General features: G+C 47.5%; 3 protein-coding genes across 5 annotated transcripts; all 3 read right to left on the bottom strand.

The window, feature by feature from the left end:
- Nucleotides 1-3,255: 3,255 nt before the first annotated feature.
- On the bottom strand, nucleotides 3,256-8,247 carry ELF3 (E74 like ETS transcription factor 3). Of its 3 annotated transcripts, XM_026480658.4 has the most exons (9): nucleotides 8,124-8,247; nucleotides 7,559-7,729; nucleotides 6,994-7,215; nucleotides 6,661-6,747; nucleotides 6,338-6,457; nucleotides 6,057-6,146; nucleotides 5,792-5,908; nucleotides 4,719-4,914; nucleotides 3,256-4,065 (listed from the first exon to the last, which is right to left on the bottom strand). In XM_026480658.4, exons 2-9 carry the CDS (start codon nucleotides 7,719-7,721, stop codon nucleotides 3,951-3,953), a joined length of 1,110 nt encoding a protein of 369 aa, XP_026336443.1. In that variant the 5' UTR covers nucleotides 7,722-7,729; nucleotides 8,124-8,247; the 3' UTR covers nucleotides 3,256-3,950. The 3 variants fall into 3 exon arrangements, with proteins under 3 accessions (XP_026336443.1, XP_026336442.1, XP_048081289.1); XM_026480657.4 differs by having other exon boundaries at nucleotides 7,559-8,247; XM_048225332.2 differs by lacking the exon at nucleotides 6,994-7,215.
- A 3,684-nt stretch (nucleotides 8,248-11,931) lies between these two features.
- RNPEP (arginyl aminopeptidase) lies at nucleotides 11,932-30,092 on the bottom strand. The gene is given in 12 exon segments (XM_026480659.4): nucleotides 11,932-12,093; nucleotides 12,095-12,190; nucleotides 13,218-13,360; nucleotides 14,140-14,364; nucleotides 15,569-15,677; nucleotides 15,856-15,968; nucleotides 16,879-16,992; nucleotides 19,136-19,371; nucleotides 20,044-20,160; nucleotides 24,960-25,108; nucleotides 25,420-25,560; nucleotides 29,568-30,092. Coding segments are annotated over 12 exon segments (1,953 nt in total). The 5' UTR covers nucleotides 30,015-30,092; the 3' UTR covers nucleotides 11,932-12,030.
- A 16,827-nt stretch (nucleotides 30,093-46,919) lies between these two features.
- Nucleotides 46,920-59,697, bottom strand: TIMM17A (translocase of inner mitochondrial membrane 17A). Its single transcript, XM_026480660.4, has 6 exons — nucleotides 59,623-59,697; nucleotides 55,737-55,836; nucleotides 55,547-55,610; nucleotides 51,506-51,634; nucleotides 50,619-50,729; nucleotides 46,920-48,066 (listed from the first exon to the last, which is right to left on the bottom strand). Exons 1-6 carry the CDS (start codon nucleotides 59,646-59,648, stop codon nucleotides 47,981-47,983), a joined length of 516 nt encoding a protein of 171 aa, XP_026336445.1. The 5' UTR covers nucleotides 59,649-59,697; the 3' UTR covers nucleotides 46,920-47,980.
- Between the last annotated feature and the right edge of the window lie 6,404 nt (nucleotides 59,698-66,101).

Here is a 66,101-nt window from a genome sequence, read left to right as displayed (position 1 = left end):
TCTCTAAAGAAAAGGGGGAGGAGGCCTTCAGTTGTACCTGAGGGAAGAGAAGAGCAATGTAACCACAGGGCTCAGGCAGCGGGAGCCTGGGGGTTTAATCCACCGGGGGGGGGGGGGGGGGAGGTTGAGGCTGTATGTGTGAGTGTAACTGACATGTGACAGTGCGAGTGTGACTGTGATGTGTGTGTGTGATATGCATGGGAGAGTGTGTGAGTGTGGTTGACGTGTCAGTGCGAGTGTGACTGATGTGTGAGTGTGTGTGACTGATGTGTGTGTGTGACTGATGTGTGAGAGAGTGTGACTAGCATGTGCTAGTGTGAGTGTGACTAATGCATGAGTGTGTGTGATGTGTGTGGGAGAGTGAGTGTGGCTGACATGTGACAGTGTGACTGTGACTGTGTGAGTGTGTGTGACTGTGATGTGTGTGTGATGTGTGAGAGAGTGTGACTGACATGCGACAGTGGGTGTGGCTGTGACGGGGATGTGTGCGAGCACGTGTGTGGGGTCTGTGAGACCGCGGCGTGTGTGAGAATGTGTGTGGGGCGTGGGGTGTGCAAGGGTGTCTGAGCTTGTGTGAGAATGTGTGGCGTCGGTGCATGTGTATGTGTGAGTGAGTGTGTGACAGCGTGTGCATAGGGGGAGGTGGTGGCCGGGCAGGGAGAGGCAGGGAGAGTCACCCGGCAGTTTAACAAATATTTATTGAGCGCCTTCTGTGTGCCAGGTGCTGCTCAAGGTGCTGAGATGAGTAAGCCTGGTCCCTACCCAGCGGCCCTCGCAGCCCAGGAGGGAGAGAGGCCTGGAAACAGGTACCTGGAGTAAAAGAGCCGACCGAACCGACCGAAGGAAACCCTTCACGAAACTACAACTCTACCCGCTTCACCCAGGGGGGCAGGAAAGTTCGACTTCCCCTGAACGGGGGGGAGGGGTAGGCTCGGGGAGAATCCGGGAACTCTCCCAGGGAGGCCCAGGGCCAAAGCCCGGCCCCCCACCCCCGCCCCCAGCAGACACACCCAAACACGGGAGGGGTGACCTCCCTCCGACCTGCCCCGCAGCGCACACAGTCCCACAGAAGCAGATAAGAGGTGACCAGCAGCCCCGGGGCAGGACCTAAACAGCCGGCCCCACCCAAGGAGCCACACTCCCCTGGGCGGAGACGGGGCCCATCTCTGGGGCGGGGGTCAGCTCAGTGGCTTCAGTGGCTCTTGAGCTGGTGAGCGTTGGGCGTAAGGGTGGCTGACACCCGAGGGAGAGGACAGCAAGGAGGCGGAAGGAGAAAGGCCAGCCTTGGGGTCTGGGTCTGGGCTCTGCAGTGTCCTGCGGGGGAAGAGGGTGGAGAGCGATGTTGGGGCAAAAGCCATCTTGAATAAGAAACATGCCCCTCACAGGGAGCGGGATGGGGGGGGGCCTCCTTGCCTCCCCAACGCCAGGGCCGCCCAGGCGCCCTCCCAGGTTCCCCTCCCAGACAGCAGCATGGGGGTACTGCCGCCCGGGCTCCCACAGAGGCAGGAGCCCTTGGATCGGGCCCCCCCCCCGGCTCACTGGCGGGGGTGACCTTGGACCAGCACTAGCCTCATCAGGGACAGGGGGACGCCCAGTCTCCTCAAAGGGCTATGGTGCGGATGAAATGAGATAATGGGATGAGGAAAGCACCTCATAAACGGAAAATGGCGGGACAAAGGTCAGCGTGTAATGCTGGGCCCAGAGCCGCCTCCCAGCCCTTCGGCAGAGGATGAAGGGGCTCGGCCCCGGGGTCCCAGCTCCCCTCCCCCACTCGGACCCTCGGTGAGCACCCAGGGCCAGCGGCTCCATTTTAGAACTGAAGACACTGAGGATCAATCAGGGCAGCGTGCTCAGCGTTCCTGCGGTTCGTCCTGCACACCTGGCTAGGCGACTTTAGGCGACTTCAGGCGACAAGGGTCACGTCTCTTTAGGGTGTGAAGACCCCCCAAGATAACATGGGCTGAGAAATTAGCACAGTGGCTAGCGTGCCTTCATTTCCAAGAAATGAGGTCATTCTTAGGCTAAGCTGCCGAAGGCTCCCCAGCTGAGAAGTGGCCTGACCGGCATGGAGACCAGGGCTATCTGAGGCTTACCCTTCGCCTTACTCTCTTCGACTAACTCGCTTGTCCAGCCATAGCAACACTTTGCCCAAAATGGTAGAAGATTCTAGCTTCCTTCATGACCCTACTACCCTCTCCAACCAACTTGCCCACTTTCTGTTTTTACTGTTCTTTGTTTCTCCAGAGCAAGCCCCACTTCCACATGTCTGGTTTTCTAAGCTCCCTTCCTTACCCACAGCCTTCAGCGAATAATCTGGTATTTCTAAGACAACGAAACAGCATTTCGAATTTACGAAATGCCTTTTAAGTGCTCTATGGAATTCGAAGCCTCAGACCTAAGGAACTTTCTGCTGGAAGATACTCTTCATGAGGAACCGCATATACGCCTCCTATTAGCAGAATGTCCTCTCCTGGAGCCTGGCTGCAGTGTCACTGCGGAGACAGTAAACACAGTGCTGCAACGTACTGAAGATTAAGTCACAGGAGCCCTAACCCCGGGGACACCCCAGGGGAAAAGCTACTGAGCACCTACGTGCTGCCCCAGCAGCCTTGGCTGAGTCGCCGGCCCTACTGAACCTCACTTTCTGCGTTTGTAAAATGGAAGCGATAAGTGTCCCTCTCTTTTTGGGAGAGGATCAGATGTGCTGAGGGGCTGGCACAGGGCCTGGCGTACACTAGGCTGGCAAACGTCTACTCCTTCCCCCCTTCTTTCTCACCAAGGACTCATCTCCACTTTGCTTTCTCCGTTTACGGCCAACGCGGCTGGAATGCCAAAGTGTCTATTCCACAAGGCTCGATACGTAATTCTAGACTTCTTAGACAGTGTCGGATCCAAACCCTAGCCTTACAGCAAGGAAGCAGGCCCAGAGGGCTGACTTGGCCAAGGTCACCGAGCAAATGTGTCGCGGCAGCAGGGCTAGCCCGGTGTCTGGCTTGCCGAGCTCATGCCCTTGCTTGCACGGAGCCTGGGAAGCCCTCTCAGTCTCACCTTGTTTCCTTTGCTTGCCCTCCAGCCCCCTGGGCGGCTTGTCTGTAAACCCAGCCCTCCTGCTCCAGGACACCTGTCCCTACCCTGCAGGCCTGCCTCTGCTTTCCCCTCCTGCCTCCTGCCTCTGGCCCTGGCCCCTCCTCCAACCCCGCAGCCTCATCCAATCCAGAGGCCCAAATGTCAGTACACAGGTAGCTAAGACAAAGGTTAGAAAAAGCCCAGAAGACACTTTATTGGAGGTCTCTGCCTCCATTCACAGGAGAAAGGAGCCAGGAGCCCCATCCTGAGGGTCCAGGCATCTCCCCGCCCCTCACTGGCCCAGCTGAGGGCCTAGAACAGTCTGTCTGACCACAACCTGTGGTGGGAGAGGAGCGGGGGGGTGGGGAATGTCTTAGAAAAAATAGATCTCTATATACATCTGACTATTTATAGCACATAAATTAGGGAGTGCTCTGACCCCTGCCTGCGGAGTCCAAGCAGTGAGGTGGAGGCTGGTCCAGAAAGCAGGGGGCAGGAAGACCCTGTCCTGCCCCCTCTCGCAGCGCCCCTGCGGCTTCCCCTGGCCTCCTTGGCTCAGCCCAGGCATCTGGGGGCGGAAGGCACTGTCTGTAGCCGCTGTCTGGGTTGGGTTAGAGGAGGCACCAGTGAAAGGAGCTGCGCTGGCAGCTATGGTCAGCCGACAAGTCACCTCAAACCCCAGCGCTCGTAATTCCAAGAGGAGGGCAGACAGGAGAGGCCACGAGCCCCGGATCCCAGGATGACGGCTGAACAAGGTCCCAGAACCTCAGCTTCTCTCCACGGCACGGCCCCGGCATGCCCGAACGGTGGGGGCCTGGTGGTCCTCCCAGGAGGGGCTGCAGGCCTCAAGTCCACGCGTTTGGTCCTGGGTCCTGTTCGGACCCTCAGTTCCGACTCCCGGCAACCTCTTCCTCCTTCCAGCCGCTGGAGTTTTTGCCAAACTTGTAGACCAGCCGCCGGCCATCCACCCGCTCCAGGATCTCCCGTTTGTAGTAGTACCTGGGTGCGGACAAGGGTGGTCAGACGCGCCCAGGTGGGGAGCAGCCTGGACTGCGGACGCCCTCCCTCGCCGGCCCCGTTACGCTCACGGGGCCTGGCCCCCTGGGTTCCAGCCTGCGCCTGACCCACTTCCTGCAGCTTTCCTCTTCTTCCCTCCTGCAAGGAGTTGCTGTCTCTGCCCCTTCCTGGCACTCTGGCCTAGAAGGCGTCCACAGTCCCTGGGGCTAACCGTGCTTCTTTGTATCTTACGGCTCTGTCCCGGGGCTTATCATGAAACCACGTGATTTTAGGGCGGGAAGGGACTTTAGTGATTGTTCAGGGGGAAACTGAGGTCCAGATAAGCAATCTAATTAATTCAACAGGGGGAGAGCCAGGACTTGATGGAGGCCTGGGCTCATGCTCTTTTCACCATTAAGAACTTTTCTCAGACACGCCTTGCAGACCATGCAAAGAAATGTCATCAGAGTTTACTGTGTTTGCTATGCCGGCTACTGCTTCCTCCGTGTCACCCTGTAACCCACGAGGCAGGCGGACACTATTATCGTCCCTCGGCAGGACTCACACCTGTCAGGAGGGTGGTGGTCCGAGAGAGCCGCGGGAGCGCGGGCAAGCGGTCCCCGGCAGCGTCCACAGGACCCCCGGCCCCTGCTCACCTCATGGCCCTGCTCAGCTTCTCGTAGGTCATGCTGCTGTTCTTCTTCTTCTGGCCCCAGAGCTGGGCCACTGCCTCGGACCGCAAGAACTTGAAGACGCCCTCTTGCCGGTTCTCCCACTTCATGAGGCCTTCATTGAGCTCCGGGTGGATGAGGATGTCCCGGATGAACTCCCACAGGTGGGTGCCTCTGGGGGCTGCGAGGCCAGAGGCTTCGGTCAGAGGCCGGGATAGCCCCTCTCCTCCGAGGCCAGGGGGCCCCGCCAGGCCCAGCACGCTGCCCGTGGGTGGCCGCGCCGTGGCGGGGCTGCTCACCCCCACCATGGGGACTGCCTCCCACACAGCGCAGGTGTTCTGGCTGGGGTTTGACAGTGACTGCAACACGCTACTGCCTAAGGAGCCCACGGCTCGGTGGGGGCCACCGCGAGAAAGCCAACACACCAACAGGTGGTGAGAGCTTAGCGAGTACAGGACCAGGGAGCTGGCCCCAGCCTGGGGGACGAGGGGACAGCTTCCTGGAAAAAGTAGCCCCCTGAAGACGAGAAGCAGCCAGGCCTAGTGTGGGGGGGGGAGGGAGGCTGCTAGCACGAAATGGAGGCAAGGAGGAGCTCAGGGCCATCACCCAGCGGTTCCCAGCGGCTGGCTGGCGCACAGCAGGGCCTGAGGCCTTGCAGCAGGGGCACAGTCCTCGGCCTGAGCCCCCTGCGGCCCCACAGGCCCTCCCAGCACCCGCCGGCTGCCCCCTCACACCACCGAGGGTGTCCCAGCAGGCAGGACAGAGCAGGTGCAGAGAGAGCTGGCGTGGGTGGGCAGGGAACCTGGGCTCTAGTCCCATGGGCCTTCTTCCAGGAGCCTCAGTTTCCCCTCCTCTCCAGGACCACCGACCTAGGCTCTGCGAGGAGGTGGTGACCAGTACCACACAGCCTTGGGCCCGTGCACAGCCATGATGGCGGGAGGGAGGAGCGGTGTGGACAGCCAGTGAACATGGGAGAAAAAATGCACCAGCGGCACCACCGTGAGTCTGCTGCCCACCCCGCTCAGGCCCCAGCAAAGGGGGTGACCCCAGGAGCTCACCGTGCTTGCTCTTCTTGCCCTCCAGACACTCCCGAGAGTCTTTGCTCAGCTTTCGGGGCCGGCCCCGTTTCCGCTTCCCGTGCTTAGGATCCCCCTTCTTATAGTCGGGAAAGCCGTCTAAGACAGGGGAGGTGCAAGGTCAGGAGGGGAAGGAATGGGGGGGGGGCTCGAGGGGGCAGCTCCTCTACAGGAGGGAAACCCTGCAGGAGAGCAGGGACGAGGGGAAGGACCAGCCCACGGGGACCAGGAGGCTCCCTGCACTCACCTCTACAGAAGAGCTTGCTGTCACTGGGATCCAGGTCCACGTCACTTCCACCGGAGTCTGAGGAGTGGGGGCTCTGGGAAGTCCCAGTCCCTAGGGGAGATGGGGGCAGAGTGAGTCCCCCTGCCAGCCCACACCTTCTGGGGGATTGGCTGCTGGGGGTCTCAGGACAAGCCACCCAGCCCGCTCCTGTTCCTCCCAAAAGCCTGGGCTCTAGTGCAGGGAACCAAGGGCTGCGGGACATTTGGGGGAAGGGGGGCTGTGGCCCTGATGAGGGTGCTCACCTGTGGTGGAGACATCGGAGCTGCCGGGGGAGGGGGCTCCGGGGCCGTAGCTGCCGGGGAAGTAGGGGCTGGGCTGCCGGCACTCCTCCAGCATCTCCTGGCTGAAGGGGCTTCCCTGGTCTGGGAAGAGGAGGTAAGGGTTCAGACAAGGTTCAGAGGAACAGGCAGGAGGGACACTAGGCTACCCAGAGGTCCAAGGGCCTGCTGTTTTTCTAGCTGGGGGAGACAGAATTCCGGCGACAGAGGGTCAGCTCTAGCGCTCTGGGGAGAGGCAGAGATGGGACAGGACAAGCTAAGGAATGATGGAGAAGAAGAGTTCTCACCAAAGGGGCCCAGGGTCTCCTGGAAGGCCATGCTGTCCTTCTCCAGCAGCTCAATGATCCAGCTGAGTTCATCAGGAAAGCTAGAAGCTATTAGGAAGGGAGGATGGGTCAGAGCCCAGGCAGGCGTCCCAGTCCCCTCTCCCCTCGGGGCTTCTTTCTCTGTCTGTGCCCACTGGCCTCGGGCTCCAGGTCCTTCCCACAGCCACGCTGGCCTCAGCTCCGGCTGTGGGCCGGTCCCTAGGCCAGCCTCCCTAACTGGAGGGAGACAGGGGCAGGAGGCTGGCCTCCCCCTCCAGTCCTGGGCTCCCTGTGGCACCAGCGGCCCGGACTCACTGAGGTCCCACAGCTGGGAATAGAGTTGGTCCCCCAGAGGCCCAAAGACCAGACGCAGCTCCTCGGGGGCACAGTTGCAGAGCGTGGCCCCGTCCATGTCACACCGCGAGAAGTCGATGGAGCTTGCGTCGTATTTGTTTTTCTCCACTTGGTAGCTGATCCAGTCCAGAACCTGGGCCTTTGACCAGAACTGGGGCTGCTTCCCCGACCAGCTGGCCTTCTCTACAAGGGACCGGGCACAGCGTCAGGTCAGCCCGAGTCACCCGGACCCTCACCGCCCATTTCTGGTGTCCACTTGGGCTTTTGTGTGCACCCCCTTCCCCACCCCCCTCCACATCTCAGAGACCACTCCCAGGAGGAGGGTCAGGGGGCGGCATTCACACCACCTTCGCTCAGCACCTCGCTTAGTCGGTCGCTGCCCCTCAACCCCACACCTCCAGCCCCTAGTGCTGGAATTTGCTGGGGGGACCCTTCCTCCCTGCCTGACTTCTCCATTTATCTAATAGGCTCTTAGAGGGGTGTCTCTCCCTCCCCCAAACACCCCATCCCACCTGCTGAGACCCACCTGTGCCCTCCAGAGGCATCTGGGGGTTGCTCAGGGTAAGCACCAGGTCATCGGCCCCAAAGGTGGCGGCAGCAGGGACAGAAGCCAGCGCGGGCTCCTCTGAGCTGTACATAGCACTGAAGCAGTTGCTAAAGACGTTGCTGATCTCACAGGTTGCAGCCATGAGGCTACCTGGGCGGGGAGGCCAAGGCTGGTGAAGGCCAGAGTCCTCCCCTTCCCCTCCGGCCAAGCCTGGGGCAGGAGGAGCCCCAAGGAGGGGGGGCGGTGGTGAAGGTCAATATCTCTTTGGACACCCTGTCTTCATGAAGGTCTCCAAGATCTCAGAGCCCGCTGTGGCCCCCAGCCCCCCTGGGCCCTTGAGTGGGACTGGCACAGTCAGAGCCACTCTGTCCCTCCCAGAGACAATGCCTCTGCGACCTTCAGGACACTCCCACTGCCCGCCACTCCTGCTCAGGGGCTCTACCATGCGGAGCTGCGGTGGGTGGGTTTAGAACTCCACATCCACTCGACCTGTCTCCGGGTTCCCAGGGCCCAGGCTGGGCAATGTGACAGGTGGGGGTCCTACCTGAGCAGCGGGGTGTGGGTGTGGCAGGCAGGCAGGACTAAGGGACAGCAGGCAGGCGAGAAATCCGAGAAATCCGGGCGGCCCGCAGCTGTGCCAGGTAGCTCTGAAGTGCTCCCCCACCCGCCCTAAATAGAGGCTTGTGGCAGCTCCGCCCCAGCCCAGGCCTTTATAGCGCGGCTGGCGGTAACCTGAGCTGCTGGCTCATTGGACGGAGGGGATTTCCTGGCCTTTAGACCGGGCTTCTGGGCCCAGGTGATTTGCATATTTTGTGCCACTTGGCCCGGATCCTGGCAGGCGGTGCTGGGAAATCAGGCCCGGCTGGTTTAATGATTGTTAGAGTCTGTCATCCCGCACCCTCTGGGGTTGGGCACAGGGCACTGGCCTGGGCGGGGGGCAGGAGAGTCGCTGGGGTGGGCATTTGTACTTTCGGCCACGCTCTGGTGCAGGAAATTCCTCCGGGGGGCCAGGCCAGGGATGGGCTGGAAGGGGGGAAGGGAACGTGGTGGAACTGGGGAGGAGGACTGCTAGTCCCCAAACGGGGCAGAGATCTGAGGACAAGGGGGCCTAGTAGGGAGAGCAGAGAGTGGCGTTTGGGAACTTTTCCCACAACGCTCAGGATTCCTGCTGGAAGGCTCTCCAGACGCTGGGCGGTATTCATGGGCTCGTACAGCCTAGCCTCAGGGGCCCAGCGTCTTCAGTGTCCCCAGTGCCCCCAGCAGCGTGCTCGCTGGCATCTACTTCGGTGGAAACGTCTTGGCACGCTTTGCCTGCCCGCACCCCATGCAAGCACTAGGGCTGCTGCAGCCACTTCTGGAGAGGTCTGGCTCTCCCTCCGCCCCTGCCGGAGCCCTCAGACCCTGGGGGCGGCTGCAGGTGCTGGAATCCGCATGGCCGTGTTTATCCCTCGCTGTCAGCTCTCCCTTCTAGTCTCCCCGCCCTCGGCCCAGTTGACCGGCACCTGTCTGCTACCCTCTAGTGGCTGGAAGCCTGGCTCCCTGGGTCCCGGCATTCCGCAAAGAAAATGGAACGCCCAGTAGTCACCATTTACCAGGCACCTGTAACGTAGTCTCCACTTAATCCTCACAAGAACACTGTATGGAATGTATGATTGTCCCCGTTTTAAAGCTGAGAACATCCTAGCTCAGAGGAGTTGCGTGACTTGCCCAGGCCACACGGGCGCTGGCTAAGTGGGGGGGGGGGTGCTGGCGCTCTTGCCCGAGGATAGCAGGCGTGTCTTGCTTCAGGGTCCTCCCGCTCAGCGGCTCAGCCAGGCCCTTGCCCTCCCCACGGGCACAGTGAGTCCTTCGTGTCTATGAACGCAGACCCCACTGGAGACCCTGAGTGTGGGGGGCAGAGGATGGGGAAGAGAAGGCAGGAGGCGTGTGTTAGGTGACTCGCCAGCTACGGGATTCTGCTTGTTTCACCACGGGTGAAAACAAGGTGGTCTGGACTTAATAATCCCTCAGATCTCTTCCAGATCTAGTTTTTTATGCACCTAAGCTGTAGGATATGAGTGTCTCTTTCCACACCTCCTTTGTTAATGCCACAAGCCTGGGTGGTTCGTGGCCAAGCTTAACCTCAGTGGGTGAAATGACTCCTCAAACAAATGGTGACCTCCCCTCCCCGGAGCTGCCCCCTTCTTTATCTCTAGAGCCAGACAACTAAGAAGTCCACCTTCTGGAATGTTCTCCTCTTTGTCCCTGAAACTGCTGGGTGCCTAGGAGAGGGGCTTAGGGTCCGGGGGGGGGGGGGGGGCCCTCCACTGGGCCACTGGGCCGGGGGTGGTAGGAGAGCCTGGGGCTCTGGCGGTAGGATTTTCCCCAGCCCTTCAGGGGGCCTCCCCCAAAGAGCCTGAGGCGGGCACACCCTCCACCCAGTCACTCACCCTGGAATGTGGGAGAACCGGCTTCTAGCCCCAGGACGGCTCACATGCTCCCCTGCCCTGGGGGACACCTGGCTCTGGCACCAGAGGGTGGGATGAGAGGATGTTTGCCTTCACGGGGCTTCACAAAAAAAATGGGGCTGAGATAAGGAACCCTCTAGGTTAGCACCTTATCTCCAAGTATTAATGCCTCTAGGAGCCCAAGAGTGGGCGACGTTAGGGAGGGCAAGTGGGAAAGACTTCAGTGTGGGGTCAGTGCCTTGGAGGTGGAATGGGGAGAAGGTTCTAGGATAGTGGTCAGAGGAGCTGTGGAGCAAGAGGCACAGGCCTCCCCAATACCCTGCCAATGGCGGAAGAGCCTGTTGGCCCTCCCCACAAAGCTCGCCCCGACAATGGCACAGCCTTGTCTTCAGGGTACGGGATGGCAGGAGCACTGTCCCCCAGCCCGCTAAAGGACAGGCACGTCCAGCAGGACTGTTGGGTGGCAAAGGTGGCGAGCAGGGTCGGCAACACAACTTGGGATACCCATGCTGTGCGCTGTGAGGATTCACCCAGTTAGTGGGGTCGAAGAGCGGCCGTCAGAGGAAGAGCTTCCACAGCGACCCTGCATCATTCCTGTTACTATTATTAGAGGTTTTTGGGCAAACGAGGCAAGACAGCCACTGGTGTCAGAACCGGTAAGCCAGCCGTCAAGCTGGGGAGGAGGCGAGGCATCTGGAGAGCCCTAAAATCATCCTTGCCTATAGCACACGGACAGGAACAGCCCTGAAACATCTATGGAAAGAGGCTGCCATCGGAGTGCCAGGGCCTAGAGGAGATCTTACAATCCGGGGCCTCCAAATCCCTCTCCTCAGACCCAAAGTTCCCTCTCTGCTGGTGAAGCTCCGGGCGCGCCAGGGGACAGAGGCCCTCACCAGCCTGCCACCTGCTCACTGCCGTTCCCTAACTCTCGTAAGAGTGAGAACACATCTAGCCGTGCGGGGAAGGCAGGAGGCCTGAGTGGACAGCCTCAAAGCCAAGACCACGGCCACACACGTGGTCAGGAGTGCCCTGTACTGAAGAAAGGCAACTTAATGTATTTAAATATTTCTTTGCGACCCTTCCCTCAAACCCAAGCTGCTAACTGCTGAGGTCCCCATGCTGAAACCAGGAAAGTGGAACTCAGCGCCAAGTTCTGAACCGACTATTTCCTACCACACCACTACGATATTTACCCAGGACCAAAAGCAGGCGAGGCCCAGTGACTGATGGTGAGAAGGCCAGAGAAGAAAACACTCAAATACGCATTTTTTAAGCGATGGAACAGATGAACAGGAACGGCACTGCGGGTAGGGAGTGCAGCTGCCTTCACAGAGAACTGGAATGAGGTCCACTTGCTACAGGTGAGCTATGGCCATACTGCTTTGCTTTTTTCCATCTGCAGGTGTAGGACCCCTACCTCCTACTCTGCGGAGTTCCCTGTGGACAGGGAAGCGCTGTCAGCCTCTGGGGAGCTCCCCCACCCCCACCCTGTGACCTTCTTAGAACAACTGCCCCCACAGAGGGCATGTATGGAAGCGGAAATTTCACACTCAGGTCATAACTCCAACTTAAATACTTTTCACTTAAAAATATTTATTAAAATAAAGATTAAACCTAAAAAAATGAATTACCAGAATGCAGCCCTTTGCATAGTACTTCAAGCATCAGAAGAGAAAATGGGAGGGGAAAAGGAGGGAGGGGAGGGAAAAGAAAATCCTCTCTGCTCCTCCCAGAGAGCGGGGAGGAGGGAGAAGACTGCCTGCCTTCACCAAAGCCAGCGGCCTACGCTGAGAGAGCTGTGGAAGGTTCTCTGGTCTCAGGACTTGCTGGTCCAGAGAACTTTCCACCAGAGCAGAGGCCCAAGAGTCACAGACACCAAGCCCAGAGAGCAGATTTTCCCGAGGCTGTGTAAACTTGAGGAATTTGACTGGAGAACTGGAATTTGGGAACAGTATTCTGAAAGCCTGCAAAGTCTGAAGGGGCAGAAGCCAGGCCCAGGAGCCTCTAACTGTCCTTGGGCGTCACGATCTGCTGGACGTAGTTGACAACATTGCTGTGGAGCTGGGGGGGCGGTGGCCGCGAAGGTCTCCTTGGCAAGGGTCTGGGCCACCTTGCTGCCAGCCATCATCGCGTGGTACAGCGGAAGAGTATACTTCTGCTTCCCCTGCAGGAAACACACACACACCCCCGTGGTCTGAGCAGCCTGCTCCGTGGGTCCGCACAGAGGGGCCCTGGGGCCACTCGAACGGCAGGCCTCAGCAGGTGCCAAAGGGGATGTGGGTATCAGTGCTGGAATGAGGAGGGTCCCACACAGGCGTGCTCTTATTCTGGCATCTTCTTGGGGGCCAAAGATCCCTGCAGGTAGACCCTGGTATTCACTCCAATCCATGCTAGCACAGGGGTGTCTATGCTTTTTTTTTCCCCCCCAAGTAGGCTCCCCAGCATGAAGCCCAACACAGGGCCTGAACTCACGACCCAGATCAAGACCTGAGCTGACAGCAAAGGTGGCAGCACAGAAATCCGGGGCTGGGGCCGTGTGAGGCCCAACTGCAGGCAAGCACAAGAGAACCCGTAAGGCAAATTCACACCAATGTGGGAATGCCACATCACAGAGCTCCTCGACTCCAGAGGCTCGGAGAAGGCTGCAGAGGGCTCGGAACACCTCCAGACAGGAGCGCAGCTCCCACTGAAACGGATGAGGGCGTCGGAGCCGCTTAGTACCCAGCCCCGCCCTGCCCTGGGCTCTGGGGCGCTCCGGCCCTTCCCCAGCAGGGCCTCTGCTGGCCTCTGAGCCCTCCCGGGTCTCAGGCTTCCGCAGGAGGCAGGAACCTGTGACCTTACCCTTCGCTCACCTCTCTTGTCCTTGGGCCCCTCTCCCCAAGACCAGCCCTCGAGTCCTGCTTTACCCTTCTTCCCAGTTTGGGGTTAGCTCTGACCAGCTTGGACCCTTCAGGCCCCATCAGATGATCTGCAAAAAGCTCCCCAACCCTGGAGGCTTCTCCCCGCCATGGCAATGGCTCCCCCAGCCACACTCAGGAATGAGACCACTGAGCAGGGTCCTCTCCCTTCCCTTCCCTCCTCTGCTCCACAGACGGGCAGACGAGCTGGCTCTACCCACAGGACTGCGACCAGTAAGGCGAGGCGGCCCACCGTGTGTGCCTGAAGGGGACAAGGAGGTGGGGGTCACCTACCTGGCTCTGCAGGAAATCCTTCACTTTCCAGAAATCCTCTTGATGGTCATTCTTAAGGACGATCTGGCCCCATCGTAGCCGGAGCTCCGCATTCTGGGAGTTTGAGATCTTTGGGTATGTCTCTCCGAGTTTTTTCACATTCCCTGAAAAAAGAAAATGGGTTTTTAATGGTTGTGTCATCAGAGCCACGAGTGTATCTGCCCACAGGCCCTCCTGAAAGCCCCCTGAATGACATCAAGGAGGTTCCCAACCACCCACTTTACACTCACCGTGCTTATCTTCTGCTCGGAAAGGGTACTGTCTGATTCTCAAGTTTACCTTCATTTCTAAGGCTCTTCTGCCAAACTTCCCTTAATGTGATTACAGACTTTCTGCCATCATTCCACTTACCTTCTAGGTTAAAAGCACAGGTGTCCCCCTAAAACATGCTGTGCCCTCCTTTTTCTCCCACCACCACCAAGCTGCTGAAAGTTACCCCGGCTTTCACTTTCTCTCCAACACCCCTGGGTGAATGTTATTTCCGGCTGAGCAGCCACACGGCAACAGCAGCTGAGAGCTTCCAGATCCCAGCCCCACCGTCTGTTGCCTGCGGGACCTACTTGTGCGCAAGTTCCTCCTCTGTTACCTGGGGGGTCACGATCACAGTCCCCGGGCAGAGAGCGGTTAGGAGGGCTCCAAGACTTCCAGGTCAAGAGCTGAGCAGAATCCCTGCAGAGCCCGAGGGCGCGGTGAGCGCGGGGCTTTAGGATTCCCCTCCCCACAGGCCTGTAAGACTTAGACCAGCCGTTGACGTGTTCCCCGTGAGGTGCGTCCAGGGGGTGAGAACCGTACCGGCTCCCTCTGGGTCTCCCTCTCACCCTGACAGCGAGCTCCGTACGCGAGGAACCGAAATGCTGCACCGAGTTACCCCATTTTTTCTTACCGGGAGGGAGAGGGGATTGCTGGAGGATCTTATCGAGGAAATAGACAAGCTGGTAGGTCTTCCAGGCAGAAATGGCTACAGCTTCGATGGCCTTCGTGTCCAGCTCCTCGGTCACCCACAGGTGGGCCAGCTCTTCAGCAGGCTTCATAAGTGAGTCCCCAGGGGAGAGGTCAGGGAGGTAGGGGGGCCAGCCCGGGGTATTCAACCACCGATCAAACTCAAAACCTGTTTGGTGGAAGGAGAGAGGGTTCTGTCGGAATTCTCCGGCAGCATCAAGGTCAACTGCGCTCCGGCGACACTGAGACCTCAAGCTCCTGTCTGCCTCTCACGACCCCAATCTGCTTCTAATTTAACATCACCTGCCCACACAGCTCCCTGCTCTGGCTGGGTCCCACTTATACTGAGACCCAGAGACTGGTACGTCAGACCGGACGGCCCCTTCGTCTACTGTGACAGTGCTTTTGAGTGCCAATGAACAATGTGCTGCCAGAACCAAGAGGATGAAGGCTTTCCGAGCTTCAGTCAAGTTCACGCTCTCCTTCACATGAGCAGAACAGCACGGTGCCCAAGCTCCTGGGCCCCGGGACCAGGCTGCCTGGGCTCCTCTCCCAGCCCTGCTATGAGCTATCTGGGAGGTCACGGCCATGTTCCCTCACCTCTCTGCGCCTCCGTTTTATCTGTAAAATGATAAAAGGGAGGCTGAGAGGCCCTGCATTTGTTGGCGGTGGTGAGGATTAAATAGGCAAATACACACTACGAGTTCAGCATGCTGCCTGTGTGTAGCGAGCACGCAGTAATCATTAACTTTCCTTAGCCAGGGAGTCTCATGACCTTGAAGTGCCGGCCTCCAGGCCGAGAGTAGGTGCTCCGGGCCTGACCAGTCCTGGCTGTCAGAGGAAGTGACTTTACCAGACCAACCACGGCCTGACTCAGAGTGCCCAGCACGAGTGGGGTATCTCCAGCGGGCAGCCTCATCCACGACAGGCCACCGTCTACTCTTAGGAAGCAGGGCCTCCCAAGCTGACATCAGGGTGGCCACCGGGATTTTCCTTCACTCAGAAGGCCGTACGAGGCAACTCCATGCTCACAAGGCGGGGTGGCTGCCCCTACCGCGGCCCTGGGTCACAGCTGGGGTGGCAGCAGCTCTCGGGGCAGAGCTGGGGGTTTGGTTGTGTGTGTGTCGGTGTGAGGGCAATGGGGACAGAGAGGAGACATTGAGGGGAAGAAGTGGAGAATACGAGGCCAGGAGGGGCTGAGAGAAATCCCTCTTGTGGAACAAGGCCTGGGACGGGGCGTTGCGCCCCCAGGTGCCACTTCCTAGAAGACTCGGGTTTCATGTTTTCCCGCCCCACCTCTGTCTTCCCGGATGTAAATTAGACATAATTCTCTACTATCTCCTAGGAGCCTGTAGGCCAGCTCCTCTGCTCACCTGGAATGGACTCCACTCTCCTTTTCTTCAGCTCAGGGAAGTATTCCAAGTAGAACTCTAGAAAGTCCTCAGCTAAGATACTTTGGAATTTGAATTCATTAACATAGGCCTGCAGGGAGGGAGGTACTTTTCAGTCATTCTGGATCCTATAGGGAGTACAGTCCCTCTGTGCCTCAGGTTCTCCTCCAACCCCTTGTCCCTTCGGCCCCTGCCTCTACCCCTGCTCTCTGGCCCAGCTGGCTTCTCTGCACCTCCTCCTTCTCCCCTCATGTCTGAGTTGACTATACCTTGAGAAAATTGTCAAACTGATCCTGATCACCCACCAAGTGGGCCAGGTAGGAGACAAAGCAGAAGCCTTTCTCGTAGGGGGTCTCGTTGTAGGTATCATCTGGGTCGACACCTAGCAGAGAAAGCAGACACTTGTAGCCTGTCACTTTCATTGTCCTTCTCCCGCTCCAGATTCTATGAGTAATTATGGAAGAGATCAGAATTCAGCTTCCTCGGGTTCAGCAAGGCCAGGAAAGTTTCCAGATCCACCTTGGCCTCTCTCAAGCCACTTCAAAGCTGATCTTAAAGGGTCATTAGCTGCGGACCTAATAAGAGGACAAAGAACCAGCCTTCCAGGGGAATTGGCAAGTTTCCTTATTCCTGGGATTGCTTTGCTTCAGTGGGTTCCACTGACTCTTAGGACTGAGCACAGGGCTTGGTGCCTTTTCCAGCCCAACTGGTCACCACCTACACTCAACCTCCCCTCCCAGAACAACTGGTTGTTTCTACGAATGTTCTAGACCAAAATAAACTAATGACCAGTCTACGAGAAGTTCCTTTTCACGGTCATTGGCATCAAGGAACGTGAGCTTAAACCACACACAAAGGTTTTAGATTAGTCATACATGGAACTAAAGACAAATGTCAGAAAATGAAAAGACATGACCTTGGACAAGTCATTTGACTTGGGTGCTTGCTCACGTCCTCTGTAAAATAAGGCTAACGGTCAATCTACAAGACCACAGGTCTGACTTGATAGAAGAATGGCAGAGAGCCCTGGAAAATGATAGGGGCCCGCACAAATGCAGAGCAACGGTAATGTCACTAAGAACTGCACAAAACTAGAAAGAACTCCCATCGGGCTGGACTGGCTTCAGCTGAGTCGGCCTAGAGGCTGGGGAGTGGCTAAAACAGCTCTGGAGGGCTCCTCCTTCCCAAGGAGAGTATTCCAGCTGTGCACGGATCGGCATGAAGCTCCAATAACTTGGGGCTCCCAGCTCAATGTCAGGGGCGGGGGTAGCCAGCCAGAGGAGCTCCCGGACCTGGTTCGATCTTCACGCGGAGCTTGTTGAGTGGGTTGTCCTCTCCGGTGATGTTCATGTGCTGCCGAAGCAGAGCCCGGCCGGTTGCAGCTTCCAAGCAGGTGTAAGCAGAGCCTGGGGCGAAAAGAATCCTTAGGCCTCCAGACCACCACGTCCAAGTATAATTTCCGGACAAAAGAGGGTGTGCTGCCCCCTTGTGGCCACAAGAACAATGGCAGCCAACTGAAGATGCCTATGGTCACCCTGCTGGGGACCCCAGGGCAAACAGGGTCAGGACAGAGAACCTGACTCAGCCCCTAGTTCCTTGTTGCTCTGGACTACAAATGACTCGGTTAGCTCAGGCTGTCAGTCTCACCCAAACATGCGGATGAGGGACTCACACCTTTTCCTGCGACTGTTACCTTCCCCTATCAGTATGTTTTTATTTTGAGAGAGAGTAATTTGATCTTCTATAAAAGCAGACTATTTTCATTTGAGTGTTCCTGTCAGACAAGAGAAACTGTCACCCAAAATTTTTCTAGGGGTCTCTACATCTCCTTCTGGCTCTAAAAATGACCGAGGGAATGGTGGAGGGGAAAGGGACCAGGTTTCGAACCAGCCACCTCTGCCTCTCACAGGGCGTTCTGACTCTGGGCGAGGCACTCAGTCTCTCTTAGCCTCAACTTCTTCATCTGCACAGTGGGCTGACAACATCTGCTTGCAGGATTCTTAGTGGCTGAGTAAGATAGTCACAAGTAGGCTCTTGTTCCAGATACTCTGGATGAAAGCATATATCTGTACAGACTTTCTGGGAGGCAATGGACAATGTGTGCTAAAAAGCCTTTAAAATGTCTGGATCCAGAAATTACATTTCTAGGAATTTATCTCCATTGAGATCATCGGAGATATGCGTGAACATTTATATGTAAAAATATTTGTCAAAATATTATTTCATTAGAAAACTGAAAATAACAGGGGTGCCTGGGTGGCTCAGTCGGTTAAGCATCCGACTCTTGATTTTGGCTCAGGTCACGATCTCAGAGTCCTGAGATGGAGGCCCCTGTTGGGCTCCACTGGCTTGAGATTCTCTCTCCCTCTCCCTCAGCCCCTTCCCCTGCTCACACACTTTCGAAAGAAAAAGAAAGAAAGAAAGAAAGAAAGAAAGAAAGAAAGAAAGAAAGAAAGAAAGGAAGGAAGGAAGGAAGGAAGGAAGGAAGGAAGGAAGGAAGGAAGGAAGGAAGGAAGGAAGGAAAGAAAGAAAAGGAAGAAAGAAAAGGAAGAAAAAGAAAAACTGAAAATAACCTAACAACTGGAAACTAAATGTTAAGAAAAGTCTATACTAGGCAGCTATAGAAAAAAATTTAATGACTTGGGAAAATGTTTAACTCTATTAAGTTAAAAAAAAAAAAGGCAGTTGGGAGGTCTGATGATTCACAGACACAGCAAAATATCTGAAAGGATATACATTGATTATCTCTGAAGAGTGAGATTATGGATAAATCTATCATGCGTGCTTTCCCTTATAGATCAAAATAGATTTTGATGAGAGAAATAATAAAAATAATACGTGTTATATTTTCAAAGCACCTGATACATGGCAGGTTTTCAATAGTGAGACAATGTTGAGAAAATATTTTAAAAGCACACCTGGGTTCAATGTGGGCTTTGCCGCCACCTGCCAAGCGGCTTGGGCACATTTCTTACACTTTTTGAGTCACAGTGAACTCTTATATAAAATGGAAATCATAGCTGTTTCATAGGGCTATTGTGAAATTGTTAAATGATGTACTTTAATAAGGTGTCTGTACAAGGCTGGTAGGTAGGTGTTCAAAAGAGGTCATGATTATAATGATCTTATGATTCATTCGTAAAATTAACTAGCTAGGTGGGTGAATAACCCTGTGCAACTCTCCCCGAAGGGCTGCCTGGCTGTTGGGTGAACAGAGCATCAAGTATGGTTTCAGCTTAGATGAGGGGTCCTTTCACCGTCGGGCCCCTCATCGGTTCATTCAGCCGATGTGCAGTTTCTGAGACCCCCTCTCCTCACGGCGCCTACTGACTTCGTGCCATGTAACGCAGCGGGGCTCATCCACTTAGAAGGGACTTGTGTCTACAGTCGGCCCCTGCTGGCCTCCTGCCGGCGCTTTCTGCACCACTGCTCCTCTCTTCATGCCCACTTGTGTCCCGAAACCCTGAAGGAGATCACACTGGCCTCGCAGGTGACAGAAGGGGGTGCGGGGTCCCTAGGAGAAGGCCGGGCACCCGAGAGCTGGCTTACCGAAGAGGACGGTGGAGATCCTCCTCTGGGCATACATGGTGAAACCTTCATTGAGCCAGAATTCACCCCAGTTGGCATTAGTGACCAGGTTCCCGAACCAACTGTGGGAGATCTCATGGATGATGACGTCGGCCAAGGAGCGGTCCCCAACCAGCAGGCAGGGGGTGACAAAGGTCAGACAAGGGTTCTCCATTCCTCCAAATGGAAAGGATGGCGGCATGAAGAGCAGCTCATACCTGCCGAGAGCGGGAGGTCGGACGGGTCTTGGCTCCCCAGGGCAAGACCTGGCCTCACTTCCCCAGGCAGGACCCTCAGTCCTGAGAGACACAGCCACTGAAGAGGCGGCACGCAACCCTCAGCCTAGCGCTGAGATGACACCCAGGTTCCTCTGTCCTCCAGCCAAGTCGCTGGGACCTCCCTTTGCCCAGGTTTTGCTCTCTTGGAGGCGGCTCTCTGAAACTTGCTCCCTGTTCTCCTTCCGAGCAGGCTATGGCCATATCGTCGGCTCTGCCACAGTTAGCTCACTGATGGCTCGCTTGGGGTCACAGAGAGCTAATAGAGTCCTTGATCTGAGGAGGCTAAAGTCTAAAGATGTCAAAGGAAAAAATGGGAGTGTGTGGCTGCTTCTAGCAACCAGGAAAGGTAAGTCACAAGGGTCCCCTGACAGTGTCTGCCCACCCCCACACTCAGCAGCTGGAAGGCACGTTTTTATCACTCAGGTCCCCTCCTCAGCAACAATGAAGGCGGCCCAGCTTCTCTCGCCCTCTCTCCTCCCTCCTCTCCTTTACTTCCGGGATCGGGGAACGTGGCTCTAGGACACAGCGGAGGAGAGGCAGCTCCAGAAGGAAGAGAACGGAAACCAGGGACTCAGTTCAGCCAAAGACATTAGAGGCAATGTGACACCATACCTTCCCCAAACGTAGGGTCCAAAAAGTTTCTCTCCTGTGGCCAGAAATTCTTCTATCACCCCATTGTACTCCTCCTTGGCAGCCTCGATCAGGCAGGGCTCGGCCCACACCCGGCTCCTAAAGACAAGAGCACAGAAAAAGCAGGCTGGAGACCCGATCCTGAAAGCACCGGGGCAACCTGGCCGTCTCATATATGAGCCAAGTGAATGTGAGTGTGGCCAGCCGGAGACAGGAGGTGCAAGACCAGATGGCCTGCACGGGTCCGAGACTACTCGCCACCCCGATAAATAACATCCCACCACAGCGCCGTGGAAGAGCTGCTTCCCGTGTGCAACAGGCTCAACCTCCCAGCGCCGTCGTGTTCTGGGTCCAGCACTGAATGTGACCTCGCGAAAGTCACTGACCTCTCTGCGCCTCAGTGTGCCCATCTGTAAGGCGAGCGGGGAAGATGAGAGAAGACAGCATATAAGACGGCAAAGTGGGTGGGTGCCAGGTCAGGAGGAGGGAAGGCTTTCTGCCCCTGTGGAAGCTCAGGAACTGCTCCAGCAGGAGGAGAAGGAGCAGGCGCTTCCCAAGGAGCAGAAGCAGGGGCCTAGCAGTGGAAACGGTACATGCGGGCGAGGAACCACCGAGAGTCTGGGCTACCGGCGCACTCACCGTCAGATTGGGGGTACGGGAGGGGGGCGGTAGACAGGCCCTCGAGGCTCCAGTCACAAAGGGCCTGATTGATATGCCACGTGATACAGCTGGACCTTCAGAGCCACGAGAGCTTTTAAACCAGTAAGTGGTGGGCGCCCGGGTGGCTCAGTCGGTTAAGCGTCTGCCTTTAGCTCAGGTCATGATCCCAGGGTCCTGGGATCGAGTCCCACATCGGGCTCCTTGCCCAGCAGGGAGTCTGCTTCTCCCTCTGCCTCTGCCCTTCCTCCCTCCTCGTGCTCTCTCTCTCTTTCAAATAAATAAATAAAATCTTTAAAAAATAAGTAAATAAACCAATAAGTGGTATTATCAGATTGAGTCCTGAGAGACCGCTCTAGCTGCAGTACCCAGAAGACACCTTTAAATTACAAAAGTGAGTGCATATCCCCAAGAAAAGTACGGAGAGGAGAAGGGGTCCAAAACAGAGTCTTGGGCAACACCAGTACACCGGGGGGGGGGGGGGTGCTGGGCAGAGAAGAGCCCACAAAGGAGACCAGAAAGGACGAGCCAGAGGTCTTGGAAGCAGGACAGAATTGCGTCCTGGAAGCCAGAGGAGGGTCAAGAGGCAGAAGAAATGTGCAGAACACCGAGACAAGGACTGAGGAGCCAACGTGCTACACACGTTGAGGCCAGTGGCCTCTCTTACTCCAGTTTCTGTGACACGACGGGGAGAGGTGCTGGATTCCCACGGGTCCAAGCAGTACGTGGGGGGTGGGCGAGTATAAACGCTACTCTTCTAAGAAACTCGGCTAAGTAGGGAAGCAGATGGTTGTGTGCTAGGAGGGAACGTGGAGTCAACGAGTTTGTTTTTTGCTTTGTTTTCGAGCTACGAGAGACAACATGGTTCGAGTTGGAAGGAAAGAGCCAGCTGGGGGAAGGCTGCACATCTGAAGAGAGCCGGTACACAACGAAGCCAAGCCCCACGGGATTTGGGGAGGGACTGAACCAACATGGCTCAAATGCGGAGACGTGGCTTCACACAGAAGGACGGACACGGCTCTTCCGAGTGTGGAGGGAAAAAGGAAGGACGAAAGCAGACGAAGATGACCTTTTACAGGGAAGACAGGAAGCTGACATAACCGCATCTGACGAGTTAAATATTCTCAATAAAGTAGGAGACAAGATCATCTGCTTGGGGGGAGGGTCTGGTGTTTGAATAGGAAAATTGAGGACAGAAGTCCTCCTTTAAGGAGAGTGCGCTAGGAAGAGAAATGAAAGGACTGGTGAGCAATACTGAAAGTGTATCTGTAGTTGAAGATGACATTTGTTCTGTATTTCTCGAAAACCACATAAATGTTTATTTCAACCTTTTTTTTTTAGAGATTATATTTATCTGAGAGAGAAAGTGAGAGCGTGCAAGAGAGAGTATGAGGGGGTGAAGGGCAGAGGGAGAGGTGGGGGTTCATTCCCGGGACCCTGGGATCATGACCTGAGCCAAAGGCAGATGCCTAACCAACCGAGCCACCCAGGCGCCCCTATTTCAACTTCCCGTTCCAACTCCACCAAGAAACCGAACACGGGTAGCAGAATCAGCATGCACAGCTGTATCACTTCTCCTCTCAGACACCCGGGCAGTAGAGAAAGGGGACAGCAGCGCCCAGGGCTGCAAGTCAGAGCCGCAGGACAGCACGCAGGGAGGCCTGGGGTGGCAGGAAGAGAGGTTCAACCCCACACCGGGCCACAGAGAAAAGCCGGGCCGGGCTCCGAGAGGCTGGCTGTCCAGGAGGAAAGGCACAGCTTGCAGAAGAAAGACCTTGGTGATCTAGAGAAGCAGATACGGCGGGAGTGAGGCCACCAGGGGCCAGAAGGTTAGGAGGGTGGGGTCAGAGAATGAATGAGGCCAATGTGTTTAAGATTTCTGGTGTAGCCCAGCTCCTGCGAACACCCACGGCTAGGCCCTCGGTTGGAGAGTGTGTGGCCATGAGTGTGGGGGGCTGGATCAGGTGGAGAGGGTCCCTGAGTAGAGGGGGTTGAGGAACCCTGAAGCCACCCTCATCCCTGGGCACTGGGACAGGTGGTCCAGATGGAGAAACAAGTCACCAAAAATGATGTGACAGGGCTGAGAAAAGACCATGACATAGGTGTCAAAGTCTTCAAGGAATGGCCTTGTGATCAGCTTGGATATCAACTAGCCAAGCGCTCAACCCAGGCTACTTCAGCTAGCTACAGCTAGGAGGGGAAGGCCAGGCTAGACAGGGGGCATCCACGATACTTCCTCCAGTACAGAGATTTCTGTCAAAGAAACTGGAATGTTCTCGGTCGTGCTGGGGTTTTATGGCCAGTGATCTAGCTCAACAGCATTGGATTTGCGATAGAAATGCCTGGACTGGCCTTCCAGTCCTACCAACGGTGTGACTTGGCACAAGCAAGTCCACCAGAAGCCTCAGCTTGCTTATCTGCAGCACGGAGACAGCAGCTACCCCCTCAGGGAGGTTACAGAAGGATTAGAAGAGATTATACATAAAACATGACTAGGACATATCCACTCTCTCTTCCACCCAGGATTTTCCTCCTGTGGTAACAGGGACTGGGACTGGTGGCAAAGTTTGCCAGAAGACCCTCTCATCTAACATACCTTCACAAGACCCTAAGGTGTTCCCCTGCGAGGCAAGGGCTGTCTACCCAGAGGGGAGGAATACGTCATCATCACCACTTAAACGGATTCTATCACCTGGACTGATGTACCGTATTGTCGTTTTATGAGGAAAAAAATCATTATTCTCTGATGTGTCTGGAATCCATTTTTCTTTCATTTCTCATTAATAGTTCATACTCTTGGGCATCTGGATGGCTGTCGGTTAAGTGTCTGCTTTCGGCTCAGGTCATGATTCTGGGGTCCTGGGACTGAGTCCTGCATAAGGCTCCCTGCTCAGCAAGGAGCCTGCTTCTCCCTCTGCCCCTCCCCCTGCTCGGGATCTCCCTCTCTCAAATAAATAAAGTCTTAAAAAATAATAAATAATAAAATAAAATAAATAGTTCATAGTAATTACTAATAGAACCTCGGTAAGAGTAAATTATCTAAAATAACATTCCTGGGGCGCCTGGGTGCCTCAGTCATTAAGCGTCTGCCTTTGGCTCAGGGCATGATCCCAGGGTCCTGGGATCGAGCCCCGCATCAGGCTCCCTGCTCTGCTGGAAGCCTGCTTCTTCCTCTCCTACTCCCTCTGCTTGTGTTTCCTCTCTCGCTGGCTCTTACTCTCTCTGTCAAATAACTAAATAAAATCTTAAAAAAAAATTTTTTTTTAAAGTAGCATTCCTTTACTTATCTATTTTCCGGGCAACTGCAACACTGATACTCCTTTGGTTACCTATCACCCCACCTGTCAGAAAGGCCGCCCTTCACGACAGGAGAGCACCCGGTCTTTCAAGACTGATGCTGGCTGGAGTGTGTGCGCTGGAAGCAGATGCCGGTGGCATCCCGTCTCTCATTCTCTCTGAAACCCAGGAACGGAAATACATGATCTTAGCAGTGCTACTGAGCCCAGCTATGAGGACTGCCGCTTGCCACCAATGCGGTCAAGGACACCACCGCCTCCACGACTTGAGAGCACATGCAAAGCAACATGGCAGGAAAAGCACTCCAGCTTTACTGTCCAGCCTCTGAGCGTTTCACCACAGGATCGCGCTGTACTGGCAGCTGATAGGGGAGCCAGGACACTCATGGTCAAGTTTCTCTTTGCAGGAAACCTTACAAAATCCTTATTTATCTCCATTAAAACCATCGAATTGCATGGAGGTATCTGCCACCGTGGGTTCAGGTGGACGTATGTGGAGCAGACAAAGGAGCTCCCAATGTCCTCTCCAGAGGGGAACAGTGAGATCAAAGTTGTATATTTCCAGGAATTACGTGCTAGAGAAAATGGGGAGATTTGGTACAAAGATTAAAAAGTAAATATAATTGTTAGAAGGGAATTCAGAACTAAAAGATACTAATAAAGATAAGTCTTCCAAACTCGGGGCCAACCGCACTCCACAAGGTGCCCAGGACAGGAGTCGCTGCTGTTAGACCTCATTCCAGACAGCAGGATTAGAACTGGAGGGGGTGGGGAGAGCCCTTCCTCCCTCTGTACTCATGCCACATGCTTCTGGGCTGCAAAGAGGCCGTCCGTTCAGAAAGGATGTGAGACTGTCCCAAGAACCATCCCAGCTGGGCCACTGGTCAGAGGTCTCCTTGCCTCGAGGTTGGTCCAATCTTGCCTGTGGGAGTCTTTGTCACCTACCTGGGTCCAACTTCAGCCGAAACCAGATCGCCGATGGCCAGAGCTATCAGATAGGAGGGGATGGGATGACACATCTGGAAGAAGAACTTATTTGGACCTCTCTTCTCCCAGGTGTTAGCACTCATCACAGCTGTGAAGCCATCTGGGACCTGACAACAGAGAAAGCTTAGGACATTTTACCCAGAGACAGTCTCCTTTTGATTCGCTCGAAGAACAGCATGGCTGGCAATCTGCATGGTGACGGCCGTGACCGGGAGCCCATCTTGGAGAACACAAAGGTTTCGAGAAACTAAACTTGTGCTAAGCTGATGGGATTTAGCACAAATAAAATTTCTGTACGTGGAGGAATTTTGCAGAGGTACCAATGGGTGGATGGAACAATTTACCAGTTGAAATGTGACTAGATAGATCTGAAATTTTCAATCCCAAGGGCAGGTACACTGAACCTTAGTCGTCTTACCTCGATAAGAGCTGAATATTTGTATTTCACTGCAGGAGTGTCGAAGCAAGGGAAGAAGGCCCGGTTCAGGACAGCCTGACCCTGGGTATAGACAAAAGGCTTCTTCTTTCCTGCTGTCTGCTCAGGAGCCAACCAGCAAACCTAAGAGAATAGAAGAACATTTCAAAACTGACACTCCCTACATGAGCTCAGTCCAGCCAGAGAAAAGGAGTTGGCTGGCAGGGGAGGATTCTAGGTGATCCTTACAATCCTGCCAGCAGTTTGGTCCTGACTGGGAAGTTCTCTCCTACTGTGTATTTAATCCACCCTGGAATCCAGGGTATTGACACGGCAGAAACACCACAAAGGGTCTATTCCTCACTGTATTCCACTAGGTATCTCAAGAATTCCAGGCATGGCCTCTGACCCTGGTATCCCGTCTTCCTCCTCTGAATCCTTCACAGTGTGGTAGCTTCTTGTTAAAATACAAATAAACAAACAAACAAAAACCAACTGGGAAGCAGCTGCATTTGAACTTTCTATAAAACGCACAGAAAAGCAGAAGGGAAGTGGGAGGAGTCTGTGATAAATGTGCGTTCTCCGTTCCTGAAACTTACCCTTTCAGAATAAATGTATTTTACATTATAAGCATTGGCTATTTTTATAAAAAGATTTTATTCTTCAGTAATCTCTACTCCCAACGTGGGGCTCAAACTTACAACCCCAAGATCAAGAGTTGCATGCTCTACCCACTGAGCCAGCCAGGTGCCCTGGCTATGGATACTTAATTGGTTTCTGTTAGCCTTTAACCAAAGGCAAATCTGAACGATTATTACAAACCCACTTTTTGCCTACAGCAAAAAGTTCACTTACAACATAGATATAACTGCGAGGGGAAGGAGGATTTGTCAGCACCGAATGCCGCTTAGAATTTAGAAAAGGATTAGATAACTCTGGCACGGTTTCATAAGGGAAGCAAAACTTTCTGGTTTAAAGGTGAGTAGGACTGAGACGGTTGGAAAGGAAAGGAGAAGACATTCTCAAGAAGGTAGACAGCAACGTGGAGAAAGGCATGGATGGGCGATCTCTGGGACCTGGAGGTAGGTTTCAGATACAGAGGTGGGAGGCATGCCTGGGCAGGTGGACTGAAAGGCTCTGAGACCTACTTTTAAGAGGCATAAGGACGCCACATGGAGATGTTGGGTTTTTCTTTGCTTGAGTTTCTTTTGTGTGTGTGTGTGAAAATTTTAATGCGCCTCCTTCCAAAGAGTATAGCACAGATGGAAAGGAGGAGAAAGAAATGCCACAGTGGGAAAACCAGCAGTACTTCAGCCAGGTGAGCGAGGGCGACATCAAACAGTCACAAATCACGCTGATACTGTGTACTTTCAATATGATGCCAGGACAGCACTTCACCTTTGTGACATTCCACGAAATTTTGCTGTGAACCTAAAACTGCTCTAAAAAATAAACTTTAAAAGATTTTTTAAATAACCCCAGTCTGATAATGGGAAAAACAGACAAATTCCAGTAGAGAGGCATCCTATAATATTTCAGACCAATACTCCTCAAAACTGTCAAGGTCATCAAAAACAAGGAGAGTCTGAGAAATTGTCTTAGCCAAGGGGAGCCTAAGGATACATGAAAGCTAAATATACTGTGGTATTCTGGGTGGGATCCTGGAACAGAAAAAGATATTAAGTAAAGCCTAAGAAAATCTGAAAAAGGGGCGCCTGGGTGGCACAGCGGTTAAGCGTCTGCCTTCGGCTCAGGGTGTGATCCCGGCGTTCCGGGATCGAGTCCCACATCAGGCTCTTCCCCTATGAGCCTGCTTCTTCCTCTCCCACTCCCCCTGCTTGTGTTCCCTCTCTCGCTGTCTGTCTCTATCTCTGTCGAATAAATAAATAAAATCTTAAAAAAAAAAAAAAAAAAAAAGAAAGAAAATCTGAAAAAAAAACTATGAACTTTAAGGGCGCCTGGGTGGCTCAGTCAATTAGGCATCTGCCTTTGGCTCAGGTCATGATCCCAGGGTCCTGGCATCGGGCTCTCTGCTCAGTGGGGAGGCTGCTTCTCCCTCTGCTGCTGCTCTCTCGCTTTCTCTGTCAAATAAATAAAACCTTAAAAAAAACCCCAAACCCCAAAAAACCCAAGAACTTTAGTTAATAATACTGTATCAGTATTGGTTCGTTAATTATAACAGATGTATCATACTTGTAAAATGCTAACAGAGCAATCTGTGTGTGGAAGGGTATATGGAAACCGTGTACTATCTGCTTACTTTTCTCATTAATCTAAATTGTTTTTAATCCTTTGTGGGGGGAGGGGCAGGAGAGGGTGAGAAAAAAAATCTCAGGCAGGCTCCACGCCCAGCACGGAGCCCGGTGCGTGGCAGGGCTCAATCTCACAACCCTGAGATCATGACCTAAACTGAAATCAAGAGTCGACAACTTAACCCACTAAGCCACCCAGCACACCTAAACTGTCTTTAATCCTCTTATTGAAAGAAATTTAATGAGTTAACAATACGACTAACACAATATTGGCTAGGTACCAGGCATTGTATTAGGCACTTACATAAAGACAACTCATTTAACTTTCGTCAAGCTCAGAGACTAGTACCTGGCACATTTTAATACATACTGGTCACCCCCTCCACCATACCATAATTCCTTATTCATCATCTTTGATTGAAGGGTGGTGTTGTTGTTGTTGTTGTTTATAATGACGCAGGGAGAGAATGAAGGAGGCTGGTAGTAGGAGTATTTCCACCATATAAGAAAGAGTCTAAAGTCAGGGGGAGGCTGTTACGACAATGATTAAGGTGAGAGCCCTCACTTGGGATGGTGACAATGAGAAGAAGGATAAATTCAGGTGCCTTTAACGTAGACAGTGCAAAGCGTGGCTGTCTGCTCTAGCGTCTCTAATGAAAGCTATTTAGTACTGATGTTTAATGTGAGGGGCCATTTTCCATAGGCAATTTCTGAGAGGGCTTCATTTTTCCAGTTATCCTGTTTAAGTCCTAGTTCCTGCCCCAAACCAGAAGCTAGCATAGAACAGGGCAACCAAACGCATTGACAGATGTTATGTCATCCTTAGAGGGCACTGGGTTTTTCCTTTGCCTTAGAGGTCAATTTGCATTGCTTTGGACTTTGCATTTTTTAAACAAGTTCTATCATAGGTTCATTTATTCCCTGAATAAAGATGGAAACAGAACTGTCCTTTGGGCCAGCTCTAAGAGTGAAAGGAACTGCTAGCTAGATAAGTAAACTTTGATTTTGGCACGCAGCCTACCCATGAAACTTGTAAGCCACCCTACCTGAGAAATGACTAGCAACCACAGCCTCAGGACTCTAGGAAGGAGTTCCAAACTCTTACAAATGTTAGCCACATAACCATCCATCCTTTTATTTCCAATATTTGTCCCCCACCCCAAAATGTAATATTTAAGAGTCAATCAAGAGTAATTTATTACAAAGGCCAACTTATTACAAAGCCTAGAACACCCTAATTCTAGTTCTCATTTTTACTCAAATTCTTCCTTAAGCAAATGTAGGACTTCGCAGAAGAAAACAAAATAACTCTCTGGGGTTCAGAGTTGTTTCAGCCTGTGGCACCGCAAAAGCACACAAAGGGCTGAGCCAGCACCCAGGGCTAATTAACCGGCATTTTCCAGGGCTGCCATGAAGGAAAACTAAGTAGCTCATTATCAGGGACCCAGGCCCCAAAGCCCAGTGAAACGTTAAATTCGATTTATAAATAGCCGGTTATCCAGAAAACCGCACAGGATAGGGTTTCCTCGGCAGGCAGACAGGGCAACCAGACAGCGCGGTGTGTGAGAGGGAACCAACGTGGAGAGGCCACCAGAACCGCTGGGGAGGAGAGGCCGGAAGGGTGGAAAAGACGAAGGGTGCACAGCTCGGAGGCTGGCCCGAAGCCAGAAGAGGGAAAGCCGGGCAGCCTGGGAGGAGGAGAGAGCGCTCAGGGTGGTAGCGCGAGAGGCGTGCACTGGGCGGGAGCTCCGGGACCCTCCGGGCAAGGGCGGAAGCTTCTTCTTCCCCTTTGAGGGTGGGGGTGAGCGCGGGTCCCGGGACCAGCTCCGAGGCTGGAAGGGCGGGCAGGAAGCGGCCGGGTGAGGCCACGGCGGGGCTCGGCCCGGGCGTCGAACTCACCCCGGGTCCCTCCCCGACGCGGTAGGTGAGCAGAACCTGGAAGCGCTCGCCGGCCAGGCAGGGCTGCGGGAGGGCCACGCACAGGGCCTGGCCGTAGTGCGAGAAGGGTTGCGTGTGGAAGGGCACGGGCTCCGCGGGCGGCTCCTCCGAGCCGGGTCGCTGCCGCCGCAGCGCCGCCGCCGTCACCTCGAGGCACGGGTGCGAGTCGAGTCGCAGCTCGGTGGCGCCCTCGGGCACCAGACAGCACAACTCCAGCACCGCGGTGCCGCTCAAACCCCGGCTCCCGGGGCCCGGTCCCGGAGGCCCGAACTCAGCCCTTAGGTCCAGGTGCAAATGCAGCATCTGGAAAGCCCGGAAATTGGAAGCCGAGGCCACGTCCACGGCCTGCGCGGAGTGCAGCGGCCGCGGGGGCGCGCAGCAATCGCTCGGATGTCCGTCGCTCGCCATGGTCCAGCAGCGCCGTTAAACAACTGCGGGGAAAGCCCACCGGCTCAGCCGACTGCCGCGGGGAAGCCACGCCCCGAGAGCGCTGGGCCGCCGCAGGCCCCGCCCCGCCCCCACAGGCCACGCCCCTCCGAGAGGCCCGGGCTGGGTCACGCCCCTCTCCAAAAACCGGAGTCCTGACCACACACCTCTCCCTTTCTCTCCAAATCCCCACTCTTCCAGCTTTACACGAAGTACCTCAGGGCCTTGGACAAAAAGGTACGGTGGGATAATGTGCTCCGCATTTGTCCGCACTCGTCCTACTGCGATGGTACAGTAGTGTGAGTGGCGCACCTTTCTCTGCTGACGTTTCGTTCCCCAATCTTGCCGGAAGGTAGCGGGATGTAGATTGAGCCCTGAACTGGAAGAGTCTGAGTTCGAGATCTCACACTCTGCGCTGGACCAATCATTAGGACTGTGTGTGTCACCTTGGGCAAATCACCTCCAACAAAGGTGAATCTGTCCAAACCCCTTTCCGCACCTGTAAGATAAGAGTAATATCTCACGAGTTAATTGTGAGAACTCAATCGGGTAATTTGTCTAGACACACTTGGTAAACGGCACAGAATTCCACACCAGGTCAAGGTTCATCCATTATCAGGGGCTCCAAGCACACTTATCTTTCCGTTCTTCTGCCAAGGAAAAGTCAATCAGCACCGTACAGGGTAACGCTTGGCTGTCCTTCCTGTGCGTTTTATTTCCCCTAAAGCCTATTGACCTAGGGGCACCTCTATTTTATACTTTGTTTCTTTTCTGTATGAATAGGGTTGCAATAGCCCTTCTGTGAATAAAGAGCCAGTCAATGATATTTTCACTGATCAGGTGGGAAATGAGATTTTTAAAAAGACAATGTAGGGAGTTTTTCATAAAATGTAATAGTATCCTATCATGTGTCACTACTTTTACAGTGTTAAAATTTTATTTTATGAAATGCTTACGGTAGGTTTTTTTTCCCCCAAAGATTTTATTCATTCATTTGAGACAGAGAGATACAAAGAGAGAGGGAGAGCATGAGCAGGGGGAAAGGCAGAATCAGATACCCCATCCCCGCTGGGGGCCCGACTGCAGGACCCAAAAGATCATGACCCCAGCTGAAGGCAGATGCTTAACCATCTGAGCCACCTGCTTACAGTAGTTTTTTTTTTAATTCCATATAAGACCAATGTTTTAACTTGTTAGTGAAATCCAAAAACTGGAAAAGCACTTTTCTGTGGCATTGAGCACAGAAAAGTAACTATTAGATATTCAGTACATCTGCCTCCAAATTATTTGTTCTCTGATGCAATGCATTTTTGTTGAGCACCTACTATATTCCAGCCGCTAGGCCGGGTGCTGGGGATACGGTTTTAACAAATCTGGCACAGTCCCTATCCTGGTGGTGTTCACAGTCTAGCTCACATTTTAACTTACAGACAAAAACCAAAAACAAAAAACAGGTCATGGCAATTCCATGTTCTGTGCTATTCTCTGGGAAGAACAGTTTGCTATGGGAACACAAGGGAGACACACACAGCCTGATATTTCCAGTTAAATATTGCTGGAGTGAGAGGATCTGTTGGCTGTGGGAGAAAACATTCATGGAGTTAGGTTTCTCCTTTTAGCCTTAACTGCTTCCTGGGAATATTCCTATGGTTCCCATTTCTGCTTCCCTGCATGCCTCCCAGTGTCTGGTTTACCTCTAGATGGTATTTCTAACAATTCACAGCCGATTCAGGAAGGCCTTCTACTCTGGAGAAAGACACTGAAGACACAACCAACCCTCCTCCAAACTGCTTTCGTTATTTATTTACTTATTTTTTAATGTTTAGAAAGCAACACATCTTGCATATTTCAAAATAATAGCTTAAATCTTCTAAAACTGATGAAAATTGTAGTTGTATAGGTTTAAAGGTCACAAGTCCCAAACAAAAAAATGTCTACATATAGATGTGTTTTAGTAAAGTTGAGTAAGTACAAGACATAAAGGAGATCTTAAGAACAGCCAAAGAAAAAAGACCCATTACTTGTAAAAGAATGATGATTAGAAATTGGACTAACAGCAGGGCTCCCATTAGCAACAATGGAAGCCAGAGCTGTTACCTTCAAAATACTGAGAAAAAAACAACTGTCAACTGAGAATTGTGACTAAAGGAATTATTTGGAAGAAGGAAAATGATCACATAAGGAAGGAATGAGATGCAGAATCACGGGCAAAAAAAAATGTGGGTGAATTTAAACAAACACTGCATTAAACAGTAATATATTAATAATGTTTGCATGAGGGAATCAGAACAAGACAAGAATATTAGCCGGAAAGAACATAAGTAGAGAAGCAGTGGCTGAAGTTAAAGCATTCCAAACCGCTTGTATTATTGGGAGAGTAGATTTTCTTTTAAAACATTGTATTTATTTGACAGAGATTGAGAGAGAGAATGAGAGAGAACAAGCAGGGGGAGCAGCAGCCAGAGGAAGAGGGAGAAGCAGGCTCCCCGCTGAGCAGGGAGCCCAATGTGGGGCTCGATCCCAGGACACTGGGATCTTGACCTGAGCCGAAGGCAGATGCTTAACCAGCTGAGCCACCCAGGCACCCCAAGGGTAGATTTTTAAAAACTATTTTATTTATTTATTTGACACAGAGAGAGAGAGCATAAGCAGGGGGAGAGGGAGAAACATGATCCCTGCTGAGCAGAGAACCTGAGGATGACAACAACGATGACGACGACAACGGCGAAGTGGGGCTCGATCCCAGAGCCCTGGGATCATGACCTGTGCTGAAGGCAGATGTTTAACCGAGGTGCCCCAGGAGGAGAGTAGATTTAGGGATAAATATGAGATTTTAAGTATGTGTATTAAGATTTTAAAGGAAACCACTAAAGAATATAATTTGAATATAACTCACAAAGCAATAAATGGGGGAAATATGGAATATTTAAAAAACTAAGGAAAAAATAAAAAAAGCAGGACAGGACAGTAGCTACCCCAGTTGGGGGAGGCAGAAGCCCAGGATGGGGAAGAGCTCATAAATACCTAGAAGTAAACTACCTGTCAGTGTTCTAGCTCTCAAATTGGGGGATATACCTAATAATATAGCCTCAAAATATATAATACAAAATTAACAGAATTACAAGGGAAAATGGACAAATTCGCCAACAGAAAGGCCTTACTTACCTCTCTTAGTAACTAGCAGCTCAGACAAAGGTTATACAGACATAAAAGATCTATATGGAAATGTCACGATCTTGACCTGAGCAACACATACCAAACCTTGCACCTAACAATTACAGAAAACACACTATCTTCAAGAACACTTAAGACAATTACAAGGGGCGCCTGGGTGGCTCAGTCGTTAGGTGTCTGCCTTTGGCCTGTGTCATGATCCCAGGGTCCTGGGATAGAGCCTGGCATCGGGCTCCCTGCTCGGTGGGGAGCCTGCTTCTCCCTTTCCCTCTGCCTGCTGCTCCCCCTACTTGTGCTCGATCTCTCTGTCACATAAATAAATAAAATCTTTAAAAAAAAAAAAGACAATTACAAAAACTAACCATAGATGGACCATGAACAAGTCTCAACAAATCAAAGAATCAATGGCATACACAGCATTCCTCTAACCAAAATGCAATTAAGTTAAAACCAATGTTGGGGGGCGCCTGGGTGGCACAGTGGTTAAGCGTCTGCCTTAGGCTCAGGGCATGATCCCAGTGTTATGGGATCGAGCCCCACATCAGGCTCCTCCCCTATGAGCCTGCTTCTTCCTCTCCCACTCCCCCTACTTGTTTTCCCTCTCTCGCTGGCTGTCTCTATCTCTGTCAAATAAATAAATAAAAAATCTAAAAAAAAAAATGTTTAAAAAAAAAAACAATGTTGGGAGACAATGGTTCATGGATAACATGCATTTTCACGCATCTTGCAAAAGGAGACACTGTTCTTTGTTCTACACTACCTTTTAAAGATTGTATAGCGAACTTTGCAAGATAGTGACTCCCTCTGGAGCCAAGGGTAAGTTTGCTTACCATAGTAGTTCTCAAATTGGGGCATTTTTGCCCACCAGAAGATATTTGACAATGTCTAGAGACCTATTTAGTGGACACAACTGGGAGAAGAGGTACTCCTTGGCATGCAGTGGGCAAAGGCCAGGGATGGAACTAATCACCCTATAATGCACAGGACAGGTCCCTGCAACTAAGAAGTATCCGACCCCCAAATGTCCACAGTGGCAACGCTGATCAACTCCAGCTTATAACCTTAGAAGATACAGTGTCTTCCTTTGGAACAAAGGGAAGTCATGCATATTGTCTATTATAATAAAGGCAATACCTCCCTTAAAGCAAAGAAGAGGGATGCTACTGCCCACTAGAAGTTTTCCTAAGGTTTCCTAAGCTCAGGGTCCTTCCCCTATAATGCAACCCATCCCATACGCAGGCGTCCATCTTGATCCACCCATGGCACTTGGGGCAAGGGGAGGCAGTACAAATGACGATCCTCTGGATATTGCTATTGCTGTCATAATCTGTCCTTTATTTCTGAGCTCCACAAATATCACGTTGAGTGGAAAGCAAAACTGCATAAGAATATATGCAGCATACCATTTATATTCTTTTATATATGGTTTAGTAATAGCTGCAAATACAGTAGGAATACAAAGACATCTGACTTCCACTAGGGGATGTAGGGAAGTGTTTAAAAAAAAAAAATACACTCACCCTCTCAAAGAAAAGACTAGATAAACAACAATCTACAATATTTCTAAACCAATCAGAGAACTGTAGGCCCAGGACAACCTCCTGGCCAAGAATCTAAGGAGACATAGGGGCCAGAAGGACAAGCAGAGTAGGGTCTCTCACCTGGGGTAGATGGAACCAGACACTTGTAATAGTTCAGTTAGGATGGTTAACGAGTTGGTGAAGGCCAGACGTGGGCGAGTGAGCTACCAGAGGACCAGAAATGGGAGTTCGTGCCCTCTTACAGGTTTTTCTCTATAAGCTCATAGAAGAGATCAGAAAGAGCCCCAAGAAAGTGTTTGTTGTGGTGCAGACCTGGGAGAGTATACAACAACCACAGCTGTACGGGCACAAATCCACTGGGATGTTTTCCCCTTAAAGAGCATAATATTTAATCTGTGGGGGAAGAGAACAGGAAAAAGAAAATCTATCCAAGGGGGATGGGCAGGAATATTTGCTGGCTCCAGAACTACAAGGGAGGAGGAGCAGGAAAAATGAGGAGGCTACCCTCCTGAGATGCAGGGACATGACATCGGCCTAAACCTGGGGCCTAACCAGAGCCAGGAACACTCCACCACCCACCTCCCAAGCTAACAAACTTCCAGAAACAAGTCAAAGTGGAATATCAGTGGGAGAGGGACAGGTGCAGGAGAACAAGAAAGAGCACGCAGAGACCTCCTCTTGGGTGCAACGGAGAGAGAAGTTCTAAAGCTGAGGGCAGCCACTGCTTGGCAGACGAGCACCTGCTCTCCAGGTAGGACTACAGGAATTTGATACCTGTGGTACACCGAAGGTAACCTTAGCAACAAACCTCAAACCAAGGCCAAACCCCAACTAGATTAACTCATCCCTTATCTCCATTAAAGGCCTAGCAAGAGGAAAGGTATTTCCATTTCCAGATACAAATTTTATATACCTCAGTGTCTGCTATATCCTACACTAGGTCGGGTTTGAAAAAAAAATTGAAGTACATGAAAACATCAGAACTAGACACAAATGTGATCCAGATGTTGGGATAGGGAATTCAAAATAATTATGATTAATATGTCAAAGACTCTGATGGAAACGATGAATAATATGCAAGACATGATGGGTAATTTCTGCAAAGAGATAGAAGCTATTAAAAAAAAAAAATCAAGTGAGGGGTGCCTGGGTGGCTCAGTTGGTTAAATGTCTGCCTTCGGCTCAGGTCATGATCCCAGGGTCCTGGGATCAAGTCCCCCATTGGGCTCCTTGCTTAGCAGGGAGCCTGCTTCTCCCTCTGCCTGTTGCTCCCTCTGCTTGTGCTCTCTCCCTCTCTCTCTGACAAATAATTAAAATCTTAAAAAAAAAGAATATCAAGTGAAAATGTCAGAAACGCAAAACACAATACCAGAGATGAGAAATGTCTTCACCCAGCTCATCAGTAGACTCAGCATAGCCAAAGAAAAGGATTGGGTAAGTCAGTAGAAATTACCCAAGTTAAATACAAAGGAAAAGCAGCAGGGAATGGGAAACAAAATAAGGCATCCAAGAGCTGCTGGACAATAGCAAATAGTCGAACCCATCCGTAACTGGGATCCCAGGAAGCGGAGAGTGCAACATGAAGAAATAAACCCAAGAAGTTTCCAAAAGTAACGACAGACACGAAACCACAAAGCAGCTCAGAGACCACCAGGAAGGATAAATGCATATCGTTTTTTTAAAAACACGAAGAGAAAATCTTAAAGACAGCCAGAGAATAAAAGACATACAGAAGAACAAAGATAATTACAGTTAACTTCTAGTCAGAAATGATACAAACCAGACATCAATGAAGTGCCGAAAGCACTAAAACAAACAAACAAACAAACAACCCTGTTAACCTACAGAAAATATATTTTTTTAATGAAGAGGAAATAAAGACTTTCTCGGACAAAAACTGAGGGAATTAAGGGCTAGCAGACTTAGTCTATAAAAAAAAGTTGAAGGAACTTCTTCAGACAGAAGGAGTATGCTATCAGACAGAAACCTGGGTTCACACAGGGTGCTAGAAATGGAATAAATGTAGGTAAAATAGAATTAATCTTTTTCTTATTTTTAATTGCTCTAAAACAGAGGTTGGCAAAAAATTTTTTTTTGTAAAAGGCAAATAATTTAGGCTTTGTGGGTCTTATGGTCTCTGTTGCAACCACTTAACTCTGCCTTAAAGTATGAAAGCAGACACTGGCAAAACATAAAGAAATGACTGTAGCTATATTCCAATAAAACTTTATTTATGGGCATTGAAATTTTAGTTTCATGTAATTCTCACGTGTCATGAAATTTTTTTCTTTAGATTTTTTTCAACCATTAAAAAATTGAACAACTCTTCCTAATTTGCAGGTCATACAAAAAGAGCTGGCAGGGTGAATTTGGCCAATGGGCCTTGGTTTGCTGACTTCTGCTCTGAAAGTCTACTTTACAAAGCAAAAGCAGCGGCATTGTGCTGTGTGTCTATAGGATGTATCAAAGCAAACTGTGGGGCGTCTGGGGGGCTCAGTTGGTTAAGCATCTGCCTTCGGCTCAGGTCATGATCCCAAGATCCTGGGATGGAGCCCTGCATCAGGCTCCCTGCTCAGCAGGGAGTCTGCGTCTCCCTCTTCCCCTGCCCCCCGCCAAATTGTACCTCTCTCTCTCAAATGAATAAAATTTTTATAAATAAATAAATAAACAAATAAATAAATGTAAACTGTAGCACAACAGCAGCAAAAGGATGGGAAAGAGAAATTGAGAATATACTTCTGTAAGGTCCTTATCCTACAGGTGAAGTGATACCTTATTATTTTCAGGTGGACTCTAATTACAGATGTGTATTGTAAAACCTAGGTCAACTGTGAAAAAAAATTTTTTTGAAAAATTTTTAAATATATATAAATAAGTTCATAGGAAAGATAAAATGGGATCGTTAAAATGCTTGGGTAACACACATGAGACAGAAAAAGAAAAAAGTAAACAGAAATAATGAAACAAACAGGAAACAGTATACAAGATAGTACATTTTAATCCAACAGAGCAAGCATCACGTTCAGTGTGAATATTCCTCAGAGGAGGTTGCTAGACTGACTGACAGAGCAGGACAGCAACTATGCCGTCTAAAAGAAACTGACTTTAAATGTAAAGACATAAATTAGTTAAAAGGAAGAAAAAAAGACATAAAACTAAGCAAACACTAAGCAAAAGAAAGTTGGAGTAGCTGTATTAATATCAGAATAAGGAATAAGGAATATTATCAGCAATAAAGAGGAATTCTACATAATGGTAAAGGGGTCAGTTCCCCAAAACGTGCAATCCTGAAGGTGTACTGAGCTTACAACAGAGCTTCAAAACACCAGGCAAAAACTGATAGACCTGAAAGGGGAAATAGACAAATCTGCAACTATAATTGGAGATTTCAATACTCATCTCAGTAATTGATAGAACAAGTAAACAGAAAATCATTAAGGATACGTAAAATCTGAACCACACTATCAATCAACTAACTGGCATTCATAGAATATCACAGTATACATCCTTTTCAAGAACACATGGAACATTCGCCAAATAGACCGGGCCATAGAGCAAACCTTACCATACTAAAAAGAATAGAAACCATACAAAATGTTTTCAAATAACAGTATTAAATTAGAAATCAGTTAACAGAAAGATATCTGAAAAATGCCCATTTATTTGAAATTTGAAAAACACACCTTTAGATAATCCATAGTTCAAAGAGGATGGGTCAACGGAAATTTAAAAATATTTTGAACTAGGGGCCCCTGGGTGGCTCATTCAGTAAGTGTCCGTCTCTTGATTTCAGCTCAGGTCTTGATCTCAGGGTCATGAGTTCAAGCCCCGTGCTGGGCTCCATGCTGGGTGTGGAGCCTACTTAAAAAAATAATAATAATAAAAATATTTTGAACTAAGTGAAAATATATAAAAATTTGTGGAATACAGATAGCACAGTGCTTAGAGGGAAGTTTATAGCAAAAGTGATTATATTAGAAAAGAAAGTTCTCAATCAATCATCTAAGCTTCATTCTTAAGAAACTAAACTCAAAGCAAGCAGAATAATGAAGGCATAAATCAATGAAACTGAAAACAGAAAAATAGGGAAAATCATTGAAACCAAAGTTGTTCTTTGAAGAAAATCAATGAAATTGATAAACATCTAGATAAACTGACCAACAAAAAAGAGAAAAGATACAAACTGTATCAGGAACAAAAGAAGGTATCAGTATGGATTTCCTGAATATTAAGAAGGACAACAAAAAGAGATACTACAGACAACTCTATGTTCATAAATTTGACAACACAGATGAAACAGATCAAGTCTTCAAATGACACAAACTTACCAAGTCACCCAAGAAGGAATTTATAATCTAAAAAGTCCTGTATCTATTAAAGAAATTGAATTTGTAGTTAAAAACCTTCCACCAGGGGCGCCTGAGTGGCTCAGTAGGTTAAGCTTCAGACTCCTGATTTCTGCTCATGACCTCATGATCTCAGCGTCATGGGATCAAGCCTGGGATGGAGGCTGGCACCGGGCTCTGCACTCAGCACAGTCGGCTGGGGATTCTTTCTCTCCTTCTAGCTCTGCTTCTCCTGCCACTCACATGGAGTCTCTCTCTCTCTCTCTAAATAGATAAACAAAATCATTAAAACAAACAAATAAAACCTTCCAACAAAGAAAACTCCAGGCCCAGATGATTTCTATCAAATGTCTTAATTTTTTTTAAATTTTATTTATTTGACAGACAGCGAGAGAGGGAACACAAGCTGGGGGAGTGGGAAAGGGAGAAGCAGACTTCCTGCCGAGCAGGGAGCCCAATGCGTGACTCGATCCCAGGACTCCGGGATCATGACCTGAGCCAAAGGCAGACGCTTAATGACTGAGCCACCCAGGCGCCCCCAAATGTCTGAATTCTATCAAACATTTAAGGAAAAAAATAATACCAATTCTACACAATGTCTTTCAGAAAACAGAAAAGGTAGAAATATTCTGAACTCATTTTCAGATCCACATTACTCTAATGCCAAAACCAGACAAAGGCACCATAAAAATACAACACACCAATATTCCTCACGAATATTGATGCAAAAATCGTCACCAAAACATTAGCAAATCAATCCAGAAATACATAAAAAAATTGTACATCATAGCTTAGTAGGGTTTATCTTGGCAGGGTAAGCCTGGTTTACATTTGAAAATTAATCAATGTAATTCACTATAATAATAGACTAAAGAAAAGCCATGTGGTCATCTCAATGGATGCAGAAAAAGCATTTGACAAAATCCATTCATGACCAAAACAGACAAGCAAACAAAAATTCTCAGCAAACTAGGAATAGAAGGGAAATTCCTTAACCTTATAAAGAGAATCTACAAAAATTCTACTGAATGCTTCTCTTCCAAGATGGGGAACGAGGCAAGGATACGCTCTCTTACTACTACTATCCAATACTACACTGGTGCAGTAAGGCAAAAAAAAAAAAAAAAAGAGAGAGAGAGAGAGAGAGAGAGAGAAAAGCCACACAGATTGGAAATACAGAACTGTTTCTATTCTGAAGAACATGACTGTTTACAGAGAAAATCTCAAAGAATCTACAAAAAGGATCCTAGAACTAGTAACAGTTCAACACATTTACAGGATACAAGGTCAATATATAAAAATCAATTGTATTTCTACTGCTAGTAATGAATGATGGAGTTTGAAATTTTAAAAACAATACCACTTAAATAACATTGCCAAAATGAAATGGTTAGGTTTAAATCTAAGAAAATATATGCAGGATCTGTATGCTTAAAACTATAGAACACTGATGAAACTCAATCCCAATAAATACTCCAGCAGGAATTTCTGTAGATATCAACAAGCTCACTGTAAAATTTATAGGGATAAGTAAAAGAACTAGAATAGCCAAATAATTTTGAGAAAGATGAACAAAGTTGGGGGACTCATACTACCCAATTTCTAAACTTAATATAAAGGTGTAGTGTGATACCAGTGAAAGGGAGACATGTCGAAGAATGGAACAGAACACAGAACACAGAAACAGACCCACACAACTAATTTTTGACAAAGGTGCACAAAGTACTTATAAATACAATGTCTGACAAAGGACTTGTATCCACAATATATAAAGAACTCTCAAAACCAGATAATAAGAAAAATAATAGGTGGAGATTTGAACCACTTTTCTAAAGATATAAAGATGGCAAATAAACATATGAAAAGATGCCCAACACCATTAGTCATGAGAGAAATGCAAATTAAAACCACAAGACACCACTATGTACCTAGAATTGCTAAATTGAAAAAACAAGAACAAAAATTGGTACTACCAAGTGCTGGCGAGGATGCAGAGCGGCCAGAACTCTCTTATGTTCCTGGTGGAAGTACAAAATGGTAGTCAGTTCGGAAAACATTTTGGCAATTTCTTGTAAATTTAAATATATACCCACCTTATGACCCAGTAATTCTAGGTGTTTACCAAGAGAAATGAAAAACATGTTCACACAAAAATCAGTAAGCGAATGTTTATAGCAGTTTTATTCATAATCGCCAAAAAATGGAAACAACCCAATGTCCTTCAGCTAATAAATAAATGAACAATGGTACATCTGCACAATGGAATACTACTCAGAGATAAAAAGGAGCGAACTATCGATTCACACATCATGGACGAATCTTCAAAGCCCTTTAGTAAATGAAAGAAACCAGACCCAAGACTACATGTTGTAGAATTCCATTTATATGAAACTCTTGAAAAGAAAAACTCAGAGACAGAAAACATATCAGCAGTTGCCATGGGTTGGAGGGAATGGTTGACAACAAAAAGACAGCATGAGAAAATTGTGGGGGTGATGTTAACTGTTGTACATCACACCGTGGCAGTGGATACCTGTCTGTCGACATTTGTCAAAATCCACAGAACTGCACACTACAAAGAGTGAATTCTACTGAATGTAAATTTAAAACAAACCCAAAATCCACCAGGATGTGAAAGATGGACCACATACTACAGCAAATGAGTCTGACTGTACTACTGATGAATCACATAGCCACACTGAAGGGGGTGGGTACGAAAGAAGTGGGGCTAAATAGCTTTGGAAAATGTCTTGAGTAAATACTGGACACTAAAAAGAACTGTGAACAAACATTGTACTCCAGCTGGCAAATTTGTTTTTCACAGAGGTATGGTTTAGCAATTCTGAAATCACCTTATATGTAACTAGGATTGAATAAGCAAGTTATTGTGGATAACAAGAGTCAGGTTTCTTGCTGTTAGAAATACAGAGATGGCTAGAATGAATCCTATGTTGCTGGACTGGAGTTGGAGGGACCCATGGTTTTTTGTTTTATGGATATGAAATACAGATGTGCATATGCATTGGCTAGTATACTACATACATTTCCTAGCTCTATCCTCTGAAAGGGACTAACAGCAGTAACACCCAAGTAGCAACAAGCATACCTCTGAACCAGAATTTTGGTCTCTAAATACCATCATCCAATGAAGGGAACCAGAGCTCCTTGGAAAAAGGTTGATTCCAGAGCTTGAGCAAGGAAGTAGAAGATGAACCTGGAGCATCTTGTAGTGCTAGGAAGTAATTAAGGACTAAAAAACAAACAAAAGCAAAAAGCAATGTTGAAACGGCCTAAGAGCCAACATGAAAGAGCTCCCAACGGCCAAAGTTAGAACCACCTAAGCAAATAAGTAATAGTACTGGATTATAGCCCCCAAATAAGACCCATGAATCTATACTAACATAAATAAGTACTCAATAGACAAATAAATGAGAAAAAAGCGGCAGCTCTCACCAAATTCCAATTAATACAAGTGGAAGGTATGAGAAAAAAACAGAAAATCTCTGCCCCGTGGCAAAATTAGTGGGCAAATGTTTAAAAAAAACATGACATTTGCAAAACATGCATTTACAAAGTATCTCCCCCCAAGGTATTTATTACAAAGGGAAAAATGGTAATTTTACAGTGGAAAAAGCCAGCAGATACCACCTTCATCAAGGGATCAAGGTCAACATCACCAGTAATAAATCACCTACCCCCCTGATACGACGTACTGAGAAGGGCAGATCAGTGTGTTGTCCTTTCCAATAATGCAGAACTTTGAGAAATCACTAGACAAACCCAAACTGGGGGTCCTTCAAAATAACAGACTATTACTCCTCAAAAGTATCAAGGTCACAAACAAGGAAAGACCGAGATACTGTCACAAATTGGAAGAGATTAAGGAGACCTGACAACTAATAGAATTTGGGATCGTGTATTAGATCCTGAAACAGAAAAAGAATATTACAGGAAAAACTCAGAGACTCAAATAAAGTCTATAGTTGAGTTAATATAACCAACGTGAATGTCTTAGTTTTGATAATTGTTTTATGGTTATGTAAGATGTTAACATAAAGGAAAGCTGCGAGAAAGGTATACTGAAACTCTATTTTTGCAATTTTTCTGTAAATCTAAAATTATCTCAAATTAAAATGGCCAATTAAAAATAAGACGCGCCTGGGTGGCTCAGTTGGTTAAGTGTCTGCCTTCAGCTCAGGTCATGTTCCCAGGGTCCTGGGACTGAGCCCTGCATTGGGCTCCCTGCTCAGGAGGGTGTCTGCTTCTCCCTCTGCCCCTCCCCTGTTCATGTTTGCACTCGTGATCTTTTTCTCTATGAAATAAATAAAATCTTTTTATAAATACATACATACATATATACAGGACGGGGCGCCTGGGTGGCTCAGTCAGTTAAGTGTCTGCCTTCAGCTCAGGTCACGATCCCAGGGTCCTGGGATCCAGCCCCGCATCGGGGCTTCCTGCTCAGTGGGGAGCCTACTTCTCCTTCTCCCTTTGCTCCCCCACCCCCAGCTTGTGCTCTAATAAATAAAATCTTAAATAAATAAATACATCCATACATACATGGAAATGCCAAGAATCAAATTCAGGATAATAGTTAATTCTTGTGCAGAGGTAGGTGAATGAAATCAGGGAGCTACGCTCAAGGGGCTTCGAGTGCCTGAGGCAGGTTTCTTAAGCTACAGGGATGGTACATGGATATATTTTAAATCACGTTTGTATGCCTGAAATAGCTCATAACTTCTTTGAAAAGTTTCAGACTTTTAAACTGGATACACACACATCTGCTTATAATTTATTCATTCACTCCATATTCAACAAGTACCTATTATAAATGTATCCTGTCCTCAAGAAATCCAATTTCAGCACCCACTGAGACTCAATCCTGCTTCTCCTATGCTGGTTGTAGGCCAGTCGTTCTTATAAGGACTCTAGTTTGCCACTGTAGCAAGAAAGCAGCCACAGACAGCCAACATACATGAAAGGATGTGGCTGTGTTCCAACGAGTTACTTACACACATAAGCTACGCATAGCTTGCTGACCCATGATTAACAGATGGAAGAGAATTTAGACAGCTTTAACCAAAACTAACACACCACAGGGTGGAGCTATGACCATGCTTTCATACTTGCAGACAGTTCATACATGAAAACAGATGCACTTTCAATAGTAGAAGCAGCTGTACTCACACGTCTTCCAAACTCTGACTCAGAAATGATTACATGCCAATTTCACACCAAGTGTCAGATACTCATCAAAAACGGGGGAAGCAGATGGGCTCTTCAAGATGGGCATTTCAACCTTGAAACTGAGCAACTCACTCCATTATTCCAGGAAAGACCTAGGGAAAACCCTCTCTCTGCTTGTTTCTCCAATTATTTATTTTGATAATTAAAACAATTTGGTTATTTTAGCTTTTATTCTGGGCTCTACTTTAGTATACCAAAATTAGTTTTAAAATATTTATTACAAACTTCAAGTCAGTATTTTAAGAAGACATTTATTACAATCTAAACCACCTCGTTTGCTATTATTTGCTAAACTTGGGGGAAAATAATAGAAACTAGGTGGCAGGTGTATGGGTGTTCCCTATAAAACTCCCCTGACAATCTCCTCCCACTGTGCTGAGTGTGACAACAGATAGGCAAAGGAGACCTGGCTCGATCCAAGCACTCCCAGTTGGCTACAGAGAAGGCACCCGAGCTGGCTCTTCAAAGACTACCAGGAATGACCCAGCAAAGATGGGGGCAGGCAGAGGAAACAGCACAGAAGCTCCTGGGTTGTTATAAAACACCTGTGCCAGAACACCACAGATGCTCTGTAGGGTTTCAAACAGAAAAATAAAGGAATAAAGTTTGTTTTCCCCCTTTAACACCTTCTTTCTCTAGCTCCCATCGCTAGGTAAGTCTGAACCACTGCCCTCAAGCCAGGCTCTAGCATTAAAGGTAGAGAGCCTTTCCACAAGAGCAAAGCCTGTCCTAACTGCAAGATGTAAAGAGTAAGGAGAGTATCAACCAAGTAGGAGAGGCAGGAAGCCTGGGAAACATACTGGCAAGATTTTATTCTATCCAGCGTACTGCATGTGGTAGAAATTTAGAATTCTTCTCTTTGGGGCGCCTGGATAGCTCAGTCGGTTAAGTGTCCAACTCTTGATTTCTGCTCAGGTCATGAGCTCAGGTTGAGATCAAGCCCCGCATTAGGCTCTGTGCTGGGTGTGGAACCTGCTTAAGAGTCTCCCTCTCCCTCTACCCTTCCCTGCTCTAAAAATAATCATCTAAAAAAATTATTCAAAAAGAACTGGTTTTCCATCTTTTTCAATTTTTTTCTCTTCCACTCCACTCCTAATTCCAGAAAATTCATCTGTAACCAAGGATTGCTTCAGATATGCTGAGTTGAAGATACCAGAGTTAACCAATAAAATAGCAAAAACATACCAGCATTACATAATACACAATCGTCAAAGAATCAGAACTCATGAGAAAGGAACTTACTTTCCAAATTGATATATCATTTAAGAGAAGGAATTAAGGAGATCTTGAGAATTGTATGCAATTCAACATGTTCTCAGCTTTGAACTGCTCTTCCGATAGACATCTCCCTGTATTTGTGACTGAAAGTTATATACTTAAAAACAAATCTCCAAAGACAATACATAAATGGCCAATATGCACAGTATTATTTGTCATTAGGAGAGTGTAAATCAAACCCACGAGATACCACTTCACACATACTAGGATGGCTACAGTTTTTTTTAAAAAGGAAGATAAATGTTGGCAAGGAAGGATGTGGAGAAACCGGAACCCTTGTGCATTGCTGGGGGAACATAAAATGGTGCAGCTGCTGTGGAAAAGTCTGGTGGTTCCTCCCAAAGTTAAACATAGAACTACCACATGCCCCAGTAATCTACTCCTAGGTATATATCCTAAAGAACTGTAAGCAGGGACTAACCCATGTTCACGGCAGCATTATTCACAATAGTCAAAAGGTGGAAGGAACACAAATGTCCACCAACGGATGAATGGATAAACACAATGTGGTATATTCATACAATGGAATATTTAATCAGCCTTCAAAAGAAATGAAATTTTGGTATATGCTACAAAATAGATGGACCCTCGGGCACTGGGACGCTCAGTCACTTAAGCGTCTGCCTTCGGCTTGGGTCCTGGGATGGAGTCCTGTGTTGGGCTCCTTGCTCTGCAGGGAGTCTGCTTCTTCCTCTGCCACTCGTTCTCTCAAATAAATAAATAAAACCTTTAAAAAAAATAGGTGGACCTTTAAACACTATGCTAAATAAGACAAAGGACCAACACTGTATGATTCCACTTATACAGGTACCTCGTAGGCATATTCAGAGACAGGAAGTAGAATTGTAGTTACCAGGGCCTAGGGGATAGGTGGAATGGGAAGTTATTGTTCAATGGGTACAGAATTTATGTCGGTGCTAACGAAAAAGTTTTGGATATACGTAATTGTGATGATTATGCAACACTGAACTGTATTTAAATGCCAGTGAACTCTACGCTTACAAATGGTTAAAATGAGAAATAGTATTATATATATATCTTACCAAATTAATTACCAATTAGTAATTAAATGCTTACTACATGTATAGCATTGGGCCAAAAGATAAGTGTGTGTTCGCCATAGCCACACGGATTTGTTCTCCATCTCGCACAGATGTAGGCAAAATGCCTTCTGTAAGACCACATGTCATTTCCAATACAAACAGTAAAATGGCCTATTCTGAAATGCTAATCCGTTTTCCAGGCTTAATCGGACCCCAAAATACATCCTTTATGAAAGATCAGCTTCAGGGGACTTGGAACACATTAAACTCAGCATACATTTTATTTTCAAGCACACAATAAACACCAAACTTTTCCAGTGCTACTATACCCTGTGTGAATTCTTCTCGAATGGAATTGGGTAGAATTGGAAGTTGTTTCTGGTGAGGTTGCTGATGATCAAGAATCAAGACACAGGAGGGGCACCTGGGTGGCTCAGTCAGTTGAGCGTCCGACTCTTGATTTCAGCTTGGGCGGTGATCTCAGGGTTGTGGGATCGAGCCTGGAGTCACCCTCCACACTCAGTGTGGAGTTGGCTTGGGATTCTCTCTCTCCTTCTTCTTCTGCCCCTTACCCCACACACTCCCCAACCAGCAATAAATAAATAAATAAATAAATAAATAAATAAATAAAGTCTTCAAAAAAAAAAAAGAAACAAGACACAGGAGGGGTAAAGAAAGTTTTACATATGACATCTTCAAAACCAAGAAATAGCATATGTTACTTTCAAAGTAAAGGATATTTTACCTCAGCCTTCAATCCATAAAGTATTTACTGTGAAATGATCCATGTTAACTCTGCATAATTCTTCTCATAATTTACTTCAAGTGAGATGAGAGCCTAACTACAAAACATGCAATTTTCAACATACTTTGCATTATTTGAAGTATTCGAGGTTGAAAAGTAGAACTCTACAACTTATCTTAAAAGAAAGAGCAAGTTCCAGGAGTTTTTATTGTTTGACTGACAGAACACACAAAACCAGGCAGAGAAGTCCCCAAGGAAATGATGGTCACGCTTCATTGTTGTTTGCCCTTTGGTCCTTCATCTTCTAAGCATTTATTATATTTTATTTTAAAGATATCCCAGACATTTATTTTTATCACAAATGCAATCCAAGTGTGAATAAATAAATGTATTATCTTTTAACATCTGCCCCCCCCATGTTCCTTTAAATAGAAAAAAAGAGCTAAGTGTCTCTTTAAAGCCTAATTGGCCGTAGCTGTCCCACCTATGGTTTTAAAACAGACTGTAACTTATCTTCTGAAATTCCTTCTTGAACTACAGCTCATTCTGTTACAGAAATCCTGGGAAAGAAGTCCTATTGATACTGTCGATAGTCTCCAAAAGGTGAGGGTGGTAACTGGGCTGACGGCAACTGAGAAGGGTCTTCAGCAAACTGAGGACCTGCAGTTGAGAAAGAAAAGGATCTTAAAAACCACCTGAATATTACACAATTAAAAAGAAGAAGTCTTTGTAGAGAGTAACTCAATCAACTCGATCAAAATACTGTGCTAGCTGAGAGCTGTCCTCCGAATTTCTACTGCCTAATTTTCATGAGAGTGCCTCCAAATTTGGTAAAACATGACAGCCTGGCTTCCCTTATGCTCCAGAATGAACAGCTCTCAACTGTTATGCCAGGAAAGTCAGATGGATTAATTATAGCAAGAAGTGAACGCAAGTTTTTAAAGCAACTGCTGTAACAAGCTGCTATAAAGATGGGAAAAATCTCACACCTCTTGACATATTTTTCAGTAGCTATTTAAAATTATTTTCACAAAGTTTAAGTACCTTAGTCATGTTTTAAGAGACATCGGTAATCCGGTTTATACAACCAATTAGAGAATGAGTTCTGAAATGGGAAGACATCCCCTCGCTTGCTGTAGAAAAAAGTCTTACAAAACTTAGTTTTCAAAGGATGGGAGGGCCTGCGAACTAAGAGAAAAAAAAATGTGGGTTTTTTTTTGTTGTTGTTGTTTTAGATTTATTTGAGAGCGAGAGTGAGCAAGCGAGGGAGGGTGTGAGTTGGAGGGCGGGCAGAGGGAGAGGGAGAGAGAAACTTAAGTACACTCTGGGCTGAGTGCGCAGATGGACGCGGGCTCGATAGCACGACCCTGAGATCAAGACCTGAGCCAAAACCAAGAGTCGGATGCTTAACCGAATGAGCCACCCAGGCGCGCCAAAATACGCGGTTCTTAAAAAAACAAAACAAAACAAAACTTTTATGGGAATAATCACAATTATTTTCCTCAGTGAAACTAAAGCAGACTAAAACATAACTGTAAAGAAGAGAGAAAGAGGGCAGTGGTAAAATTCCCTGAAGCTTTCCAATGCTTCAATCCAATGATATATATATTTTTTTTCACTATAAAAGCATTATCTGTTTATTTCAAAAAACTAGAGAAGATACTGGGTGAAACAGGTAAACCAAAGATAACCGTTATTACTTAGATACAGTTTTACCTCATTTTTTCCACTGTTTTAAAAACTTTTTCATGTCAGTTAATTAGAAAAATATGATTAACTCTTCAAAGATTTCCCAACACAGCTTTTCAGAAATACATCTCTTGTCTCAAATAAAATGCACTTCTTTTAAAGATTTCCTCTGAGGAAAAAAGGCTAAGCAAAGTAACCTCGACTAATTTCTATAAGACAATGTAACTTGGGGTGCCTGGCTGGCTCAGTCAGTAAAGCATGAGACTCTGGATCTCAGAGTCATGAGTTCGAGCCGCTGGGCAAAGAACCTACTTTAAAAAAAAAAAGAAAAAAGACAATGTAACTGATGTTTTTGTTATATGTTTCTGATTTTCTGAAAAAACGAAACCTTTCTGATGTTCTATGTGAAGCCTTTCACACTAAAGTGATAAAAACAAACTAAAAAGCAAAATTAGGATGTGCCCATCAGAAGAGATTATTAACTCAGAAGTAATGATTAAAAAGCAGGAACAGAAGGTGAGAGGATCCAGGAGGTCCCCAGATCATCCCTGGCATCTACGGAGCAGTGTGTTTGACAACTGTGCCAAAAAGACACTGTGAATCTCTTGCTAGGCGCCTCAGGGAAATCAAATCAAACTGGGAGCGGTGATCTCTTCCTAACTCTATGCTGAATCTTTTCCAAGCTCCAAAAATAATTTTCAACCTGTGTCGCTATTCGGCCTATTTCCTTCCCCAAATGCCAGGTCAAATTTTTCCTACTAAAATCCTCATGATTATGTTTTTGCTTCTTTACAGACAACTGAAGTTTCCTGCAGTTACCAGAAGGTGCACAATTTAACAGCCGAGCAGATATTACATGACCATGTAATGATCACTTAGCCCACAATTTTACTTTTCCCTATATATCAAATAAAAGGAACAATTAGCAACAAATTATTTTACCAACTTGTCAGAAAAATTTTCCCTGCCAACCGTTCAGTGACCCTCCCAAACATAGCCACTTTCTACCACTCTATTTCATTCTCTTCAAAGCAAGCAACACGATCAAATCTCATTTACCTGTTAACATGTTAGTTGGTCTCCTCCCACCAGAATTTAAGTCCTTGCTTACCACTATACCCCAGCATCCAGAACAATGCCTACATACATACATGTACAGTAAGAGGTTGTGACAGACTGCCATTATTGTTACACATCTGCAAGGACCTTCCTTCGAGAACTTCCAAAATGACTGGCAATTTCTTAGAATAAGCACATGAGCACTGACAAAACCTGAGAACTGTAAGAAAGATCAACAGCGAACCATCTAACCAAAGCATCTTGGTTACTGTGGCTAAACACAATAATCGTATCCACATCTACATTTTCAAGTAGAACCAGGGCCTATTCTCATAACCCTCACTAACCATGGCAAATGTAAAAATCACACACTACCACATTTTAGCAGAAAGACAGGTTCTCTCTAAATATCAAGAGGCCATTCCAGTGTTTGAGCTACGGTAGTAAGCAGGAAGAAGACTCACCATTGGGAAATTGTGCAGAGGCAAATCTTGTCAACAAGATACCAGCTCCTTCAATTAAAGCTAGGAGAATGCCACCCATCGCGGCTGACCCAACCATAGCCACTGGTCCATCTGAATACATTAAAAACAAAGAGATTACTTTACCAGAAAACTAGTTTAATATAAGACTTAGTAAAGGAAAGAGCTGTGCATATGGCTACCTGCTACCCTCATTCCCAACCCTCCTTCTCACTGGCTAAAACCAGGTGTCAACAAACTAAGGCCCACAGGTCAAATTCAGCTCATTGCCTGTTTATGTAGTTTTATTAGCATAGTCATGCTCATTCATTTATATAGTCTATGGCTGCTTTCATGTTACAATCATTGAGCTAAGTATTTGCTAAAATATTTACCATCTGGCCCTTCACAGAAAAAGTTTACTCATCCTTGGCCTAAACCACTAACCGCCCCCCCCAAATTCTGGGTTGCTTTCTGTCCCAAAGATCCAGAAGATGGTTCTAAGCTCTTTATTCTTAACAATGCTATGTGGCAGGTATGACTGTTAACTCCAGAGTACCGACGAGGAAACTACAGCTGGCACAAAAAGTTTGGCAAAATGCCTGGTCACACACTACTAAATGGCAGAATTGGAACTTGAACGGCTCTTAACCACTGTATAGGTCAGAACCTTATGCTCTCTCATTCTTAAACGTTCCAAATAAATACATACTCTTCCTTTTTCCCCCCAAATCACCATATACATGGAAACTAAATTAAGCAATGCTCAGTTTTATTTATTACAGATATCATTAAATTAAGACAGATAAGGTTTTCCAAAAATCTTGCTTTTACTAGTGTGTCTATAATGATTGCTTACTTTTTTTTCTTTTTTAATAATGATTGCTTACTTCTTGCTGCCAGTATGGCTCCTGTTAAGGCACCACTTGTGATGGAGTTCCAGGGATCTTCTTTCCCTCTGACTTGAACCATACTGCAGTCAATCATGGAAAATAAACCTCCCCAAACCGCAAAGCTACCTATTTTATTTAAAAACAAAAGAAATTTCATTTTTTCATTTTGTATTTAAAATATTATAGTCAAAAATAACTTTAAATAACAACACTATATTCTTAAAACTCTCACGCTCCAAATACATGCAAACACAAGTTCGGATAAGCACTGAACAGCAGTCAGAATACTTATCTTTCCAATAAAGTGTGGGTTGTATTGTACCAGCTTGAAAATTAGCAATGGCCCAAAGCCTAAAAGAAATAAGTGAGGCCTAGAAGAGTCAGGCTAAACAAATCCAAATCTCCCTTTCAGAACAAGTACCTCTGTTTAAAAAGCAATAAACACAGCAAAGCCACCCGCTTCTTCCCTCCTTCTCCCTTTATAGCTCTACCTTAGCTCTATTTTTTCTTTTCTTCATTAAGTGTCACTGAGCATATACACACTCTATACAAATCACCCGCAGAGACACAAAAGAAAGCCAGCCATCCCGGAATGTATTCTAGATGCAGGCCAATCATGCCAAGGTGGCTAATGGATGCTACAAACAGAATTATGGCACATCAAGGGGAGAGAAATTACCTAACCTCTCTCTCCTTTCTAGTCTTTATTCCTTGAGCATGAAACTAAAAACCACATTAAATCAAATTACTTGGCACTTAAACTCTTCCTAAACACAGTAAAAATGTTGTCAAATAAAAAACAAACACCCACACATACACAAGAACACACAAAATTTTAGACAACACCAAGATTTTAACTGTCAGCATCTCTGGGTGACGTGACACGTGACTTAATTTCTTCGTGCCTGCTTTATTACCCAAATCCTCTATCATGAATGCACATGACTTGCACTGTATGAAGAGTTGTTATATTTATTATGATTAAAGAAGAAAAACTGCCCCCAAAGAGCCCGAGTCACTTTATTCTTTACCCTCTGAAATCTCAAAATAGTGGGGATATGTTAGTAAGGGCAATACATTGGGTTCCAACAAATGTCAGAACCAGATCGTTACCAGAATCCTTTTTCAGTTTTCACATTATCCATTAAATCTAGCAGATATAACCAGATGATGTATAGCATAGCCCTCGTTTCTGGTCCAATACTAGATACCACATACTACATAAAAATAAACTAGTAAACTAGTCCTTTCCTCTAACTCGGTAATTCTACAGCCTGGGAGAGGTCTGATGCCTCTATATTAGAACTACCTCACTAAATTCCTCAAACAAGACTCTCCCAATCCCTCACAAGAGTCTGAAACCTGCCCATCCTCAGAGAATAACTGCCGGAGTAAGCTCTGGTTACTGATGAGACTGAGACTGAGTCCCAGCAGGGCGAGGAGGCTGTCCACCAGGAGGAGGCTGCCCAGTGTGAGGAGCCAGAGGCCAAACAGGGTAAGAAAGGGGCCTCAGCCTGGCACAGAGCTGAGTATATCCACGTGAAAGGGCGGCGTGCTGCGAGGTGCCACAGCCCAAGCAGGGCAAGGATGGAGGTATTCATATAAAGAGGGAGAAAGTAAGAATAAACTCTATGTGGCTGGATTGGAATTGAGGTCCTGGTATAAACTCATGATTTTCAATATGTATGTAATAATATAGATATAAATTCGGGGGTGTGTGTGTGTGTGTGTGTGTATATATATATATATATATATATATATTTTTTTTTTTTTTTTTTAAGACTTTACTTATTTGACAGAGATAGAGAGACAGCCAGCGAGAGAGGGAACACAAGCAGGGGGAGTGGGAGAGGAAGAAGCAGGCTCCCAGCGGAGGAGCCTGATGTGGGGCTAGATCCCAGAAAGCCGGGATCACGCCCTGAGCTGAAGGCCGAAGCTTAACGACTGAGCCACCCAGGTGCCCCCAGGTATATATATTTATCTTGTGGTTAGTGTGTGTTTACATATATACATATACCCTCCCAGGCTCTATTACCAAGAAGGCCTGGGAACAGCAACACCCCAACAGCAAGGATACGCTTCACGCCCAGATTTTGGCTTCTAAATACCATTCTCAACTAAAAGGAACCAGAGCTCTGTGGAGACAATGGCTGACTCTATGGTTAGGGCACGACAAATACAAGATGAGCCTGGAGTATCTTGTTCCGAAATGCAAAAGATGCTTGAAGAATGATGGGGATGTGTCAAAAGCCCCCACGAAATTTCCTCTATGAAAATATAAGGCTCTTCAGGACACAACTATGATTTTCCCATGTTGCCTGTCCCCTGGATTTTGACTGGAAAAGCTCAGTAAATGCTCACTGAATTAAATTGAAAATGTCATCCCAGCATTTTTATAAAGCAAGACACCATAAAGACTTCTCAATAGTTTCCTTAAAAAAGCCAATCCCGAGGATTTGTAATAAACAATCCCAATTCACTCATACCACAACTTAGTCTTCCTCTATTTTACCCTGAGTGTTTAAATTTAGAATTTAGAGTTACAGAAAAGTTGTGAAGATAGCAGAGAATTCCCATATATCCCACATCCAGTTTCTCCGATTTCTAACATCTTACATTTCCATAGTGCATTTGCACAATTAATGACCCAATATCAATACAGTACTAAGTAAAGTCCACACTTAACTCAGATTTGCTTAGTTTTTATGTCCTTCTGTCCCAGGATACCAAATTACATTTAGTGGTCACGTCTCCTTAAGCTCCTCTTGGCTGTGACATTACCTGACTGTTTTTTTATCCATCGAGAAAGCATTATTTGATAGAAGCAGCCTCTTAAAAGACATAAAAACCCGTATGACTTCTGCATATACTGGGAGTTCAGGGTTCGGTGTGTGCTTTAATACTACTATCATTCTTGAACAACACGGTAACCATTAAAGCAAAGGAAAATCAGTCACTCTTTACTTTCCAGGGGTATAATTATTATAGAGGGAAAAAGAGATACATCATCACTTCAGCCCTCACAGCTTCAATTTCCCCATCTGGAAAATGGGGATAATTATACTTGCCTCTGGTGGTGGTGTGAGGATCAAAATAATGCTGTAAAACCCTTAGGAGAGTGCTTAGCACATAGCAAGCACCCGATGAACGGCAGCTCTTAGCTAGTCTTCCAAAGAAAAATACGCTAAAAACAAAGACAGGACTATTTCTTCTGTCACACAAAATTACTAAGGAATGACTAACAGAATTTAGTCTTTTTCATGTTTACATGGTCTCTGCAACCTGACTATCTTTGTAAATGAATATAGCCTCCAAGCTTTTATTTATTTGAGAGAGAGAGAGAGAGAAAGAGAGAGAGAGAGAGTGTGTGTGTGTGTGTGTGTGTGTGTGAAAGAGAGAGCATGAGATGGGGGACGGTCAGAGGGAGAAGCAGACTCCCCACTCAGCAGGGGGCCTGATGCGGGCTCGATGCTGGGACTCCAAGATCATGACCTGACGTGAAGGCAGATGCTTAACTGACTGAGCCACCCAGGCGCCCCGCCTCCAAGCTTGTTTTATCATCTCTCTTCTCCCAACTTCTGAATAACCACGTTGAAAAAGTGTAATGAGTTCTTTTCGAATTCTGCACTGACCTCTGCACAACATCCAAAGCCTAACCCCGGCGAGGAGCCTGAGCAGCACCGTCAGTTCTCTCTCATGAAACCCCGATCCTTCACATCACAGTCTCTTTAGCTCTGTACTACCCCAGGAGCTACCACTCCTGACTCTCACAAACCTAAGCTTTAAACACACTGTCTTCCTTTTGGATAAGAGGAAAAAAGAAAACAAAACCAAAATACCACTGAGCGTTTGAAGGACAGAGACAAAATTTTCAAATGAATGGATGCAGCAATTCCAGTTAACTTTCCGAATAAACCATAAATCCAGAAGAACTTACAGAGACAGTAATTTCTAACAAGCTGTTAGACTGAACTAAGCTTCATCTTCAAACGAACAAGAAAAGATATTCTGAAGTACAAATGGAAAAATTCTGCTTACCTCCCAACTGTGGAGCCCTGGTTTTAATAGCCGTCAAACTCCCTCGTAGTCTGTGGTTTACTCCCTATAAAGAAGCAACCAAAAATACAGTAGAAGTACAATACATTTCCAGCCCACTGATAGGCCAACCGGTGATATTAGCAAATCCAGGTTTCAAGTGATGATAAAATAAGACCATTCACCTACTTACCACTGGAGAATTACGAAAACCTTTTATTGCTTGAAAGATACCACCACCTATGGTACCCATCGTAAAGGCCCCACCACAATCATCGACAATTCGCCAAGGGCTAAGAACAAGGGAAAAAAAAAAAAAAAAAGATGACCGTATTTCTCATTTATGAACCATAAAATTTTTCTTTGCTAACACAGTAATCAATGCAATAGATTCCAATGCAGGGCCCACTGCAACCAATAAAATAAACATTTAGACGCAAGGATTCTGAACATAGCTGTATCTATTCAGCTCCAAGCCATAAGGAATGGAACTGGTTTTAACTCCCTACTGTTAACAGTACTTAATTTTCATTTAATAATTAGCACATCTATTAACAGTTGGGCACTGAAGAAAAGTGAATAAACAACTATGTAGGAAATTACATTACAATCAATGCTGATCCAATCTCCCAGGGATCAAAGTAAGCTCTCCAGCTGCAGTAAAATTTAAAGTTGAGATGCCACCAGCCACTCCCCCCCCCCCCAAATGAACATTCAATAGGGGCAGAGGGAGACCAATTTAAATTTTTTTTTAAGTTTGAAATTCTTTCTGGGTTTATGGAGTCCCATTAGCACTTGGAACTTTAGTTTGTATTAGGGCCATTTAACACACTGGAATACTCTAATCTCCAATAATTAGAGGTTATATTTGTAAACCCAGTTTCCAAATGTAGCAACCTAACTTACACAACACAATGAAATCTGAATATGTGATCAGAACAGAACTACTATTCTAGGAATCTGGCTTATAAAAAAGTCTGTGAATGGTTAAATTCATTTTTTAAAAAAGATTATTTATTTATCTATCTATCTATCTATCTATCTATCTATCTATCTATCAGAGAGAGAGAGAGAGAGAGAGAACAAGCAGAGGGAGCAGCAGGCAGATGGAAAAGCAGGCTCCCTGCTGAGCAAGGAGCCCGATGTGGAACTTCATCCTGGGTGACCTGAGCCAAAGGCAGATGCTTAACCAAGGGTCACCCAGGTGTCCCTGGTTAAATTCATTTTAGACCCACTGTAACCAAAAGCAATTTATTTGATTTAGTCTCAAGGGTGAAATGCCACATAATGAACCCATGGGCGATCTACTTGCTCAAGTAAACTTGTGAATTCAGTGTAGTTGCTGCTGGAGAATTTGAATGAGTAATTTCTGACTTTGGTGGACAGGAATACAAAACCTTGCAGTCAAAACATCATATTCTTTTTCAAGTATAATACAAATCAGGATCTTGTACAGAATGACTATCTCATGCAGCACACAGTCCAACTGTCAGCAGGATGCTTTCGGGCCTTGCTAACCAAGGCTTTCTTTTGTGATCCTAAAAGCAAAATCAGCAACATCTGGGAGTTTGTTAGACCTGCAGACTCTCAACACTTTACCCAGGACCTAATGAACCAGAGTTGATAGTTCAACACGATCCCAGGTGACTTAATTTCACTTTAATAGTTTAAGAAGCAGTGCTTGAGACTAAAAAGGATTAGGAAATTGCTTTAAAATGGTAGAAACACTAATAGCAAGTATAGAGAAAAGACAAAGGAGAATGAATTAGCGGCTCCCTCTGAGTGGTGGGTCAGTATTTAAAAGATCTAGTCCAAATGATCTTATTAGTTGGGGATTTAAAAAATCAGTAAAGAACAGCAGGATTCAGATCAGAGAGCAGCCAGAGTATTCCAAGAGAGATATCTAAAACAAAGGCAAGATGGGAATAGTTTCTGAACTCTGGCTAAATCAAAATGTTCCTGCAGAGAAGGGATGGGCTACACAAAAGGAAAGCTGAAGCTAGACTCTAAGAGAATGGAAGGGCACCTGGGTGGCTCAGTCTTTAAGCATGGGCCTTTGGCTCAGGTCGTGATCCCAGTGTCCTGCCTCTCCCACTCCCCCTGCTTGTGTTCCCTCTCTCACGGCGTCTCTCTCTGTCAAATAAATAAAATCTGAAAAAATAATAATAAAAAATAAAAGAATGGAAATACTAGACAAATGCAGGTAACACAAGTAACATAACATGATTATCATTTATTAAGTATCAACTATGTTTCAGATGCCTTCCATGGAAGTAAGACCTATGATTTTCAAGAAAGTTAGGTTATTCTCCAATAGAATCTCTAAGTTTTTAACTTTGTGAAAAAGAGTATTTCTGTCTCCTCTCCATTTTACAGGGGAACAGAGGCTCAGAGATTAAGTAATTCACCCAAGATCATATAGGTAGTAACCAACACAATTTAAATACAAAATGTAGGACTCCAAAGCTCCAAATCCTTTCCATTATATCATATGGACTACGGGTTTTTGAAAAGAAACATATGGTAAAAGGAAGCATTAAGGATGACTAAGTCCATATGATGTATTAAAGGGGGGTGGAGGTAAGGAGAGCAATTAGGAAGCTATTGCAAAAGGCGTTAAGGATGCCAGGTAAGAATGTGGCAATAGGCATGGAAAGGCAGAGTTATGAAACAATTCAGACAGCATATGGTGTACATGTTTGGAGGCGGGGTGGAGGAAGGAAAAAGATTCTTATAGTTTGAGCTTGGAGGATTTGAGAAAATGCTCTTACCAAACAAGGCAGTACAGAAGATCAAAGCAAGTTTGACTACAAAACTAACCAGAAAACTGACTGTATTGCTTCAGGACATATGTACTAAAAGAAAGCAAAGGGACCACCTAATCAATCAGTAGATGAAAACTCATTATTCTTATACCATCCTTAATTCAACAAAGTTAAAAAATTTATCCTTCTGCCAGCCTGTGTCATTATACCATATCCAACAGCAGCTGGTAACAACAGTCTACAATGTGCTGAATTCTGCATGTGTAAGCACAATTTAGGAAGGGGGATAAGTACATTTGGTAATTTTAAAGAGCCGGGAGGTGCTGAAACATGCCCTGTATCCCACTTCATTAAAAAAAAAAAAAAAAAAAAAAAGGCACAAAGCAGGTAACATGGCTACTGTTGACAAGGTAATAATATAAAGTCCCAGGCACTTTCACAAAATTGAGGACATTTGCTTTTGCTTTAGCCCAATAAGCAGGTGATTAATCCAAATAACAAGATTTGATTTCTCTCTTAAGACCCCCAGAAGCCTTAAATTTAGGCAACCTGAGACCTCTGACAGCAATTACCCGTTTTATAACTATGTATGCGCCTGATTTATTCATGATGTTACTCTTTGAACCCCTAAAATGGTGACCACAGAGACTTCACTCGAATATTGAATACATGAATTTCTGTTCATGGTTTCTCAAAGAACACATGCTACTATCTCTATTTTCCAGATAATCCTCGTCGCACTTCTCCCCCAAGGGGGAATTCGAAGGATGAAAACGAGGCTCCTGCCTACAGGTGCTTATCCAAGCCCTTTGGATAAAATCTCTGTTCTATACATTTGAAATGGTTCGCCCTGCGGACACATGTCACGATACGAATAATGCCTTAAGAATGGCATCCCCCTCAGAGGCCTACTGTCCATTCCTCAACACAGGAACTGAGCAAAGCGAGACATGGGGACGCGTCCAAGGTCACCTCAGCAGACAGACAGGATTATTATGGACCCCGCACAAGATCAACTATGCCCTAGGATGGGAGCAGGTTCCGAGGCTCCATCAAGCCCAAGCCTGGCCCTCCTCATCCAACGCAAGGTCACCAAGGTGCCGGGTTGTTGGCGGCGAGGCTGCCACACGCGACCCGGGGAACACAGGGCTGGTAAGCCGACTGGCTGCTCTAGACGGCGCTGCCTATGATTACCAAACCCACGTCGACAAGCCTGCGACTGAGTTCAGCTTGCACCTCCGGGCACCACACAGGGGAGGACGAGGACCACAGGCAGAGGGGTAGGAGGAATGCAAGAAGAGTGGTAAAGCTCACCAAGGCTCTCGCGCGTACTCCTCCATCTTGACTCCACCTGCGCGAGTGATGCCGGGCAAGTTGGGCGGAGCCTGACCCCAGCGGCGGAAGTGATCTCGAGAGGAGGGCGTTAAGGTCTATGTGTATTGGTTCACCGTTTCCTCCCGCAACCAATGGGGGCCTGGACTTCAGGGCAGCGTGGGGGCGGGGCAGAGACGCCGCGAGGCAGAGGTGGCCCCGCTTAGGTCCTCGAAGGCTACGAGTCTGGGCTACGTGGACCGGGAGGAACCTGATGGCGAGGAGTTCAGGTTACCGGGTCACTGAAGGCTCCGTAGACCGAGATAAACCTGGCATCATTCAGCTAGGGTTCACCAAATTTCCTAAATACATTTCTTTTGTTTGTTTGTTTTTAGTACCTTGGCTGCTAGTTGGGAATTAATATTAGCTAATTCACGATGGTTTGTGAAACTCTTAACCAACTACACGGAGCAGGAGCAGGATTAGGACAGACTGCGTCAGAGTCCTTATAGTCACAGTGCTTGGAAAATGATAGATGTTCGATAAATGCTTTTGAAGTGAACTTACCTGGGCCATCTTGAATGCGGTGACCAATTTGGGGCTGTCAATTGAAGGGACAAAAACAGGACCGCTTCCTGTGCACCCTCTAAAAGATCACCAGAAGATGTGAGGGTTGTTTAGCTCAGAAAAGAGAACACCAAAAGGATGGGAACCCATCGACCTCTTTTAGCTTATAGTCCACAAAACCTCAGTGATGTGATGTCTGTTAAAGGAACTCTTCTCTATTCCTTTTGAGATTGACTTTAAAATATGTATATATTTAGGGTGCCTGGGTAGCTCAGTTGGTTAAGCGCCTGCCTTCCACTCGGGTCATGATCCCAGGGTCCTGGGATAGAGCCGGGAATTGGGCTCCCTCATCAACAGGAAGTCTGCTTCTCCCTCTACCCTCCCCCCCCCCTTGCTCTTGATATCTTTCACTCTCTCTTTCTCTCTCTCTCTCTCTCAAATAAATAATTTTTAAAAATATGTACATATTTATTTTATGGAAAAATTAGTGCAGTTCATAGGGAACTGCAGTGAAGAGAGGTACCCACAAAATCTTGAAAATAAGGTAAGTAGATAAACTAAACCCTCCACAGAACTGAAGATTGTCGGTAAAGTGTATCCTTATGTGAAAAGAACACTTCACACTAGTCATCTGATTTTTATGTGTAAAAAGTCCAAGAAGTCTTTTTGCGGAATGTGACTGTAATTAAGAATCTTTAAATCTAATTAATTGCACGGGCTGAAGAGAGAATGTGGGAGATGGGCAACAAGAGGAGCCAGAGAGCCAGAATTTGATATTTAGTCAGCATCCCAGACCTAGCGGGTATGAATATTTCAGTATGTAGACATTGGCATTCTCATGGGGCAAGGATATTTTTTTCTGTTCTCACCAGGACCCAAGTGAAGTATTCCTTAGCTCTAGCTACCTCCCTTTGCTCTTATTCAATATTCATTATGCAGCCTTCTGATTGTTATTTTGTTTCTGAATAGATTTTCCTTTAAGAGAGAATTCCCTGGCCTGTGCTCAAAACTATTCCTGTCCACTTGGTAGTTATACTAGTTTATGCATCTGCCTCTTGTGACCTGGATTCTTTTGAATCAATCACCAGGGATGGTGATAATACTGAGTTTGTGAGTTTACAAAGCTGAGGGCCAGACTCTAGGCTGTGGTTTCCAGCTCACGCCATTCTAACAGTCCCTATCTGAAAGTCCATTTCTGTTCTGGGAGGCACTGCTCAGATGGCCAGCGAGCATTCTTAGACTTCTCACTCTTTGCTTTCTTTTAACTGCAACAGATAACAGGGTGTACCGGGACATTTTGGGCTGGGTAGGGCCTTGGACTTAGCCTTTGTTGGCCAGAGGGGGAAGATGTCACCCCTCCCTCAAAAATATCCATTTTCATCTGATGATGAAGAAAAGAACTTGGAAGAAAAGAACTAGATACTCTAATCTCCTCCTAGTGAGTCTGAAAGATGTTTAAGGAACGGTCGTGGCCCTCACCGAAAGAATGGTCAAAGACATGGAGGAATGATGGAAGAAAGGAGTAGGGGTCCTTGGGAGAAAAGTCACAATAAAGGCGAGGGGAGTTTGAACTGGTGATTCAACACAGCAGGGTATATTGGTGAAAGTTAGTGTTCTGGGCCCCGTTGGAGACTGTTGCTGGAACCCCCTGTGATCTAGGTCCTCTGGGTATTGCTTTGGGGAAAATAGTTCAATGTGTGAACTAAAAGAACTGTGACTTTGGGGCCTGTTTTGCTGTGAGATTTTCCTTCCTACAAGGGGAAAAGAAGGTGAGATCAAGGTAAGGAACAAGGCGAAGAAAGGGAGATCATCCCTCGTGCCTCAAGGAACCACCTGGATGGATGAGCTCCATGAAGTAGCCAAGTCTGGCAGGGCACTGGTGCCTTCTTCCCCACTCTGAAGTGATTATCCACCCCTGCCATCCCCCACAGTTAGCTTTTATTCACCTTTCACTCTTGTACAGTCAGACCATTCTTGGGGGAGGGGCCACTGATAAAGCCTAAGGTTGGTGAGAGATGACCATCTGATAGATATCAAGGGTGCACAGGTAATGCTGAACCAAGAGAGAAACTAGAGGGATTATAACCCAAGTCAATTATAAGACCCTCACTCTGTGCTCAGGATTGTCCTAGTTTTAGGATTAGGGTGGAGAGAGTACACAAAATATTGGTATGGTTGCTACCCTCTGGGTCCTCAGAATGTACTTGGGGAGAAAGAATGCACTCTTGAGGAATAGTTGGGTCAACATAAAATGCCAAAATGTGTGACATAGAACATGGTTAGTGCTCGAGGCACTGAGAGGAGAGAGGGAGCCCTGGGGGTCTGAGTGTGCTCACAAAATGTGTGTGATCAACTGGCATTTAAGCCACGGTCTGAAGAATGGTCAGATTCTGATCGGTGGGGAGGAGAAAGTCAGGCATTAGAGGTAGAGGGAATGACAACAGCAAAGGTATGGGCAGGAACTGGGTGGGTTGCTGGTCTCACAGGAGAATAGAAAGACTAAAGCAGTGAGAACAAAGCTATATCAAGTGATAAAGTTTTAGGGCAGAAGATGTAGAGAATGACAGAGAAGCAAGGCTGGGGGAGTAAGCTGTGTCAGGAGCAGTTCTCCAGGGATCTTTCATCTGTCTACACATTTAGAACTAACGTCCTTCAGGTTCTGTTTTAAGAATGTTTCTCCAAGCCTTAGAGAGCTAGAGACAGGGATTTCCTCTGGAGCAGTTTTAATTACAGGATAGTAAAGGCAGAGATGGCTCCCTTCCCTCATTGGGCCAGATTTGTTTCCCTTCCAGGGTAATGAAGACATATTAGAGTTTTATCTCCTGTATTAATATAGCTGAAGGAGTTCATTCTAGAAGGATACAGTGAGGTCATAGGGTAAGGAGGAAGCCTGAAATAACTTTTGTGGGGAGTGTGCAAAAGAATAAACCACAAATGAGTAAAAGAACCAGGAATGCTTCTTTCTACACAGACCCAACCTATGGAGGAAGGGAGTTGGCCATTTTCAGAATCTGCCCCTCCCAACCGCTCAGTACCCTTGAAGTTCCTGGACCTACGTAGGTTGAGCTCCATTGAGCCAGAAGCTGTGGGAGTCCTAAAGAGTTTTGTCTACCCAAAGGTCACAGGCCATGTATGCGGTTCCAAACTCCCCAGTGCTGAGACACTCAAGTTGGCATGGACAAGTGAGGCCAGCACCACAGCCGACTCTTGGGTCTAGGGATGCAGTCTGTGCCTGGCGCCTCTTTGATGGGCAGAGAGGTTTTAGTCAGGGTGAGGGGGGGGAGGCAAGCTCTTACGTCTACCCTCTTGCCCTCCCCCTTGCTCTCCTTCCAGGGGGAACATTAGTCTGGCGAGCATGGTCTCAGAGCTCCCTTCTACTCATATCCACTCATCTCAGGAGTGCTGGGCCAGCCCAGTGGCTTGCTTCCAGAGACGAAGTCTGCTGCTCTAGAGAAACTCCCAACGTCCCCCCCCACCCCAGAAGAGAACCAGTGTGATTCTGTAAGGACTAACCATACGTTGAGTGCTGACAATGTGTCTGATGCTGTGACGCGCTCAGCATGCATTATCTTCTCTAATCTATTTAACAACCCCATTACCCTGTGCTGGAGGCACTTGTTTTCCCTTCAAGTGGGGACTTTTAATGTCCTCACGTTCCACTTGGGGCCCAGAAGGCTCAGAGAGGACAAATAACTTACTCAAGGTCGCACATCTCAGATTTGAGCCCACGTCATTTGACTCCAGAGCCTGTGGTCTTATCGGCTATCCCACACTGCCACCCCAGATTCCTGAAAATGTGCCTTTCCTGGTCATCCAGCCCAAGGAAGAGCCACCCGAAGCATCAGTTAACTTGGCTCTGGTTCCCTATGCTCATCATGACCACCACCACGTATATGGCTACAAGACTGGGGGTCTCTCTTTCTTCCTTTCTCTCCCTTCATCCTAACACCGTGCGGGGTAGGCTATGCCAGAATCCCCTGACACTCAAGATGTATTTGTTTCTGATGGAAGTGGCTTCTGAGCTGGGGTAATTATTGCCCCCTACAGAGTCGGGGGGCACTGGTCCCTCACTGCAGGAGCTGGAGGAGACTGTGCTCATGGGCTCTGTGTTCCCGAATCTTCCGGACTCCACTGTGATGCCTTTCAAGGGAAGACTTTCAGAGTCTGTGAGCCCACAGTCCCTGGGGACCGAGGGGGCAAACAGCTTCGGACTGAGTCATATCAGAAGAGCCAGCTGTTTGGAATTGCGGAACCCGAGGCAGAGAAGATGCAGGGGTTTGTCTGCAGAAACATTGGTTAGGAGGCGATGAGTCCTGCCTTGAAGTTGGGAAGCTCTGGATTTATTTTCTGAGTGTGTTCCCTGAGCAGAGACCACTGGCCCCAGAGAGAAGGCCACTGAGACCAGATGGTACAAAGGCTGCCCTGGGGTTGAAGGCGGTAATTTGCATTCAGGCCCTGACTGCTCTTTGGGAGGAGTGAACACCACTGGCAAAAAGCCTAAGAAAGAAGAATCCTTGGAGGCTGGAAAGAGAGCTGCTCTTAGTGGACTGGGGACTAGAGGTTGGCCAAGATGGTTCCAGAGCCAGGGATCCCAGGATATGATGCCTCTTCCAGAAAGCTCCTGCTGGGCAAGAGTGAGAGTGAAGACTGAGTGACCCAAGGAGGGACTGGAGTAGGGGTGGGGTTGGGCTAGCGGCTTGTTGGCAGGGGTAGGCAGTGTCCTTTCCATCCAACAGATCAAGCTAAAGCCCATCTCAGGCTAGCTCAAGCCCTTTGCTATACTCTCTGGGCTGCCCACCCTGACTGCTTCCTACAAAATAGAGTCTAGCCACTCACTGTCTCATGTGTATGTTTGAACCTGATGTTCACTACAACCTTACAAGGTTGGTACCACTGCTGTCCTTATTCACAGATGATGAAGCCACGTCTCAGCCACGAGACCGGTGAGTAGCAATACCTCAGGGCTTTTGGCCTGGAGGGCCCAGGCTGAACTAGGAAACCATCTTGCTCTCCAGCCTCCCCTGTTGTGCTTCCTTACGGCCCCTGGACTTCTTTTTTGAGGCATTTTGTAGGCTTTTAATTTTTTAATGACTTATTTGAAATTATTTATCTTCACTGATGGAAAGTAAGCTGCAAGAAGGTAGGGGTCCCATTGACTTTTCTTTTCCTTTTTTCTTTTCTTTTCTTTTCTTTTCTTTTCTTTTCTTTTCTTTTGTAGTTCCCACACCCAACATAGAGCTTGAACTCATGACCCTGAGATCAAGAATCACATGCTCTGCCGACCGTGCCAGCCAGACACCCCGATTTTCTATCCTTAGTTACATGTCTTGCCCTTAGGACCACGCCTGACACATAGTAAGCACTCAGTAGATACACGCTTCCCAGCTCACCGATAGAATGATGACTGCCTTTTAAAAATGACAACCTCCAGGGTTCTCCAAGCCCATCTTCCACCCTGCCTCTCAGGCTACCTGCCTCACCTCTGCGCTCCAGTCCCGTCCGTCAGTGCCATCGCCTCCTCAGCCTTAACCTGAAGCTGGACTAGTGGGCATTAAAGGCAGGGCCAAGTTTTTGTCCCAGACGATCCCTGGACTCAGGAAATGCTGATCAGGTGACTGTCTCTCTCTGGCTTAGGATGGAAAGACGCCAGGAAAGATCGAAGCATCTACCCTGATGGGTTACACCAGGGCTTCTAGAAGGGATTTTGTGGCAGGAGGGGGGGGGGGTGCAGGAGATTGAGTGTCTCTGTGACTTGTGCAGGCAGCTTGATGGATGAGCAGTGGAAAGCCCTTTTATGAAACATGCCAGGCCCGCTGCAATAGTATCCCTCCCAACAGCCCAGAATTATATTTCCCTGAAGACACACTCAATCGTGCCCTGGATTTATATGTGGGTGGCAGCCTGCCGGCTCCTGC

This window comes from Ursus arctos, unplaced genomic scaffold (assembly GCF_023065955.2).
Source record: "Ursus arctos isolate Adak ecotype North America unplaced genomic scaffold, UrsArc2.0 scaffold_2, whole genome shotgun sequence".
In the NCBI taxonomy this organism is placed as follows: domain Eukaryota; kingdom Metazoa; phylum Chordata; class Mammalia; order Carnivora; family Ursidae; genus Ursus; species Ursus arctos.
Note: the sequence above shows the minus strand (reverse complement) of the source record. Positions and strands in the feature narration are given on the sequence as shown.

What these genes read in the sequence shown, in the direction of transcription:
- ELF3 (XM_026480657.4), bottom strand. Translation starts at nt 7,721, where the DNA reads ATGGCTGCAACCTGTGAGATCAGCAACGTCTTTAGCAACTGCTTCAGT. An exon ending in GATGCCTCTGGAGGGCACAG is followed by an intron (nt 7,216 to 7,558) that starts GTGGGTCTCAGC and finishes GGTCCCTTGTAG; the next exon opens with AGAAGGCCAGCTGGTCGGGG. An exon ending in AAGCTGAGCAGGGCCATGAG is followed by an intron (nt 4,066 to 4,718) that starts GTGAGCAGGGGC and finishes GTCCGCACCCAG; the next exon opens with GTACTACTACAAACGGGAGA.
- TIMM17A (XM_026480660.4), bottom strand. Translation starts at nt 59,648, where the DNA reads ATGGAGGAGTACGCGCGAGAGCCTTG. An exon ending in GTTTTCGTAATTCTCCAGTG is followed by an intron (nt 55,611 to 55,736) that starts GTAAGTAGGTGA and finishes GCTTCTTTATAG; the next exon opens with GGAGTAAACCACAGACTACG. An exon ending in CAGGGCTCCACAGTTGGGAG is followed by an intron (nt 51,635 to 55,546) that starts GTAAGCAGAATT and finishes TAAATAAAATAG; the next exon opens with GTAGCTTTGCGGTTTGGGGA.